At 42.5% G+C, this 72,089-nt stretch overlaps 1 long non-coding RNA gene across 1 annotated transcript; it reads right to left on the bottom strand.

Annotated features, from left to right (window-relative positions):
- Window positions 1–44,092: 44,092 nt before the first annotated feature.
- On the bottom strand, window positions 44,093–65,304 carry LOC120993442. Its single transcript, XR_005777263.1, has 4 exons — window positions 65,129–65,304; window positions 54,686–54,693; window positions 53,101–53,105; window positions 44,093–44,105 (listed from the first exon to the last, which is right to left on the bottom strand). It is a non-coding gene; the product is annotated as an uncharacterized LOC120993442 (long non-coding RNA).
- Between the last annotated feature and the right edge of the window lie 6,785 nt (window positions 65,305–72,089).

Below are 72,089 nucleotides of genomic sequence, written 5' to 3'. Positions count from 1 at the left end.
TTTTCATTGCCATTCCTTAATTTGGGCCTCTCGCCAAGCCTGCTTGAAGGGGACATGAGAAGATCTTGTGCCCTGATTCCCAAACTCTTGAGCATCCACAGTTACAAGAAGATGATGGTGGGGAACGGCAATAAGTGTTCCACGAGGTGGATGATTATGATGAGACACAGTTGCCAATAAGTCAACTGCAATTAGTGTCTCAAGACGTTGATGATGAGGATGAGACACATTTGTCAATAAGTGAGGTTGTTGTTAGGTCAACAATTCAGGAGGATGACCAGAGTGAGCAAGTGGAAGAGGAGGTGGCGGATGATTAAATCACTGACCCAACCTGGGAAGGTGGCAAAACGAGCGAGGGCAGCAGTACAGAGGGAGAGGGATCCGCAGCACCCCAACAGGCTGGAAAAGGCAGTGGGTGGCAAAATGGAAAAGGCGGGCCACACCAAACAGGCCCGCAACTGTTCCCCAGAGCACCCCCTTGTGGCAATCTCCCTTACCAAGGGGTAGGTGTTCCGCAGTCTGGCGCTTTTTTGATGAAAGTGTGGACGATAAAAGAATTGTTATTAGCAACCTGTGCTGTACTAAAATGAGTAGGGACGTTAACACTAGCAACCTCACCACCACCAGAATGAACATGGCATCAAAGCACCCTAATAGGTGGGTCGAAGGCCTGGGTCCACAATCAGTGTCTGAAGGTCACACCACTGCCTCCTCTTCCCCTGTGTTAAATGCTGGTCAATCCCCTATCCAAGACGCAGGCACGGATGCCTCCCGCCCTGCACCTAGACATTCGCAAGCACCATCAGCTAGCACATCCACTGCTGGCGGCAGAGTATGTAGTTCCTTGGGCAACCGAGGAGGGGAGATGAGGGGAACACACAGCAGTTCCAACAGAGGCAGGGCAACACTTTCCAAAGCCTGGGACAGTTTCATGACACCCAGCCAGAGTACAGACGTCCATACCCCAGACCTTTGAACAAAAGTGCAAATACCCAGCCACCCATCCACAGGGCATAGCACTAAATGCGCGCCTTTCGAAATTGATGGCCCTGGAAATGTTGCCATTTAGACTTGTGGACACTGAGGCTTTCTGCAGCATGATGGCGGCAGTCGTCCCTCATTACTCAGTCCCCAGCTGCCACTATTTTGCCCTGTGTGCCGTCCCTGCCTTACACCAGCATGTGTCCCGTAACATTACCCGTGCCCTGACCAAAGCAGTGATTGGGAAGGTCCACTTAATGACTGACACATGGATAAGTGCTTGTGGTCAGGGACGCTACATTTCTCTGACGGCATATTGGGTGAACGTTGTGGAGGCCGGGAGTGAATTGTGCCCTGGGATGGCACAGGTGCTACCGACGCCAAGCATTGCGGGCCCTACTTCCATCAGAATTTCCGCCACCACCTACATTAGTGGATGCAACCCCCCCTTCTCCTCCTCCACCACCTCCTACTTCACTTCCACCTCTGAATTGTCATCTTGCAGCTTCAGTCAGCCATCAGTCAGTAGCTGGAAGCAGTGTAGAACTGCAGTGGGGAAGCGGCAACATGCCTTGCTGAAACTTATTTGCTTGGGTGACAAACAGCACACCGCTGCAGAGCTGTGGCAGGGTATAAGGGACCAGACTGAGCTGTGGCTCTTGCCACTCAACCTACAACCAGGCATGGTTATGTCTGATAATGGCCGTAACTTGGTGGCAGCTTTGGAGCTCGGCAAGCTCACACACATACCATGCCTAGGCCATGGGTTGAACTTAGTGGTTCAACGGTTTCTCAAAACCTACCCCAATTTGCCTGAGCTACTGGTGAAGGTGCGGCGTGTGTGCCCATTTCCGAAAGTTATCAACAGCTGCCGCCGGTCTGGCAGCGCTTCAGCAGCGCTTGTAATTGCCAGCTCACTGACTGTTGTGCGACGTGAGCATGCTCTGGAACTCCAAGTTCCACATGTTGGCCAGGCTTTGTGAGCAGCAGTGGGCAGTAGTGGAATGCCAGCTGCAACATGGTCGTCGCCTTTCCAGACAGCTTCCGCTCTTCACAAGCGAGTGGGCATGGATGTCTGACCTCTTTGAGGTTTTACGCAACTTTGCGGAACCAACACAGATAGTGAGCGGCGATAACGCTATTTTCAGCGTAACCACCCCACTTCTGTGTCTAGTGAAAAGCTTGTTGCTCTCAATTTAGACGGACGCTTTGCATGTGGAAGAGGTGGAAATGGGGGAAGACAGTACATATGGTGAGAGCCAGAACATTCTTATTTCAACTTCTCAGCACGAATTGGATGATGATGAGAAGCAGGAGATGGTTGCCAATAGCAGGTTTATTACATCTGTTCAGTGTGGATGGGCAGAAGAGGAGGAAGAGGATGAGGAGATTAAGAGTCATCCTCCTGATGAGGACAGCAAAGTCTTGTCTGTTGGGACTCTGGCACACATGGCTGACTTTATGTTATGCTGCCTTTCCTGTGACCCTCGTTTTGTACGCATTTTGGCCAACACCGATTAATGGTTGTTCACCCTTCTCAACCCCCTCTACAAAGAGAACTTCTCATCTCTCATTCCTGTGGTGGAGAGGACTAGCAAAATGGTGCAATACCAGAAGGTCCTTGTGGAAAAATTGCACTAAAAATTTCCAGCTGACAATGCTGGTGGCAGATTACGTAGTTCCTTGGGCAACCGAGGAGGGGAGATGAGGGGAACACACAGCAGTTCCAACAGAGGCAGGACAACACTCTCCAAAGCCTCTGACAGTTTCATGACACCCCGCCAGCACCCTCACCCTGATGCGCGGCCTAGTGTCACAATGAGGGAAAATTTTTGGAAGATGGTGAAGGAGTACGTAGCAGACTGTATCTGCGTCCTCAATGATCCTTCTGTGCCTTACAACTATTGTATGTCCAAGCTGTACCTGTGGTATGAACTGGCGCTCTATGCCTTGGAGGTGCTGGCCTGATCTGCCGCCAGCGTTTTGTCAGAGCGGGTATTTAGTACTGCTGGGTGCATTATAACTGATAAGCGCATTCGCCTGTCAACTGAAAATGCTGTCCGGTTGATTCTTATGAAATTGAACAAAGCCTGGATTGCCCCTGACTTCTCTACTCCATCAGAGGAAAGCGGATGAACATAAAGGCACTTTAAATGCGGCTTTTATGATGTATTTAATACACTGTATTCCCATGCACCCCTTCCACCACAAAAAAGCGTATATGGTTCAATCTTACTTTTCTCATCCTCCATCATATCAACATGCTTATTAGGCTGCCCTCGCTCCTAATATTTTAGAGGGTCAGCTCAGCAACAGGCCCTCGCCCATCATTTTTTCCATGGTCAGATCAGCAGCCGGTAGTGTTGATTGAGCATGCTCGGCCGAACACCAATTCGTCTCGAGAATCGCTATGCTCGGCCAAACAACGCGTGTGCTCGAGTCAGTGTATTTAAATGTAATTTAACATCTATTCCTGAAAAGTTTCAGCTGGGATTTGAACTCCCAACCCCAGATACATTAGAGGCAAGGACCTTATCCACTCAACTTTGAAGCTGAATGCTAAACTGTGCCAGAAAAACCTCATAGTAGTTTCTGGTGCAGTGAGTATTCCTATTCAGCAGAAGACTTATTTTATATTTGTGTACAGGATAAGGCTACATGCACACGACCGTATGTGTTTTGCGGTCCGCAAATTGCGGATCCGCAAAAAAATAGATGACATTCTGTATGGCATCCGTTTTTTTTGCGGATCCGTTTTTTTTGTGGATCCATAGTAATAATGCCTATCCTTGTCCGCATACTAGAAAAAAATAGGACATGCACTATTTTTTTTTGCGGAGCAACAGAACGGACATACTGATGTGGACAGCACACGGTGTGCTGTCCGCGTTTTTTGAGGACCTATTGAAATGAATGGGTCCGCATTCTATCCACAAAAAAAAAAAACGGATCGGACACGGAAACAAAATACGGTCGTGTGCATGAGGCTTAACAGTTAGTGCTATAGTGTAGTGGTTAATGTCCTTGTCTCTAATGTACAAGGTTGGGAGTTTGAATCACTGAGATATACAGTACAGACCAAAAGTTTGGACACACCTTCTCATTCAAAGAGTTTTCTTTATTTTCATGACTATGAAAATTGTAGATTCACGCTGAAGGCATCAAAACTATGAATTAACACATGTGGAATTATATACATAAAAAACAAGTGTGAAACAACTGAAAATATGTCATATTCTAGGTTCTTCAAAGTAGCCACCTTTTGCTTTGATTACTGCTTTGCACACTCTTGGCATTCTCTTGATGAGCTTCAAGAGGTAGTCCCCTGAAATGGTTTTCACTTCACAGGTGTGCCCTGTCAGGTTTTATAAGTGGGATTTCTTGCCTTATAAATGGGGTTGGGACCATCAGTTGCGTTGAGGAGAAGTCAGGTCGATACACAGCTGATAGTCCTACTGAATAGACTGTTAGAATTTGTATTATGGCAAGAAAAAAAGCAGCTAAGTAAAGAAAAACGAGTGGCCATCATTACTTTAAGAAATGAAGGTCAGTCAGTCAGTCGAAAAATTGGGAAAACTTTGAAAGTAAGTTTCCCACATATTATGCATTCATATATATTAGAAGTATGAAAATATATATATACTGTATATATATATATATATATATATATATATATATATATACATCTTTTTTCTTTTTTTCCCACCCCTAATGTTTTAGATGGTCTGATCAGCAGCAGGCCCTCGCATCTAATGTTTTATATGGTAAGATCAGCAGCAGGCCCTCACCCATAATGTTTTAGATGGTCAGCTCAGCAGCAGGCCCTCGCCCATAATGTTCTAGAGGGTCAGCTCAGCAGCAGGCCCTCCCCCATAATAATTTTTTCCATAGTCAGATCAGCAGCAGGCCCTCACCACTAATATTTTAGATGGTAAGCTCAGCAGCAGGCCCTCGCCCATAATTTTTTAGATGGTCACATCAGCAGTAGGCACTCGTCCCTAATGTTTTAGAGAGTCAGTTCAGCAGCAGGCCCTCAGCACTAATATTTTAGATGGTAAGCTCAGCAGCAGGCCCGCTCCCATAATTTTTTAGATGGTCACATCAGCAGTAATATGACAGGCCGAGTAAAACTGTAAAAAAACAGATGTGCGCACCATAGGGTAATTCTGTGAGTAAGAAAGTAGGAAGGAAATAACTTGCAAGGCTCACCTTACGTGGTTGTGCAAATGTAGGCACAACGCTAATGAAAGTTAGTATGGTAAGTCTGGACACCTGATTGTGATGGTCTGCAGCCACGGGATCACGGAGAGTCTTCTAAATGGAGATGCCCGGAGTCCCCAAGAAGATTGGCACATGAAAATACAAATACGTCCCACGGCGCGAATTACCATCAACCAGTCGCCAGGATCAGAATAAGAATCTTTTATTGCAGCACTCGTCCCTAATGTTTTAGAGAGTCAGTTCAGCAGCAGACCCTCACCCCTAATGTTTTAGATGGTCAGATCAGCAGCAGGCCCTTGCCCCTAATGTTTTAGAGGTTCAACAGCAGGCCATCAATCATAATTTTTCAAGGGTGTATGAGTCAGTGTGTTGTAGTGCCGGTTCCTTGTAATTTTTGGCAGCCCTTTCACTTAATGCATAGGCTTTATGAGTATAGGTGTCCCACTACCTGAATAATTGTACCACAATGTGAATGAGGCCCTCCTTTATGTGATATACAGGTTGTATCGGAGTGCCTCTTCCTAACAATTTTTCCTCTAAAATCGATTTTATCTTCGGTTTTGTACGTATTATTGTCAGTTTGTAAAAGTGTTGTACTACTCGGGCAACATTTTTCCCAGCAGTGACCTGGGAGTCCGAGATGCATCCAGAGACATCCTCCCCATGCTGTTCCCGAACAATTTCAGTGGTGTTTCCATCAATAGCTGACCTTTTCATGTGAACCAGACACCCTCCCCTCTTCAGAGCAGCAGGTGCCTGGTTTAATGCTTGGGTTCTCCCATTGACTTCCATTGTGCTTGGGTGCTCAGTAGAGCACCCAAGCATCCGGAGGTGTTATACTTGAGCATCCGAGCACCCGAGCACTTTGGTGCTCAATCAACACTAATCAGCATATGATTTACAAGTTCCAGTGGCATATCCAACGTAAAACCACATGATGACTGAAAAAAACTAATAGGTTTAGTAGGTAGCCATTTATTTATTTTTTTGACAATTTAGTGATCAGGTCAAGATGGGAGAACATGGTCATTTCTGACAACGGAATACCCTGGATATTACATAGGAACATTCTGACACATTGTAAATCTGATGATGAAAAAACCAAAGCCCTCACTTTTCTCATAGGAAGGGGAAGAGCAGGAATCCTTCTAGTGTAGCTGACATTTTACTAAGTATAACCAGCTTTTAGTCAATCATTAGGGACTTTTTCATTGCGATTGTCTAAACGGTTGACGTGTAGCTTTGCCTTCTTTAGTACATATACTGATATACTGTATACTAGAGGAATGAAGTTTAATATTATCTGAAATTCAGAATGACTTTATTAATGCCGCTTTTTATTATTTTGACCTTTTCTTGTAATTAGATGAAATTTGAGTATAATGTAGGTGCCATATAAATTCAATGATATCAGAAGTCACTGTATAAAACTTGTCCTTTTGACTTTTGTTAAGTGCAAATACACTTTTTCACAAACAATAAATATCTTTTGATGAATTCAACCTGAATGTTATCTGTTTAAAAATTGTTTTTGAATTGATGGTAGGAATAATAAAATGTTATAAAATTGTATAAAAAAAGTGTTTTCTATTAACATCAATGATGTTAATAGCAAAAACTTTTATCATCTCTGCCAAACATGCATGTTAGGTTTATAATTGGATAGACAAGTAAGGATCAGATAGGGAAAACTCATTCTGTCTCCTATATGTTTTTAAAAGTAGTGTAGCTGAAATTAGATGAAACTTGTAATAAAGTTATCCAGTTTTCGACATCTAGAGTATATGGGTATCTGTCAATAAAAATTATTTTACTTTAAATTAAAGAATTATCCAATAATCCAATAGTTTTGGAAACAAAATGATTAATAGTAAAATTAAGAACAATTGAAAGGCAACCTGTCAGCGGTTTTGGCCTCTAAGGAGCTATCAACACTGTATAGGAGCAAAGGAAACTTTACATTATTAATACAGCTACTTTAGAAAAAGCACTTTTAATTACTCCAGCACCACAAACAAACGAATCTACAAATATGTGTTGGTCCTATCTTCTGTAGGTAAAGCCTAAATTACACCTGCCGATTTTTCGGCAGATGATCTCTAAAGAGCGTTCGTATGAACGCTCGTTAGGGATCTTCTGGCAGTGTAATACTGACGCCCATTGCCCAATGAACGAGCATCAGATAATCAAAATTTTTGGACAGGTTAAAAAATTATCGTCTGCAGGCGGAAGATCATGGTGTCTAATCACAATCTGCCACTGGCAAACCACTATACAGAATGGGGGCAAGTGATGGCATAGCAATAGCTCCTCTCTATGATCCGGAGGTGGTTGCTGCATGTAATAGCAGTGGTCTCCTCTGTTAGCGAGCAGGTGATTGCCAAGAGGGAACACTTCCCTCCTGACCTTTTCTGCCCAATCGGGCTGTGTAATCTAATTGGCAACCCCCACCACTCTGTGCACCCTTGCTCCTCCTACTTCCTCTGCTGGCCCCTGTCCCTCCTTCCTGATTGACAGGGCCAGTTCTCTGCATAGTTATCTTGACTGGTCCTTTCAATCAAGAACGAGAGGGAGGAACTGGCAGATGAAGGAGGAGGAGCAAGGATACATAGAGCAGCTTGGGCCACATTGCAGAGATGGCTGTAAAGCTTGTTTTTTTTCTGACATTTGTTCCTGTAGTTGGTCCAGTTGAGATAGGTATTTACACACCTAGGTTGTAGATATTGTTCTAGGGAAGAAGAGGAAGGAAGGTAGGCCTAATACAAAATATTAGTTCTGGAACTATTCGGTTGATATGAGTAAACCTTTACCTACTTAGAACTCTGTCCTGTTTTGAATTGTAAAAGATATTTGTTTAAGTGTATATTTATTTCTCTATATGGTATTAGTGTTGTTTACAAATGTTCTAATCACAAATTTTTATCACGAATATCAGCACTTCGAGAATTCGTGAATATCTAGAATATACTGCTATATCTTTGTAATTGCGAATATTCAGGAATTTTTTTTCATCTGCTTCTTGCTTGTGGGCCAATGAGACGGCTGCAATATCTTTGTTTGAGCTTAGCAACATCACTAGCAACCAATTGGAAAGTCGCCTACTATATAGGAAACTCCCCAGCAGCCATTTACTGCTGTTTTTTGCAATTCTGAGAGATAGAACAGTGTCATTGCTGTGCTCTGTGCTTTACTGAGTCATCTGGATCCTTATTCAATTAAATTAGATAGTTAGCTCATATATATACTACAGATAGTTAGTGGGAGATACTTAGTGCACCAATCAGTAATAAATACTCAGACCTGATAAAATGTGAAGTTGCATGTAATGCACCAAAAAATATGTGCATCATTAGTGCAGATTTGATCAATCGCAAATATATTGGGGCACTCTATCTGCATATAAAGCTATTGTTCTGCCATGCATGCAAAATGTAATCAAAAACAGTGCTGTAATTTAAAATTACTTACAGTGATCAGGAGTTTTTCCTCACAGTCACGGAAGTTGCTGCCAATCATTTTCTCCAGTCTCAGGAAACTTCTAGCAGCTTGAAAAATTTAGCAAAAGTGATCCACACCTGTATTGTGCGCGCAATACGCGCATATTACATTGCCGGTTTTCGCAATCAAGAAAATAATGACTGGAGCTCAAGAATTCTAGAATTTGCAAATTTATGGCGAATATTAGGCCAAAAAATTATGAAATATCTTGAAAAATATTGACTACGCTGCTAATCACTATACGTTATTATTTTTGTCAGTGAGACAAGGTTAGGTTATTGGAACTCACAGGATGAAAATTGCACATGCTTGAGAAAGGGGGTGTGCACCAGGAGAGTTCTGGCACACTGGCTTTCCACCTCTAGAGTGAATGTTCTCTATACTATGGACTACATGAATATGATACAATAGCACTGCACTTTCAAAGGACGTTGATGGAATTCTGTAAATTTTTAAAGGGCATCTGTCAGCAGATTTGTACCTATGAAACTGGCTGACCTGTTGCATGCGCACTTGGCAGCTGAAGGTATCTGTATTGGTCCCATGTTCATATGTGCCCGCATTGCTGAGAAAAAATATTCTTTTTATGCAACTGCTGCACCATCTGAACTTTGATTGACAGGGCCAGTTAGTGTAAATGTGATCATTCCTGGCCCTGACTTCTCCAGACGTCAATTAAAATAGAGAGGACGTGGCAGCTACAGAGAGTGCTGAGTAGCAGCAACTCCCCCGTTGCTCTTACAGGCTCACTTGCATATATTAAATCATCATTTTTCTCAGCAATGTGGGCACATATGAATATGGTAACACATATGCCTTAAGATGCCAAGTGCATCTGCAACATGCCAGCCAGTTTAATAAATACAAATCTGCTGACAGATGCCCTTTAAGAATGTGCTATATGTTTTGAACCAGTGAGAATACAATTTAAATTGGACCTTGTGGATTGACCTGTGTCATTTGTGCTTGAAGTACATAATGAAGGTACCATCTGTGTCTGGATGGTGGACAACAAAACTGTGGTGGCTGCTTATGTTTGTTGGTGGATCTGTACTGGTAGTCTTTCTCCGCTGGCCAGAGCCTGTTCACCATTTCTATGTACCCTCATGTAATACAGTATCTACTCCCAACACCTCCTAACAGCTAGGTCAGAATTCATTGATGATCATTCTGCTTTTCTCAGTCCAGTTATGCATCCCCTCTAAAAGTCTGTTAAGTGGGAAAAATGTCCTCAAATGCATCATAGAGGCATATCTAGCACTCAACATTCTCTCACCAAGAGGTAATACCCCAAAAGTACACCTATAACTGTTTATCAATGAGTGTAATTTCCATTTTTTAGCTGCAGTTCTGAAAAGCAGTGTCAAAATATATAATAATAAGAACATATGCATGCTCATTGAATATTAGTTTTGGGTTACTTGCAGCATTGCTGGGAATTTTCTGAGCAAAATAATCCTAGTATACTATACTATAAAACCTTAATTATGATATCATATTGATCTTAAACCAGTTAACCATATAATTTTGAAGTCAACCAATCTTAGTCCCACTGATCTCTCCATGTGACTCCTAAGTCCTTGTAGTAGGTTGGTTGTAGCTATAGCCTTTGACAGAGTTCTAAGTTCCAGCTTCTTTGTGCTCTCCTGCCAACTGTAAATGACTATAATTTGCAATGCTTTGATAACACATTATAGTACAACACATTATAGTAATTTACAAGAAGGAAGCAAGAGATTTAGGAGAAACTGTAGCTATAACAACCAAAGGCGTGGGTTTGGGAATAGTACAGAGACATCAGCAATGGTCAACAATGCAGGAACTTAATTTTATTGTTTTTCAGTATTGGATATTAAAGTATAATGTAGCATAGGGTGTGCTTTTGCACTCAATCACATTTGGTAGAGAATAAACATTCTGAAGTGTGATTCAAATATGATACCTTTATGGTTCATTCTGTATGGCAGTATTTGGAGGTTGTTTGATTCCCTAATACCTATGTATGAAGAAATTGTCCTGGGAAGCCATGCTTTTAGGGGAGAATGCTTCTACACTTACAGAGTCTGATGAAACATGCCCGTTGAGCCTTGTATTCAATCCATATAAAATAACATTGTGTATGCTTCTGTTTGATATGATATGACCTTGTACACAAGCCATAATTTATTGTGTTTAGTTAAAATATACATATAATAGGGCCAACTTCAATAATGATGTGTATGTATGGCTCTATGTACTGATGTATGACTGGTTAAAGGAGTTGTTCCAAGTGACGACTACCAAGGGCGGACAGGGAACCTAAAGTGGCCCTGGAAAAAAAATACTAAAAGTGGCCCCATGTTGTTGGCGGATCCAAATTGATGGCAGATGGGGCAACATGAATAGGCAAGGTCAGCAATACCATAGTACAAAATATTGTCCCATCAGAACCATATACCACAGTGCAGCACCATATTTTGCCCCAAAAGCTGTCCTTCTGTGGTGGACATCAATAGATGATATAATATGGAACAGGGGGTTTAAGAGATGAGAAGCAGACCACAGCAGTTAAATTCAGGAGGGTATGTGCGGTTGCTGGCCTGGTACGTGAGTACCTGATTCTTACAGCTTAAATTAACGCTGAGAGGTCATTTTGTACCTGGCCAGCGGAAGAGAGGAGGGCTTGGGCGACCCCCTGGTGCAGCAGCCAACTGGGTAAGGTCTATGGCCAATCTACCTCTGGATAACTACTATCTTTAGGCATACCATATAGGAATCTCTAACTCAGGTCAGCCTTTGTTCTGATGTTCGAGTTGGAAGAAAACCTGAAAACCTACACAATCACAAGAAGATGAAGTCCTGATTGGCTTTGAACCATAGCGGCTAGTGGTGGAGTGCTAATCAATGATCCTTGATTCTTCAAAGTTAATGTCTAATGCCAGATTTTCATGGGGCAATTATCAGGCCTGTTATCGGGATCGAACATTAGTACGAATGGTTCCTTCCTAATAATTACCTGCTCAGTCATGTGTAAATGCGTCTTAATGGATTCTTAAGAATGTACTTTTTCTCTAACCACCAACTTTTATTAAAGTCTATGCATTACAAGCGGCAAATGTTAGTTTCTCAAGGAATCGTACACATTATGCAAATAAATAATTTACTAGTATGAATGCATGATTCCCCAATTTTGGCAATTTCCCATAGCATTCCTTCTTATTGTTTTCTTTCTTCAATAAGCGCAGTGATGGACTAACAAACAGTTTTGAACAGAATGGAGATAATGTTGTTCTTACACAGTAGAAGTGTGAACAAGCCCTCATGTAACATGTAATGAATGAGAGATTTTGAATTTAAACAAAAAAAGACAATTGAAACATCTGCTTGGATTCAGTGTTTGCACAATAACACAATCCACAAAAACCCTGTTATCAACTATTCAGAACAGATGTTGAAAAGGCTTTGGGCACAAGTAACTTCGCTATTGCCTGTTGATGGCTGATGGCTTATGATTTCTCCCTTTCCATTCTAATTGCACATTATTTGCATGATGTCTAGAACATGCTATTTTTGTATGTTATCTTTTGATGGGGACCCTGACAGCAGCTACTTTTTAAATTATTTCTAGATAGAAAACAAAAATCTTTCTAAGCAGCTAAACATATGTTAATCATTGGCAGAAGGAACATTTGGCCTGCAGTTTTCTCTTGGGTCCCTATACAGGTAGTAGCACTGATTGGTAGTAGAACTTTCTAGCTTGGCTGCTGCTGTTCTGCTTCTCCAGATCCGCATGGGCATAGTTTCACCCATTTCTTGCTTTACTGGAGGCCAAAACCCACCAGCATTTGCGGACACTCGCTTGCCGGCTTAAGCATCTTCCTCTTGCCCATATGGCATGTGCACACCCTCCCTCTGGCTCTTAAAGGGCCAGCAGACATCCTTATTTTCTACAGCCTATGGCTGTCCACTTGGTACTTGGCCACTGGGTACTTAAGACACCTTCTCCAGAGGGAGGGTATCTGAGCAAAAAATGACTAAGCATGATAGTTTCTACAAAGGTGTATTTTATCTGTTTGTCTACTAGTGTACCAACTTCTGCCTATTTTCTGGATATCGACACTTCACCCCCTGACCTGACCTATGCTTGAACTCCATATTGGCACTTAACTGCCTGCCCTGACCTTGGCCTGTTTATCAGATTGTTCATACTCTGCCTGCCCTGACCTTGACCTTTCTGTGACTATGCTTTTGCCTGATCCCTCATTGTTCCAAACCACTGCCTCTGACTCCCAGGGATCAGCTGTCAACCACACAGAGACTGCTTCAGGAGGTAGCAGCCAGGTGGCTCCCCACAGTAAAGTCTAGATCCCCGTATAGGGATTAAAGGGTAAATACCAGGGGAATGCCAGGATAACATCCTTAGGATTAGCCCAAAGTCAAATCTGTTGGTTGATGCAGTGGTTCACATCCACTGCCATAACAAATGCAACTTTCTCCCACAAAAACATATATTAATCCACTCAGCTTCTCCTGCTCTATGACATGGTGATTTCAGATTGCATTGCATTTTTTGGTGATAGGTCCAATTTAAAGGGGATATCGAGCAGAATATTATTTATAGGGCAGAATAGTTTAAATTTAATTTTAAAATGCTGAGATGACAAGAGATGCCTGCTCTGTTAATATCTGGCTGAGGCAGGTTATCTCTGTGGCCAGTGCCTGGCTGAGCAGGCATCTTCTGCCATTTCCTCAGAGACCAGCAGGGACCCAATAAGCATCAGAATTCCAGGAGCAGTGGACTAGTGTGGTGAATATATATTTCTTTTATTTTTTTTTAACTATTCTACCTTATATATAAAAGTTATCACAGTGGATAACCTCTTGAATAGCATTTACAATTGAAATTATTACATTTAAATGCAATAGTGTTAAAAGAACATAAATTGGCACACGTGAACATTTATTGTAGATTATATTGGATGAAGAAATAATGATTCTTGATCAGCCAAGTGCCCTAAAATCATTTATCATGATCTTTTCTATTTGTATTCTTATGTCAGTAAGAACAAGACAACATAGTAAAGTGCATAAAATGACCTTCTTATTAGGGTTGAGTGAATCGAACTCCACGAAGTGTAATTCGATCCAAATTTCAGGGAAAATTCGATTCACAACGAAGCCGAATTTCCTCGCGCTTCGTGGTAGCGGATCGATTTTCCCTGAATGGTGGTAAAAAATTTAAAAAATTATACTTACCTCATCTGTTTGAGTATGAAGAGTCGGCCGCTGCCATCTTGATTAAAGATCTCAAAAAATCCTGTGCGTGGTGACGTATGACATTTCCACGCCGGCTGATTTCGCGCTAGATCTTAAATCAAAATGGCAGTCGTCAGCACGTCACGATAAAATGGATGAGGTAAGTATGATTTTTTTTTTTTTTTACGTTCACTGAATTATTGCTGTTAGATGAACGCGGCATCTGAGGGATACAGTGAAAGGGGTGGCACAATCGGCATTCCCCGTCATTGCATTACTTACAAAGAAATGTGCTTTGTGACAAAGTAATATTTTTTTTTAAATTGGTCGAAGCAGCCGAATCACTACTCATCACTACTTAATAGCAATAATAATCCAAGATAAAATTGTGGCCAGGATGTTAGGAGCTGATTAAAATGCAGATAGTGAACGCTGTCATGGAGGAAATGAGTTATATAAAAAACATTTTCTTTTCATTGTTTTTAATCCTGCCATCCATAGGATTTTATACAATTAAAATGACAACATGTAGCGCTCAATGATTTGCCGCTAATGTATTATATCGTAGCTATGTATAGAAAATCTCTATTACTACTTCAAGAGAATACTTCAAACAGTCCCCTACTGTGAAAGGATATTAAAACAAGCGTGCATTCATATTCTTTTCCTAATTTATGGAAATATACTCTCTGTGGATTATGAAAATAGTAATAATGCCGGATATGTATCTCTACTGGAGCAGGTTTATCTGGTTATACTGCACTACAAATGTTTATGTGCCTGTTTTCCAAGGTAAAGTCAGTTTACACACAGAACTGCATAAATAGTAATTCCATAGTATACTTGTATTTATGGGATCACTACTAATATAAGAGGGAAAACCAGTGATCTGGTGGGGCATGTGCCTTAGATAGTGGTGCCCGAAGTTAGAGCCAACAAGACTCCTTCATGTTGAGGATCTTATAGCTGTAAGTCTAACAAATATCATTTATGTTGATGACGTTAATTATTGCAACCTATAAATGTGAAGTTGTAGAAAGATGTTGTTAAATGGCGCCCAAGTTGGTAGAGGGAAACCACCAAAATGCTCCAGTTCTCCCAAGAAAGATGGTGTCTTATTATTTAGGTACAGATTTGTATACTCTACAGTTGTTTTATTATAAGAAGACTCTATAAATGTTCACCACCACAACAGCAGCAGGTTATAGTAGGACAGTGTTGGGGTTGCTTAGAATCACTCACAGTCCATAGGAACCCAGGTCACAGTCATAAATGGAAAAGGATTTAGGAAAACTAGAAGAATGGTCAGAACTCTGGAAACTGAAATTTAATGTGGATAAGTGCAAGATAATGCACCTGGGGCGTAAAAACCCAAGGGCAGAATATAGAATATTTGACACAGTCCTGACCTCAGTATCTGAGGAAAGGGATTTAGGAGTAATTATTTCAGAAGACTTAAAGGTGGGAAGACAATGTAATAGAGCAGCACAAAATGCCAGCAGAATGCTTGGATGTATAGGGAGAGGTATAAGCAGTAGAAAGAGTGAAGTGCTTATGCCGCTGTACAGAACACTGGTGAGACCTCACTTGGAGTATTGTGCGCAGTACTGGAGGCCATATCTCCAGAAGGATATAGATACTCTAGAGAGAGTTCAGAGAAGAGCTACTAAACTAGTACATGGATTGCAGGATAAAACTTACCAGGAAAGGTTAAAGGACCTTAATATGTATAGCTTGGAAGAAAGAAGAGACAGAGGGGATATGATAGAAACTTTTAAATACATAAAGGGAATCAACTCGGTAAAGGAAGAGAGCATATTTAAAAGAAGAAAAACTACCACAAGAGGACACAGTTTTAAATTAGAGGGGCAAAGGTTTGAAAGTAATATAAGGAAGTATTACTTTACTGAGAGAGTAGTGGATGCATGGAATAGCCTTCCTGCAGAAGTGGTAGCTGCAAATACAGTGAAGGGGTTTAAGCATGCATGGGATAGGCATAAGGCCATCCTTCATATAAGATAGGGCCGGAGGCTATCCATAGTATTCAGTATATTGGGCAGACTAGATGGGCCAAATGGTTCTTATCTGCCGACACATTCTATGTTTCTATGTTTCTATAAGAGGCAAAACACATATTCTCAGCACAGATATCATATACTGTATACAGGTGCAAAAAAGTAAGTGAACCCTTTCCATTACCTTAATTTTTGCATTGATTTCTGATGAACTGTGGCCTGATTAATATCTACAGTACATCAAAATTATAGACGATGTAGGAAGGAACAAGGGGTCGTCATTGATGGGCGGTATGTGTCACAAAGGTTCTTGGCCTCGGTGAAGTGTCATTATTGCAGTCTGACACTTCAGCTGAATAGTATGGCTGTAAAGCTGATCCGGGACGGCTCTTACTGGGAGTAGTCAAAGTGCTGGGTGGGTGGCTACTCCCCACGTTCCAGGGCGGGTCTTGGGAGGCTTATAAAAGCAGTCAGCACTGTCAGGTGTGGTGGATTGTCCTCCATCTTATAGTGAAGCTGTGGAGTCTCTGTGTTTGGGATCTGAAGCTGTGTGCCGTGCTGAAGGGCTTAGAGCTGAATGCTGGAAAACAGGCCCCTAAAGCCTGCTGGGGACCGCTGATGAAAAACTGCTCACAAGGTGAATGTTTTGTTCTGTGGACTTTCCATGGTGTGAACAAACACCAAGACTGCAAACTGTCATTTTGTTTTGCCTTCTGTGTGAATAAACATTGTGGTTGCCTCTATACTGCATCCACTAACCTGCCTACCAGAACGAATCCACACAACGAACACAGTCTAGACTTCAAGTAGAAGTGATTTTTTTCGAATCAGCAGGACTGTTAAAAAATGATTTCTCCAATCAGTGGGGCTTCCCCATTTGCATAAACCCTGCTGATTGGACAAATCGATTCTAGCAATCCTTCTAATTGGATAAATTGATTCTGTAGAATCTTTTTGCTCCTCCAGAACCATTATAGCATTCATGTCTTTTACTAAGCATACAGAGCATACAAAGCAGAGAGAAAAAGTAAGTGAACCTTTTGGAATGACCTATATTGAACATTAAAGAAAGAAAAAACAAGCAGTACTAATATATATACTTCACCAGTGGATGCAAGCCAGCAAGACTTAGGCAAAAAAGTCCAAAGCACAAATCTCCCAGTCAAAGATAGCACACCAACCTGGATAATAAAGCTAATTCTTTATTTACCCATTTTGAGACAGCTCCAACTGGAACTTTATTCAAGCTGCCCAGTACAGGGAGAAAAAGCAAATGATTCCTTGAACCGGTAGATCCCCTTTTAGCAACAGTCACCACCATCAAGTGTTTCCTTCAGCTGTAAATATAGTTTGTACAATGTTGAGGAGTAATTTTGGACTATTTCTCCCTGCGCTATTTTTTAGTTTATCAATATTTCTGTGATGTGTTGCATAGTCAGCCCTCTTCTGGTCATGTCATAGTGTCCCCATAGGGTTAAGGTTAGAAATCTGACTTGGCCATTCCAAAATGCAGATCTTCTTTTTCAGCCATTCTTTAATTGAATTAACTGTGTGCTTTGGCTCATTGTTTTGTGGTATTACACAACACCTCTTCAGCTTAAGGTGATGGATTACTGCCCTTACATTTTCCTGTACACACAGTTCCAAATCACAGTGCAAATTCAGATAGTGATATATGGATATATAAGCAAGGATGGGGATTGTAGTCCTCCTTTCCTCTATTTCTCCAAAGTCTCAATCTGCAGAATCTAAGGTGGGCAATAAGATTCTTGAAAACGTGTCTGTAATGTGTGAGGGTGACAGAATTAAGATATGGCTGGCCAAAAGTGTGAAAGGGTGTATTAGCAATGCCCTTGTCATTGCAGTAAAGTCTTTATCAGCTTTAAACAGAAAATACCTTACTGACTGACTCCAATACTCAGTCATGTACTGTAGATTATTGTCCTTCTAGTCCCTCCTTCTCTTTTTGGAATACTGTGTAGTACAGATTTTTTGTTTTTCTTCATAGATTTCTCAGAGATAGTGAAACAGTGAGAAACTAACCTATGTGGGCAGCTTGGGGCTCAGTGGTTAGCACTGGTGCCTTGCAGAGCTGGGGTCCTAGGTTTGAATCCGACCAAGGACAACATCTGCATGGAGTTTGTATGTTCTCCCTGTGTTTGCATGGGTTTCCTTCTGGTACTCTGGTTTCCTCCCACACTCCAAAGACATACTGATAAGGACCATAGATTGTGAGCCCCATTGGGGACAGTTGAACGCTAATGTTTATAAAGCCCCGCGGAATAGAGTAGCGCTATTCAAGTGCATAAAATAAATAATAAATATCTGATATTGATACCTTATTCAAAAGATTGGATATCTAGAGAATAGGGTTAAGTGGTAATAAAAGACAAAGCCAATGGACAAGAGAACTGCTGCTCCTGGAAAGTCTGGCTTCATTTGAAAAGTCTTATACATCTGTGTCAGCTTTTCATAAAGCCATCTATCTCCAACCATCAAAGTAGACAAATCAGAATTCCAACAGTTTTATCTTCTGCTATATTTTATTTCAAATAGAAACTGCTTCTATGATATTGATAACATCATGTGAAGGAGACACTTTCTTTGAGACAACATTTTTGGAGAGGATTTGGACTAGTATTAAAAAGCAGCAGCTACAACCCTTTGAATTCAGTCTTACTAAGTTTGCGTTAGTTTCTATTAAATATATCTGTTTCACGGACCACCACTGCAGCAGCCACAAAGGCTGTAGCTATTTTCCATCCTCAAATTTTGGATTGTATGGGTATTGTGGTATCCAGTGTTGTAATATACAATTTATAAAATTATTTTTATAGACAAATCAAAATTAATGACTGTCTTGTCCTTATTTTCAATTGAAAAGAAGAGTGCCAAAGCCACTTATGTTTATTGCTCTGGAGTACCAAATGTCAAGCACAACAGAACAGCTCGTGCCAGCCAGCATTTGCCAGGGAAAACCATGCACATTTATTTTGATATTTTGCCACACAATGAAATCAAATGTTTGTATGACAGGCAGCATGCGTCCGTCAGCGAATATTCTGTCTGCTTCCTGATCACAATTCCCTGTAGTCTGTCTACCCAGAGAAAAGCTGGATTGAAATGCAATGTCACACACCCACATGCATAATTCTATTATAAAACATCCAAGGGTGGAAATCATTGTTTTCAGAGCTAGCTGAGCTGGAGCCAGGGCAAAATATTAAAGTCAGTTGTGCCTTTGAGCTGGCTATAACAGCGCCCTTCGGAGACCCATTTCATACAAAATTTGAAGCCTGTGTTTATTGCCCATTAAAGCAACCTTTATTTTATGGCAAATGTTGCAGTAATTGCCTTTTACGAAGAGCACTTTGTAACACACATGCACCATTGAAAGAAAACCACTCTGGTATTGTCTATCGGGACTTAATGGCGCAATTAATTTTACTCCATCTGTTCCTGGGACTTTAAAGGAAAATGGATTTTTTTTTTGCGCACTTTAATGAAGAAGATAAAGCTGTCCTGCTGGTGTCCCACAGGCTCAGTGCAGTAAGTTCAGATTATTGCTCAGTCTGTCAGAATGGACTTCTTCCCTCAGCAGCCGCCTCTGCTAGCAGCCAGCTTTGGCCCCTCACAGTGCTATTTCTGATGACAAACTGCCAGCTAGCTCCCACAAAAGCACGATTAAAATGTCAGCACAACATGACGAAAGGGCCAGGAGGGTCCTTAGAGATGAGCTGTGTTCACTGTGAGTTAATACCTCTAGGCAGTCTTGGGAAAGACTATTGCTTAGATGAAATCCAATGCTTGTTTGGAAATGACTAGTTAAAATAGTTTCCATCTTAATATTATTACTACTACATCATATGACCCGAATGTTAAGTACATTCATAGTTGTTCTTATCTAAAAAATGAAATTTAGTGGACAGCGTCACAAGTAGAGTTGAGCGAACCCGAACTGTAAAGTGTAGTGTTTTCGGCACCCGGACCCGAACCCGAACATTTACGTAAAAGTTCGGGTTCAGTATTTTTATGGCGCTTTTTGAAAGGCTGCACAGCAGTCAATCAACAAGCGTCATACTACTTGCCCCAAAAGGCCATCACAGCCATGCCTACTATTGGCATGGCTGTGATTGGCCAACTGCAGCATGTGACCCAGCCTCTATTTAAGCTGGAATCACGTAGCGCCGCCCGTCACTCTGCTCGGATTAGTGTAGGGAGAGGCTGCAGCTGCTGTGAGGGACACATCAGGGAGAAATCTTATCAAGAACTGTTTTTGTACTCAGCGATCTACAGCAAAAGTGTTTTGTAGGTGCAGCGCACAATTTTTTTAACCACTACAGGACCGCCGTACGCAGGATTGCGTCCTGGCGGCGACCCTGTTATTCCTCCTGGACTCGCCGGCGCGTCCTCTCGTGAGACGCGAGATTTCCTGTGAACGAGCGCACACAGGCGCGCGCGTTCACAGGAACCGGAGGTAAACTATCTGATCTACAGCCTGCCAGCGGCGATCGTTCGCTGGCAGACTGTAGATGCGATTTTTTTAACCCCTAAAAGGTATATTAGACGCTGTTTTGATAACAGCGTCTAATATACCTGCTACCTGGTCCTCTGGTGGTCCCTTTTGCTTGGATCGACCACCAAAGGACACAGGCAGCTCTGTAATAAGTAGCACCAAACACCACTACACTACACCCCCCCCTGTCACTTATTAAACCCTTATTAACCCCTGATCACCCCATATTAGACTCCCTGATCACCCCCCTGTCATTGATCACCCCCCTGTCACTGATCACCCCCCTGTAAGGCTCCATCCAGACATCCGTATGTGTTTTGCGGATCCGATCCATGGATCCGCGTATCCGCAAAAAACACATACGGACGTCTGAATGGAGCCTTACAGGGGGGTGATCAATGACATATAGCCCATATAGACTCCCTGATCACCCCCCTGTCATTGATCACCCCCCTGTAAGGCTGGCTCCATTCAGAGGTCCGTATGTGTTTTGCGGATCCACGGATCCATGGATCGGATCCGCAAAACACATACTGACGTCTGAATGGAGCCTTACAGGGGGGTGATCACCCTATATAGATTCCCTGATCACACCCTGTCATTGATCACCCCCTTGTAAGGCTGGCTCCATTCAGAGGTCCATATGTGTTTTGCGGATCCACGGATCCATGGATCGGATCCGTAAAACACATACGGACGTCTGAATGATGATCAATGACAGGGTGGTGATCACCCCATATAGACTCCCTGATCACCCCCATATCATTGATCACCACCCTGTCATTTTTTGTCACAATTTAGTGGAATATGAGACTTTGAAAGGAAAAAAAAAATCATAATTTTCCGCTAACTTGTGACAAAAAATAAAAAGTTCCATGAACTCACTATGCCCATCAGTGAATACCTTAGGGTGTCTACTTTCCGAAATGGGGTCATTTGTGGGGTGTTTTTACTGTCTGGCCATTGTAGAACCTCAGAAAACATGACAGGTGCAAAGAAATTCAGAGCTGCTTCAAAATGCGGAAATTCACATTTTTGTACCATAGTTTGTAAACGCTATAACTTTTACCCAAGCCATTTTTTTTTACCCAAACATTTTTTTTCTTATCAAAGACATGTAGAACAATAAATTTTGAGAAAAAATTATATAGAAATGTATTTTTTTTTTTTTAAATATTACAACTGAAAGTGAAAAATGCCATTTTTTTTTGAAAATTTCATTAAATTTCGATTAATAACAAAAAAAGTTAAAATGTCAGCAGCAATGAAATACCACCAAATTAAAGCTCTATTAGTGAGAATTAAAGGAGGTAAAATTCATTTGGGTGTTAAGTTGTATGACCGAGCAATAAACCATGAAAGTAGTGTAGTGCAGAATTGTAAAAAGTGGTCTGATCATTAAGGGTGTGGCTGAGGTGGTTAAGCCTGCACTGAGCCAACTACTGCTGAAAACAAACTTTTTTTTCTTCAGTTAGTCAATATCAATACATGATCGGCAGCCATTTTATGCAACGATAGTGCACCAGCACAGGCTATCTGCATGTCTGCAAGTCCAGAAATACAGCTTTGGCATACTGGGGTGAAAAAAGCCTCTGATATACTGCACATCTGGGATTAGACAAGCATAAGTGACTGTCACATTTAGGCCAGAAATACGGCTTTTTGGTTACTGGGGTGAAAAAACCCTCTAATATACTGCACATCTGGGATTACACGTGCATAAGTGACTGTCACATTTAGGACAGAAATACAGCTTTTTGGTTAGGGTGAAAAAACCCTCTAATATACTGCACATCTGGGATTAGACAAGCATAAGTGACTGTCACATTTAGGACAGAAATACAGCTTTTTGGTTAGGGTGAAAAAACCCTCTAATATACTGCACATCTGGGATTAGACAAGCATAAGTGACTTTCACATTTAGGCCAGAAATACGGCTTTTTGGTTACTGGGGTGAAAAAACCCTCTAATATACTGCACATCTTGGATTAGACAAGCATAAGTGACTGTCACATTTTGGACAGAAATGCAGCTTTTTGGTTAGGGTGAAAAAACCCTCTAATATACTGCACATCTGGGATTAGACAAGCATAAGTGACTGTCACATTTAGGACAGAAATACAGCTTTTTGGTTAGGGTGAAAAAACCCTCTAATATACTGCACATCTTGGATTAGACAAGCATAAGTGACTGTCACATTTTGGACAGAAATGCAGCTTTTTGGTTAGGGTGAAAAAACCCTCTAATATACTTCACATCTGGGATTAGACAAGCACATTTAGGCCATAAATACGGCTTTGGCATACTGGGGTGAAAAAAGCCTCTGATATACTGCACATCTGGGATAAGACGTGCATAAGTGAGTGTCACATTTAGGCAACAAATACCGCTGTCATATAGAGTTTTAAAAATAAAATGAGTGCAATACCCTACATCAGGGTTTTTATTGGCGGTTAATTATTTTTAACAGACTTAACCACTTTTTACTTTGCTTTGTAAACGCTAACTATGTGGAAAATATCTAATAAAGGACGTGGTCATAGTCGTGGTGGTGGTGTTGGTGGAGCCTCTGTTGCAGGGAGAGGACGTGGCCGTTCTGCCACAGCTACACGTCCTACTGAACCTACTACCTCAGGTCCCAGTAGCCGCCAGAATCTACAGCGATATTTGGTCGGGCCTAATGCCGTTCTAAGGATGGTAAGGCCTGAGGAAGTCAATTGGGTGGCCGACAGTGGATCCAGCACGTTCACATTATATCCCACCCAGTCTTCTTCAGAAAGTGCACAGGTGGCGCCTGAAACCCATGCCCATCAGTCTGTCACATCACCCCCGTGCATATCGGGGAACCTGTCTGAGCCTCAAGTCATGCAGCAGTCTCTTATGCTGTTTGAAGACTCTGCTGGCAGGGTTTCCCAAGGGCATCCACCTAGCCCCTCCCCAGGAGTGGAAGACATAGAATGCACTGACGCACAACCACTTATGTTTCCTGATGAGGACATGAGAATACCACCTCAGCACGTCTCTGATGATGACGAAACACAGGTGCCAACTGCTGCGTCTTTCTGCAGTGTGCAGACCGAAAAGGAGGTCAGGGAGGAAGACTGGGTGGAAGACGATGCAGGGGATGATGAGGTCCTAGACCCCACATGGAATGAATGTCGTGCCACTGACTTTCAGAGTTCGGAGGAAGAGGTAGTGGTGAGACCGAGCCAACAGCGTAGCAAAAGCGGGAGCAGGGTGCAAAAGCAGAGCAGCCGTCGCCAAAACAGTTCGCCTGCTACTGGTTACTGTCAAAAGGGACCGAGCACACCAAAGGCAGCTTCAAGGAGTTCCCTGGCATGGCACTTCTTCACACAATGTGCTGATGACAAGACCCGAGTGGTTTGCATGCTGTGCCATCAGAGCCTGAAGCGAGGCGTTAACGTTCTGAACCATAGCACAACCTGCATGACCAGGCATCTAAATGCGAGACACGGGCTGCAGTGGAGTAAGCACCTTCAAAACCAAGAAAGGGCTCAGGCCCCTCCTGCTCCCTCTTCTGCTGCTGCCTCGGCCTCTTCCTGCCGCCCAGCAAACATAGGATGTGCCATCAACAACACCACCTCCGTCACCAAGCATCTCCACCATGTCACACGGAAGCGTTCAGCTCTCCATCTCACAAACCTTTGAGAGAAAGCGTAAATTCCCACCTAGCCACCCTCGATCCCTGGCCCTGAATGCCAGAATTTCTAAACTGCTGGCCTTTGAAATGCTGTCATTCAGGCTGGTGGACACAGACAGCTTCAAACAGCTCATGTCGCTTGCTGTCCCACAGTACGTCGTTCCCAGCCGCCACTACTTCTCCAGAAGTGCCGTGCCCTCCCTGCACAACCAAGTATCGGATAAAATTAATTGTGCACTGCGCAACGCCATCTGTGGCAAGGTCCTTCTAACCACAGATACGTGGATCAGTAAGCACGGCCAGGGACACTTTATCTCCCTAACTGCACACTGGGTAAATGTAGTGGCGGCTGGGCCACAGGCAGAGAGCTGTTTGGCGCACGTCCTTCCGCCGCCAAGGATCGCAGGGTAACATCCGGTCAGCGACAGACCTTCACCACCAACTTCAGCACAGCCAGGGGTAAACGTCAGCAGGCCATTCTGAAACTAATGTGTTTGGGGGACAGGCCCCACAACGCGCATGAGTTGTGGCAGGGTATTGAACAACAGACCGACGAGCTGTTGCTGGCAGTGAGCCTCAAGCCAGGCCTGGTGGTGTGCGATAATGGGCGAAATCTCGTTGCAGCTCTGGGACTAGCCGGTTTGACGCACATCCCTTGCCTGGCGCATGTGCTGAATTTGGTGGTGTAGAAATTCATTCACAACTACCCCGACATGTCTGAGCTGCTGCATAAAGTGCGGGCCGTCTGTGCGCGCTTCCGGCGTTTTCATCCTGCCGCCGCTCGGCTGTCTGCTCTACAGCGTAACTACAGCCTTCCCGCTCACCGCCTCATATGCAACGTGCCCAACAGGTGGAACTCCACCTTGCACATGCTGGAGAGACTGTGCGAGCAGCAGCAGGCCAGAGAGGAGTTTCAGCTGCAGCACGCACGGGTGAGTCGCACTGCAGAACAGCACCACTTCACCACCAATGACTGGGCCTCCATGCAAGACCTGTGTGCCCTGTTGCGCTGTTTCGAGTACTCCACCAACATGGCCAGTGGTGATGACACCGTTATCAGCGTTACAATACCACTTCTATGTCTCCTTGAGAAAACACTTAGGGCGATGATGGAAGAGGATGTGACCCAGGACGAGGAGGAGGTCATCTCTAACACTTTCAGGCCAGTCTTTTAGAAGTGGCTCAGAAAGAGGATTTTTGCAACAGCAAAGGCCAGGTACAAATTTGGCCAGCCAGGGTCCACTACTGGAGGACGAGGAGGATGAGGAGGAGGATGGGGATGAAGCATGTTTACAGCGGGGTGGCATCCAACGCAGCTCGGGCCCATCACTGGTGCGTAGCTGGGGGGATACGGAGGATGCAGACGATACGCCTCCCACAGAGGACAGCTTGTCCTTACCTCTGGGCAGCCTAGCACACATGAGCGACTACATGCTGCAGTGCCTGCGCAACGACTGCAGAGTTGCCCACATTTTAACGTGTGTTGACTACTGGGTGGCCACCCTGCTGGATCCCCGTTACAAAGACAATGTGCCGTCCTTAATTCCCTCACTGGAGCGTGATCGGAAGATGCGCGACTACAGGCGCACGCTGGTAGACGCGCTTCTGAGAACATTTCCGACTGATGCCGGGAGACAAGTGGAAGCACAAGGCGAAGGCATGGGAGGAGGAAGAGGTCGCCAACGCAGCTGTGTCAGCGCCAGCACCTCAGAAGGCAGGGTTAGCATGGCCGACATGTGGAAAACCTTTGTCACCTCGCTGCAACAACCAGCCCTAACTGCTGATATAGAGCGTGTTAGCAGGAGGCAGCATTTGAACAACATGGTGGAACAGTACCTGTGCACACGACTACACATACTGACTGATGGTTCTACCCCATTCAACTTCTGGGTCTCCAAATTGTCCACATGGCCAGAGCTTGCCTGTATGCCTTGGAGGTGCTGGCCTGCCCTGCAGCCAGTGTACTTTCTGAACGTGTATTTAGCACGGCAGGAGGCGTCATTACAGACAGACGCAGCCGCCTGTCCACAGCCAACGTGGACAAGCTCACGTTCATTAAAATGAGCCAGGCTTGGATCCCACAAGACTTGTCTGTACCTTGTGCAGAATAGACATTTATACCACCATCAAACATACATTCTTGTACTCAAGTCAAGTGCAATGATTCTTTGTTTTCTTTTTTTTTATTTGTCCCAATATTTTGGGGGCTACCTACCCCAATAAAAAAAAAAAAAAAAAACATTCTTGGCTACCTCCTCCTCCTCTATTGCTGCCTCCACCTTCAACACCACATTCACCGCCTCAACCTCCGATTCTGTATCCACCTCCTTCTCTGAGTTGCGGGTTAATAATTTGCAATTTTTAGTTATTTTATTTCATTTTAAGTTATTTCCCTTTGTTTGCAGAGCAGTTGCCATGCTCTTAAGCACGTTTTACTGCCTTTTACATCCCTCTAGTTTTTCAAGGATTATTTTAGAGCCATTTTAATTTAAAAAAAAGTGCCAATTTTAGTGCCCTAAATTGAAAAAATTCTTATTTTCAATTGTTGGGTGACATTTTAACATTTTTGGCGTATACAAACCTGTGCTGTGCCTGGGTGACAGGGGCCAAAAACTCTCAAAATCCTTTGTTGTATTGCTGGGTGACATGAACCCCCTTTTGCCGTGAATGAACCCCTGCTTTACCTTGGTGACAGGGGCCTAAATCTCTCAAAATCCTCTGTTCTATTGCTGGGTGACATGAACCCCCTTTTGCTGTGAATGAACCCCTGCTGTGCCTGGGTGACAGGGGCCTAAATCTCTCAAAATCCTCTGTTCTATTGCTGGGCGACAAGAACCCCCTTTTGCCGTGAATGAACCCCTGCTGTGCCTGGGTGACAGGGGCCTAAATCTCTCAAAATCTTCTGTTGTAATACTGGGTGACATGAACCCCCTTTTGCCGTGAATGAACCCCTGCTGTGCCTGCCTGGGTGACAGGGGCCTAAATCTCTCAAAATCGTCTGTTGTATTGCTGGGTGACAAGAACCCCCTTTTGCCGTGAATGAACCCCTGCTGTGCCTGGTTGACAGGGGCCTAAATCTCTCAAAATCCTCTGTTCTATTGCTGGGTGACAAGAACCCCCTTTTGCCGTGAATGAACCCCTGCTCTGCATTGCTGACAGGGAACTAAATTTAGTGAAAACATCTGTTACTGATCGGAAGATGCGCGACTACAAGCGCACGCTGATGATAGCATTCCCACCTGACAGCGGGGGCACAGTGGAAGCACAAGGCGAAGGCAGAGGAGGAAGAAGAGGTCGCCACCGCAGCTGGGGCACCACCAGCACCTGAGAAGGCAGGGTTAGCATGGCCAAAATGTGGAAAAGCTTTGTCAGCCTTGGAGGTGCTGACCTGCCCTGCAGCCAGTGTATAGTGTGATCGTGTGTTTAGCATGGCAGAGAGCATTATCACAGGCCGCAGCCAATGTGGACAAGCTTACGTTTATTAAAATGAACCAGGCATGGATCCCATAGGACTTGTCCGTACCTTGTGCAGAATAGACATTTATACCAGCCTCAACCATCAATTCTTGTACTCAAGTGCACTTATTATTTGTTTTATTTTGTTATATGTCCCAATATTTTAAAAAATTAAATATAACACAAACCAGTGTTGGCTACCTATTCCTCCTTCACCGCCACTTCCACCTACACCGCCACGTCAACCTACACTGCCACATCCACCCATCCACCGCCTCCTCAACCTCCTACTCCTAGATCCAGATTATTTTTAATTTTTCTGTATTTTATGTTATTTTAAGTCATTTCCCTATCCACATTTGTTTGCAGAACAGTTGTCATGCTCTTAAGCACATTTTGATGCATTTTGCAGCCCTCTAGCCCTTTCCAGGACTATTTTAGAGCCATTTTAGTGCCCAAAAGTTCGGGTCCCCATTGACTTCAATGGGGTTCGGGATCAAGTTTGGGTCCCGAACACAAACTTTTTTTTCAAGTTCGGCCGAACCTACCGAACCCGAACATCCAGGTGTCCGCTCAACTCTAATCACAAGGCAGAAGAACAGACTGTTCATAATAATGAGTTCCAATTAAAAACCAATTATTATGTTTTTTCCTGTTTTAGTATATTACTGTTGTCACTGTCTTTTGTTGCTTTGGGATGGCCTTGGACAATATCATAATTATTCAATTAGTACTACCCCTATCTTGTAATGCAGTGATAGGAAACCTTTGACTATTATAAGACTTCTCCTCCCAGTCGTTCTCTTGATTGCTTCTACCTACTAAAAATAATCCAGGGAAAATGCCTAGATGTTGTCCACATCAACTAATCAGGTTTCTGCTCTTATTTTCAAGCCTGCTATAGTATAATAACAACAGTGATCTGATTGGTCTCTATGTCTCGGGTTGGTCTCGGATTGGTCTCACTTGTGTTATTATAAATCTCTTATTTTCCTAGAAATTCCAATGTTTTGGTACTTTACAGTTTTTCTTGTTCTGCATTACTGAACATGTTTAAAGCAGAGCAGTAGGTTATATTTAAGCTACACACAAGTGGGTCATATTTGAAATATTCACAACTTTGAAATGTTAGATCGACTTTAAGAAGTTTCTTCAAATTAACAGCTTTTTAACTATATGGTTATCATTTTTACATTGGATATGGTTATAATATATAACAATGCATGACAATTATTTTTTCCTGACTGCCTCACAAAGATATATGCTTAAATAAATTAGATACCTCTTGCTTTGCTTGTTTCCTAAAGAACAAGGAATCGGACAGGGTCTGTCAGATGGTGTAATGTGACCAGCTGTAGTGTCCATTTGTATGGCCAGATTATAGGGCTAATTATTGTAAGAACAGTTGTTCCCAATAATCGCCCCATGTAAATGTGCCAGGAATCAAGTAGTAATTGAGTAAACGTTCGCCATGTCGATTGATCTGATCGTTTATTTTAAACAAAATAGAATGATCGGCATCACATTGCCTTGTGTAAAAAGGAATGTTGCATAGTTAATACTGTTAAAAATAGACATAAATCCATCAAGTTTAACTAAGGGATTGGTAGAGTTGTGAATTTTAGAAAAGAGCAGTGAGACCCTGTCTTTTACACATTTTTATAAGCATTAAAGACATTATTTCACTTCAGCAAGTGGCATTTATCATGTAGAGAAAGTTCATACAAAGCATTTACTAATGTATTCTGATTGTCCACCTTGCCTCATTTGCTGGCTGGATTCATTTTTCAATCACATTATACATTGCTTGATAAGGCAGCACCAAAGCTTTATAAAGTGGTAGTATTACATCCCTGCCCCGTGAGTCCATGCCTCGTTTAATATCATGCTAGCCTTAGAAGCAGCTGATTGACATTGTATGCTGTTATTTAATCTACCATCTACAAGGACACCCAAATCCTTCTCTACAAGTGACTCTCCCAGTGTTACATCCCCTAGGACATATGATGCACGTAGATTATTACTACCCAGATTCATAACTTTACATCTATCCACATTGAACCTAATTTGCCAAGTTGATCCCCAAACACTGAGTGTCTAAGTCAGTTTTGGCTCACAATATCTGAAGGAAATATTCGATCAAATAACTGAAGTGTAAACTCAGCCTAAGGCAGCAAGAATTAACAGCAAAGCAAGACTCAATATTTATTACCCTGTTTCTGCAGTTTACAGAAACACCCCATATGTGGTTGTAAACTGCTGTAGTGGCACATGGCAAAGCACAGAAGGGAAGGAGCAACATTTGGATTTTGGATGGCAGATTTCATGGGGATCATTTTAGTTGCCATGTTGCATCTGAAAACCCTGTCATGCACCACTACAGTAGAAACTCCCGAAAAGTGACACCATTTTGGAAACTACGGGATAAAGTGACACTTTTATTGGACCTGTTTTAGGGTACAATATTACATTTTTTGTGAGGCAAGGTAACAAAAAAAAGCTGCGTTTTTATTTTTTACGGCGTTCACCTGACGTGTTATTTTTAAAGAGTAATTTGTTACAATCTTTTTGAAAAAGCATGTTTTAGTGTCTCCATTTTCTGAAAGCCATATATTTTTTTCTCCCAACCATCTTGTGTAGAGTCTCGTTTTTTGAGGAAACAGTTGATGTTTTTATTGGTACAATTTTTGGGTACATATGATTTTTTTATTCGTTCAATTTTACACTTTTTTGGAAAGGTGACAAAAATGGTTGTTTTGGCACAGTTGTTATTGTATTTTTTTTACAGGTCATGTCATAATTTTATAGAGCTGCTCATTACGGATGCAGTAATATCTAATATATCTATTTTAATAATTTTTGTTTTATAAAAATCGCTTGATGAAGGGAAAGGGACAATTTTTGTACTGTAAATGTATTTTTTATTTTTATAAAACAAATGGCATCGTTGTAAACAGATACAGTCAGTCACAGCTGGGCCCCTGCATTGATCGGGCGCTCACAGGTGCTCGCCCTATCATCATGACGTACTAATATGTCAATTGTGATGTACTAGTATGTCATATGTTACCAAAAGGTTAAAGGCTATGTACCACTTTACTCATTTTGGTCTTCAAATCTCTTGTCTAAAAAAATCTTTTTTTAAATTGGTCTTTATAAAAAATATTGAACGTTCTGTCACAAAGGGATTTTATCAAGCTGTGTGTAACAGGGAGCTGGCAACTCGCTCTCTCCCTGCAGCTCCGCCGGCATCCCAATCATGAGAAGGAGCGAGGACACAGTCTCCATGGTAACATGGAGGCGGAGAGAACCCGGCCGTGCACGCCTCTTCAGCTTTATTGGCGTCCTTCGTCCCCTAGACAACAAGCAGGGGGGGAACTGAGCGCCAATGTCATTGACATCGGCGCATTGATGTGCTGGACATGGGTCACGTGATGCTGGCCACGTCACGTGACCCATCAATTAGACCTATTTAATCTAGTAACCTGCTGGCCACAGGTTGCCTGTGATTGGTCTTGTTACCTCACTAGCATTCTCTGCATTGTGACAACTTTTTTTTTCCTCGGCTTGTATTTGACTTCAATCTTGTGTTAGCCCTTGTACTGATGCGACCTATTGGCTCCTAGCCTCGGCTTGTTTTGACTTTAATCTTGAATTACCCCTTTGTGCCCTTGTTACCTTCTGGGTCTTGACATTGGCTTCCATTGGTTTCAGTTGTGGTTTTATTCAGCCTGGGAAGCTTGTGCTTCTGTATTTTCTGTCCTTGTCTTTTGTTTTCTCCCCTTGTTGTTTCCTCTATTTAGGCCCCTGCACGTACATAAACTAGGGAGTGCCGCCCAGTTGTACCCCATCGATTAGGACGAACCGTGCAAATAGGTAGGAATAGGGGAAGGGGTGGGGTTTAGGGCTGCACTTATCCCTACCTTTTCGTGACACTGTGTGAATAGTACTTTGTACTTTCACTTTGTGCCTGTCATCTAATAAACCTTATTTCTAAATGACTAAAAGATCACTTATTTAATCAACATTCTAATCAGTAAGATAAGAATTGAGCTATAATGAGTGTTTATAAGGTCAGAGACAAGGAGCCATCAGATGAGTGAAAATTCAGATCCTGCAACTAGAGAAACTCAAGGCTGCACAGAGATAGAGTTTCACTTTTTTTTAAAATAAAGACCAATTGAAAAAAAATATTTTTAACTCAAATTAATTTAATGCTATATTTTAAAAAAAAATTGAAGCCAAAGGTGCACATAGCCTTTAAGTTTACTAGTTTATAATTTGCCTCTTACACAATCACCTTTATATCACTCCTCACATACAGGCACACACCACCACCTTTTCTATTGGTCCTGTCTTTCATAAAGAGTGTGAAACCCTGAATGTTGACAGCCCAGTCATGTTAACAACAAGCAATGATACTGTATGGGCATGAATCATCAGATTTATTTAACCAATCACTGGTAACAGGAGTCATCCCAGAAGAAAGCAAATGTTGTGCCCATTCACAAGAAAGGTAGCAGGGAGGAATCGGGCAACTATAGGCCAGTAAGCCTGACATCAATAGTGGGGAAATTATTGGAAACCATACTTAAGGAGAGGATTGTGGAACATCTAAAATCCCATGGATTGAAAGATAAAAAACAGCATGGGTTTACTTCAGGGAGATCATGTCAAATTAATCTTATTGATTTTTTTGATTGGGTGACTAAAATAATAGATGGCGGAGGTGCAGTAGACATCGCTTATCTAGACTTTAGTAAGGCTTTTGATACTGTCCCACATAGAAGGCTTATCAATAAATTGCAATCTTTGTGCATGGACTCCCATATTGTTGAATGGATTAGGCAGTGGCTAAGGAACAGACAACAGAGGGTTGTAGTCAATGGAGTATATTCAGACCATGGTCTTGTTACCAGTGGGGTACCTCAGGGATCTGTTCTGGGACCCATATTGTTTAATATCTTTATCAGCGAAATTGCAGAAGGCCTCGATGGTAAGGTGTGTCTTTTTGCTGATGACACAAAGATTTGTAACAGGGTTGATGTTCCTGGAGGAATACACCGAATGGAAAAGGATTTAGGAAAACTAGAGGAATGGACAAAAATCTGGCAACTAAAAGTTAATGTTGATAAGTGCAAGATAATGCACCTGGGGCGTAAAAACCCAAGATCAGAATATAAAATCAGTGATACAGTCCTAACCTCAGTATCTGAGGAAAGGGATTTAGGGGTCATTATTTCAGAAGACTTAAAGGTAGGCAGACAATGTCATAGAGCAGCAGGAAATGCTAGCAGAATGCTTGGGTGTATAGGGAGAGGAATTACCAGTAGAAAGAGGGAGGTGCTCATGCCGCTCTACAGAGCACTAGTGAGACCTCATTTGGAGTATTGTGCGCAGTACTGGAGACCATATCTCCAGAAGGATATTGATACTTTGGAGAGAGTTCAGAGAAGAGCTACTAAACTAGTACATGGATTGCAGGATAAAACTTACCAGGAAATATTAAAGGACCTTAACATGTATAGCTTGGAAGAAAGACGAGACAAAGGGGATATGATAGAAACTTTTAAATACATAAAGGGAATCAACAAGGTAAAATAGGAGAGAATATTTAAAAGAAGAAAAACTGCTACAAGAGGACATCATTTTAAATTAGAGGGGCAAAGGTTTAAAAGTAATATCAGGAAGTATTACTTTACTGAGAGAGTAGTGGATGCATGGAATAGCCTTCCTGCAGAAGTGGTAGCTGCAAATACAGTGAAGGAGTTTAAGCATGCATGGGATAGGCATAAGGCCATCCTTCATATAAGATAGGGCCAGGGGCTATCCATAGTACTCAGTATATCGGGCAGACTAGATGGGCCAAATGGTTATCTGCCGACACATTCTATGTTTCTATGTTTCTATAGTACGAACGTTCATTTCTATACAGGACAGATTATTTCAACATGTAAATGGACTTAAACAATCAACTATCAGAAATGAAAGGTTCATTCCCGATCATTGCCCTGTGTATTGGCCCATGTGTATCAATGAATCACTGCAGGAGAGTTCAAAAAGAAGAGTGCAAACCAACCTGACAGACATCTCTTACTGTATTTTAGACCTCCTTAACATAGACCAGGGATCTAGTTAGCCACTTGCAGGACAACTCACATGACAGTGTATCCAAGATAGACAACATACAATCAGGACCGGCGCCACCAGTAAGGCGACTTAGGCAGTCGCCTAGGGCGCCATTTAGCAAGGGGCGCCCGTTGCGGTGTAAAAAAATAAAATAAAAAATTGGTTATATAAGTTCGGCCGGCGGCGCCCCTCATGCTGCGCCTCCTGAATCTCCGGCGGGGCCGGAGATTAAAATTAGAGCGGCAAGCGCTCAGAGTCCTGAGCGCTTGCCGCTCTAATTTGAATCTCCGGCCGCCGGCTCATTGCTGCGCAGCCTGCGCCTGCTGTGTGTCAGCTCTGTGCTTTTGTTAATGTAGCGTGGCCGAGCTCTTTTTGGTCCGCGATAGGAGCTTTTGTTTCCTGTACCCGGCCGGACTGACAGGAAGTGCTCACTTAGTGTGCACTTCCTGTCAGTCCGACCGGGTACAGGAAACAAATGCTCCTGTACCGCGGACCGAAGAGAGCTCGGCCACGCTACATTAGAGGTGTGTGTGTGGGGGGACTAATGAGATTGACAAGGGGGGGGGGATAATGACATTGACAAGGGAGGGGGGGGAATAATGACATTGACAAGGGAGGGGGGGGAATAATGACATTGACAAGGGAGGGGGGGGAATAATGACATTGACAAGGGAGGGGGGGAGAATAATGACATTGACAAGGGAGGGGGGGAATAATGACATTGACAAGGGAGGGGGGGAATAATGACATTGACAAGGGAGGGGGGGAATAATGACATTGACAAGGGAGGGGGGGAATAATGACATTGACAAGGGGGGGGGAATAATGACATTGACAAGGGAGGGGGGGGAATAATGACATTGACAAGGGAGGGGGGGAATAATGACATTGACAAGGGAGGGGGGGAATAATGACATTGACAAGGGAGGGGGGGAATAATGATATTGACAAGGGAGGGGGGGGAATAATGACATTGAAAAGGGAGGGGGGAATAATGACATTGACAAGGGAGGGGGGGAATAATGACATTGACAAGGGAGGGGGGGGGAATAATGACATTGACAAGGGAGGGGGGGAATAATGAGAGTGACAAGGGAGGGGGGAGGGGGGAATAATGAGAGTGACAAGGGAGGGGGGAGGGGGGGGAATAATGAGAGTGACAAGGGAGGGGGGAGGGGGGAATAATGAGAGTGACAAGGGAGAGGGGGGGTGGAATAACGAGAGTGACAAGGGAGGGGGGTGCCGGGGTGGAATAATGACAGTGACAAGGGAGGGGGGTGCCGGGGTGGAATAATGACAGTGACAAGGGAGGGGGGTGCCAGGGTGGAATAATGAGAGTGACAAGGGAGGGGGATGTCTGGGTGGAATAATGACAGTGACAAGGGAGGGGGGTGCCGGGGTGGAATAATGAGAGTGACAAGGGAGGGGGGATATAATGAGATTGACAAGGGAGGGGGGGGGGAATAATGAGAGTGACAAGGGAGGGGGGTGTCGGGGTGGAATAATGAGAGTGACAAGGGAGGGGGGTATAATGAGATTGACAAGGGAGGGGGGGTATAATGAGATTGACAAGGGAGGGGGGGGAATAATGAGAGTGACAAGGGGGGGGAATAATGAGAGTGACAAGGGAGGGAGTGGGGGAGAAGAGAGTGACAAAGGAGTCCCCAGAGCCAGACCAAGAGCCAGACTGCAGCCAGAGACCAGATCATCTTATTGTCCTGGTGGTAAGTAGACAATGCAATATGTTTATTATGTAATAGTTTAGTTATTAATACTACATTGGAAACTAATTTACCTCACATTTAGGGTCCATTCACACATCCATGTGTGTTTTGCGGATCCACGGATCCGCAAAACACGGACAGCAGCAATGTGCGTTCCGCATTTTGCGGACCACACATTGCCGGCACTAACAGAATATGCCTATTCTTGTCCGCTATTGCAGACAAGAATAGGACATGTTCTATTTTTTTCCGGATCGGAATTGCGGATCCGCAATTCCGGATCGGGGCCGCACGTCATGCGGCCCCATAGAAATGTATGGGTCCGCAATTCCGTTCCGCAAAAAAAGACAGCTACAAGAAGCTGGATTAACCCTAAGGGAAACCTAGCAGTTCTTTTTATTTAAAAGCTGAGAAAGGGGTGGAACATATGTGATGTCATGATATGGGCAGATCATCTGATAAGGGGGGGCAGCAATTTTTATCTTGCCTAGGGCGGCAAAAATCCTTGCACCGGCCCTACATACAATACACTATGCACATGAACCTACTATAAATTCCTATTTAAAAATAGCACGTAATACATAAGGGTAAAGCCACATAATAAGGTTTTCTTATGTCATTTTTGAAGACAAAACCAAAAGTGAATTCAAAAAGAGAGGTCATATCTGTCCTTAGGATACGTCATCAATATCAGATCTGTGTGGGACAGACTCCCAGCACCTGCACCTTTACTACTTTCTCTCCACTTATGATCCACTCATGATATTGGTTCAATAACTGCATCAGGAAACCTGACCACATGGCTATACCTTAAGATTTTTCCATGGCACATTATAATAAACAGTTTCTGAACAAGAGGAAAGGACCCATAAAAGTAAATGCATACGGACTTTGTCCATTCATTTTCAGTGGTGTGGGTGACCTTGACAAGAGATAAAGCGGGCTTTATGAGAGGAATTCTCTGCATATTTCAAGATAATTGTGAGTCATGCTATAATTAGTGTACAAGTTGGAGGATGTATTGGTTTTCAGGCAAAGTTAGAACAACAAGGCCCAGATAATGTCCTGAGCCTATTTACTTTTGATACAATGACCTTCGCTAATGAAAGGCAGGACTTGTAAAGCATACCCTGAAGGCTTACAGACCACAGCCACATGTGGACTCACTTATACAGTTTACATATGAATGGGATACTCATTAGTAATCCAATAAACAAGCTTTCTTTTAAGTTCTAAAAATACCAAGTAACTCATGATCTGTGTCTTTTATTATGTTCTTTGTAAACCTGAAAGTATCATTGTGGGCTGTATACCTTTAGTGACAACATTAACAATTATTATCTATGTGTCTATTACTCTTATATAATAAGACAGAAGAGAACTACCATAAGTAGAAGGCAGGATCCAGTGATCTAAAAATAGGGATGATCTTCATGGTTCTCATTATTTCCGAAGTTCAAAAAAATAGGGATGATCTTCATGGTTCTCATTATTTCCGAAGTTCAAAAAAATAGGGATGATCTTCATGGTTCTCATTTTTTCCCAAAAATTTGTTCAAAAAAAATTGCAAATAAATATATGGTTGAGGGAACTATGAGCTTGGTGTAGTTCATAATAAATGAACATAATACATAGGATGACTAAGTGAAACCCTTGGTTTAATTTTCCTTTTCTTCTCTTCTGAGAGGTATGCTTGGCCATTATGGCTTGTTTTAGACTCCCTTGAGTACAGGTTTTTATCTCTGTTTGTGTATGTGACAAAAGACTGCAATGTAAAGCTGAGATTTACGGCCAGCCCCCCTGCTGAGGCCTTATGCCATCCAAGTAGACAGCAGGTGTGAGATCTCACTATTGTCCCTAATGGTTTTTAGTGAATGATAAGAAGGACAAGTGTGAGGTCACCTCCCCCTGCTGTTAGGGCAGCAGTTGCAGGATTGAAACTCCCTAGTGAATAGATTACCCTATAGCTTTCCTTTTTCTCTACACAATATATCATCTCCTATATCTGAGAATCCTAATTATCATTATGGAAGGAGGGTGACTGAGGGTAAGCTGGATTCAAAACATATTTCATACTTAATCAAACGCAATCAAAGTCATTCAGCAGTTTGATATAATGGCACTTGAATAATCAGCACTCTAGATAGTACAGGTCTTTCTACTATTTATAGGCAAGCATGAAGAAGACAGCAAATTGCATTCCTGTGGCAAGCGTAGCTTTATTATTTGTATTAATATGTCTTTTCTTCCGAAATGAAAAGAAAAGCAATACGGTAAGGAAGAAGCTTAATAATTTACAGTTGGGGTACTGAAAAAAAAATTGTATTGGTAATATTTGCTGCTTCGATCCAATACTTAATACTAAGATCCCTTTTACATAGGTAAATGATCAGGAACAAACAATGCTCATTTCTGATCAAGGCCCCATATAAACTTGGGGCCAACCACCTGACAAACGAGCAAACACCCATTTGTCGGGTGATCATGTTTTACAAGGCACTAAAAATAATTTTTACCTTGCAGTACAGTCAGGGCTGGGACAAGGTCCACCACCAACAGAGGCTGAGCTGCCCAAGTGCGCCCCCCCCCCCCCACCCCGGGCGTTCCTTGTAATTTTACCCCATCCAGAACCCCATCAGACCTCAGATCAGACGGAAAAGAATATGTAACGTTACATTACCCTACTATAATGGCATCAAATGTTGGGTGACAACTACTACACTGCACATTCATTACAGTACCATAGGGGTTGTCATAGTCCCCATTAGAACCTCAGATTACATCTGCTATAGCACCCAGCAAGTGAGGTTAAAAGTGTGTTGTTCCGCACTTGAATGGTGCAAACAGGGACCATTTTATCTTCTCACATAGAGACACAACCCTCTTATTGGTGACTAATACAGATGTAACGTTACATTACCCTACTTCGTGAGATTTCCCTACCTCCAAACTTGCGGTCGCACTGCTAATGACGTGAGGAGGCGTTCCTGAGTTTTGACGATCTGCGCATGCGCAAACGGACAGTTTATGGAAAATCTCAGCGGAGTTTAGCTTCACACCGAGACACTGTGCAGGCGCCGGCTGGAATTAGCCGCGCATGCGCACTGGGCCGTAATATTTCCCTACTGAGGCTCTCCGGCGCATGCGCAGTGTCCCGGTGTGCAGCTGAACTTCGCTGAGATTTTCTATAAACTGTCAGTTTGCGCATGCGCAGATCGTCAAAACTCAGGAACGCCTCCTCGCGTCATTAGCAGTGCGACCAAAAGTTAGGAGGTACTAGGTAGGGAAATCTCACGAAGTAGGGTAATGTAACGCTGTAACGTTACATTGCAGGCGCGGCAGCAGCAGCGACGTGGTCAGTGGCCGGCCTGCCGCCCAGACTGGCCTGCGCCCTGAGGCTGGAGCCTCCCGAGGCTCTGTGTCGGCCCGGCCCTGAGTACAGTTATCGCCTCATGTAAACAGGGGATGTGCTTCTGACAAAAGAAAACTGTATGGAGACTAGCAATCATTTTAACAGTGGTTGTTACTCCCTATACTCATTATGATTGCCACATGTAAATGGCACTTAATGATTGTTGATCAACATGCTTTTTCTTTGATTGACGCTTGTTAGTAGGCATAAATCTGCCTGTTTAGAAAGACCCTAAATCATAATAGTTTTTTAGTTGGCATGACAAAGTGGACACAGGCAGATGCTTACAGAAAGCATGGTGGGACTTAGTGTAGACCACAGAATACCACCACAAGAAATAAGTATATATAGTACATTGGAAAAATATGTCACGGTCTAGAATTGGTTTCCAGCTTATAATTTCCACTCAAAAAGTTTGATTTCCTGGTCCTTTTTGCACAATGTTTAACCTCTGCATTACATAAACATATTTGCTTGGGTGGGAGCAGGGCAATTGGTCTCATCCTAACAAAAGCTTATATTCGACAGACTCTCACAGATGAAGTCCTGCTGATTAGAATAATAAATTCATTAAAATCTATTTGCTAATCTGTAATGTCAAGTAAGAAACAGACCAATTGTCATTAAGGGTGAGTTCACATCAGCGTTATGGATTCTGTTTTTCTTTTCCGTTATAACATGGCTATAATGGAAAATAACGGAATCCATAAGACGGATGTCAACAGTGTCGGACTGGGGTGCCTAGGGCCCACCAGTGGAATTGATTTTGGGGGCCCACCCTAGAGCTGGAGATATAACTTGTTCATTTTTCAGTCTCGCACACATGAATGTATGCATTTTAGCACACAATACAGTAACAGTATGCTAAATAGAACAGTATTGTGCACTGCACTATATCAAATAGTTTCTCTTTAAAGGGAGTCTGTCATCACAGTTTCACCTTTTTAACCCTTTCCATAGCTTTCGAGCAGCATTACAGTTGATAAAAACGTTACCTTTATAAGCAATCGTGGACTTATAAAACTGGCAAAAATCATCTTAGTAGGATGTGCAAATGAGGGCTCGCAAGTGCCCAGGGGCGGCGTCAACCTCGTAGGTGCCCAGGCAGCTCTGCCTTATCGCCGCTTCCCCCCGCCCATCCTTTCCCTCTGCCCGCCCATCTTCTTACTTCTTCTTTTGCCGAGATCCCGCGCCTGCGCACTGAGTCCGTTAGCCGGCACATGCGCATTAATTACTGTGATGCCGTACCAGGAATGGACATCGCAGTGCGCATGCGCCGGCCGATGGACTCAGTGTGCAGGCGCGGGATCTCGGGAACCTACGAGGTTGACGCCGCCCCTGGGCACTTGCGAGCCCTCATTTGCACATCCTACTAAGATGATTTGCCAGTTTTATAAGTCCACGATTGCTTATAAAGGTAACGTTTTTATCAACTGTAATGCTGCTCGAAAGCTATGGGAAGGGTTAAAAAGGTGAAACTGTGATGACAGACTCCCTTTAAGCAACTCATTTAGTTGATAACTGTATCTGTTATGTACAGTCAGTAGTTTGGACAGCAGTCACACGTGGACCTTCCATGTCCTAGATGAACCACCCAGTCCCCCAGCCTAAACAATATCCAAAGTGAAGGAAATGTTTCCTGCATATTCAAAAGGATAAGTTTATTGAAGTGCTGGCAGTAGTGCCCCGGCCTCCTCACAGCTCACCAAGCTCAGCGCCGTACATTGTATAGCGGCTGTGCTTGGTATCATGCTCAGCCCCTTTCACTTCTATGCGGCTGAGCTGCTCCTAGGCCACTTGATCAATGAACGTGACGTCACATGGCCCAGAAAAATCACAGAGAAGGGCACAGCGCTCACGGGAGCCCTGCTGCCTTCTCAAACAGCTGATCGGCAGTGGTCCCAGGAAGGGATCGACCGATTATCGGATTTACCGATATTATCGGCCGATATTCAGGATTTTCAAAGTTATCGGTATCAGCATCTAACCTTGCCGATATGCCGATAACGAATCGCGAACATGGATCGCGCTGCTATCAACGCGATCAATGTTCCCTCAGCAGCACAGGGGAGAAGGAAGCAGTCCCTCCCCCCTGTGCCGCTGCTGCCACCAGTCAGAGGCAAGAGGGGAAGAGGAGGGGAGGGGCTGTGGCCATTGCGCCACCAATGATGTTAACTCAGTTATTAATTCAAATATAGGAGGCGGGTGAATCATATAGCTGCACCTGAGGGGTTAACTGTCGCGGATCGCAGCTACCTCTCATAGAGGTCAGGTGTCGCTATATTTTAATTAATGGGCAAGTTATCTTCATTGGTGGCAGTGGCAGCTTCTGATCAGAGCCCAAGCAGTGTAATTGCGGGGCTCTGATCGGTTACCATGGCAGCCAGGATGCTACTGACGCCCTGGCTGCCATAGTCAGCTCCCTGCTGACATGTGTACTATGTACAGGGCAGCAGGGAGAGTGTGAAGTCCTATTCACCCTGATAGAGCTCTATTAGGGTGAATAGGACAAGGGATCCAGGTTCTAGCCCCTAAGGGGGAGATAGTTATTAAATTTAAAAAAACACCAAAATATTAAGTATAATTATTTAATCTTAGATATATAATGGCATCTCTTCATTTAACAACAGATTTGTGTAGGAATTTGTGAAAATGCACACAATATTGGTATAAATTATCGGCTATCGGCCTGAAAGTTCACAGGTTATCGGCTCTAAAAAAAATCTATATCAGTTGATCCCTAGTCCCGGGTGTCAGACCCCCACCAATCAGATACTGATAACCTATCCACAGTCATATGTGACTGATATCAGCCGCTCCTCTTATAACGCTCCAGTACTGATATACCGTATTTTTCGCCCTATAAGACGCACCGGCCCATAAGACGCACCTAGGTTTTTGGGGTGGATCTGTGGATGGCATTGTTATGGGGGATCTGTGGATGGCACTGTTATGGGGGATCTGTGGATGGCACTGTTATGGGGGATCTGTGGATGGCACTGTTATGGATGTGCCATCACAGACCCCCCCACCCCATAACAGTGCCATCCACAGACCCCCCCACCCCTTAACAGTGCCATCCACAGATGTCCCCCATAAAACTGTCATCCACAGATCCCCCCCCCACTGCTGCAGTATACAAATATAAAATGTCTCATTCAATTAAAAGTGATTAAACATGCCCCCTCACTCCTAATATTACCGTACACCCTAACAGCTTCTGTACTACGCAGGCAGGCAGGCCGGGCGGCCAGTGCGTCACTCACTGACGTCACGTGCCTGCGCCGCCTGCTTGATTCATAAAGTAGGTGGCGCAGGCAAGTGACATCAGGGAGTTATGCTGCCGCCCGCCCGGCCTGCATTCTACAGAAGCTGTTAGGGTGTACGGTAATATTAAAAGTGTGGGGGGGGCATGTTTAATCACTTTTAATTGAATGAGACATTTTATATTTGAATATTGCAGCACTGGAGTACAGTGACTGCACCAGCCCTGCCGCAATTGCCGGCCCCCAGCTCCTCCTCCCAGTCCCTCCCCGCTCGCTCATGCATCGCAGCCTGCGATGTAAAAATGTCAGCATTCGCCCCATAAGACACAGGGGCATTTTCCCCCCATTTTGGGGGGGGGGGGGGGAGTGCGTCTTATGGGGCGAAAAATACGGTAACCTCCAGAGACATTACATCATATGTGACTGATATCAGCCGCTCCTCTTATATCGCTCCAGTACTGTTATAACCTCCAGAGCAGGGGCGTACATGCAGGGGTCGCAGGTGCGACCGGGCCCGGCACTCCAGGGGGCCCAGCTGCCTGTGGACCCCTGGCCCCGCCCTGCAGTAGTGCTGTGCCTGCCTGTATAAGGGCTGTTTCACACGAGCGAGTGAGTGTTTCACACGTGTGTGAGTGTGAACCTCCGCTCTGGACATAGCGACATAAAGCTGTCAGTATGATTCTGTAGAAATAAGGTCAAGCAGAGGCACATAGCATTACAAATCATGATAATGCCGTGCGCTTCTGCAAGTCCAGAGCGGAGGATCACACTCACACACGGAGCGTGATTCCCGCAATGGACTCGCTCGTGTGAAACAGCCTTAACCCGGGCGGCCGACCTGGGGCCTACCGCCCAGTGTTGCGTTTCTGCGCTGCAGTGCCAGGCCAGGCCAGCCCTACCCTCCTTGAGTGAGAGTCTCCTCCCCCTGATTATCCTCCCCGTGCGGGTGCGGCGTAGCTAGTCATTTCCTGTTGGGTGGCTGCACCGGACATGACGTTTCCCTAGGCTGCGCAGGCGCACAACAACGCCGAGACGCAGCAGGGAGAAGGCGCCGGAAAAGCTTTCGGGAGAGCGTGAAGAAGCCGGTGCCGGTCCGGAAGTGAAGATAAGATTTGTAAAAAAAAAAAAAAAGGGTCCTTATAATTGCTCAGCACATTTATGGTCAGTGAGTTCAGAGTAGACTCAGAGTGGGGTCTGATGGGGGCTGGCTTTATAACTAGCTCTGCTATATTTCTGTAGCCTGCAACCTCTGACTGCCCAGTTGGGCTGAAACTACTACACCAAACATGTTCTGGCAGTAATAGTAAATGGATATTGGTGCAATTCTGAGCTACTAGTCTATATAATATTATATTGTATTATATAGACTAGTAGCTCAGAATTGCACCAATATCCATTTACTATTACTGCCAGAACATGCTGGGTGTAGTAGTTTCAGCCCAACTGGGCAGTCAGAGGTTGCAGGCTACAGAAATATAGCAGAGTTAGGCTACTTTCACACTGGCATTTCTGGGTCTGCTTGTGAGATCTGTTTCAGGGATCTAACAAGCGGCCCAAACCGGATCAGTTCAGCCCCAATGCATTCTGAATGGATAAGGATCCGCTCAGAATGCATCCGTTTGCCTCCGTTCAGCCTCCATTTCGCTCCAGAGGTGGACACCAAAACGCTGCTTGCAGCCAAACGGATCTGTTCTGAACGGATACAAGCATTTGCATTATAGGTGCGGATCCGTCTGTGCAGATTCGTTTTGGTGTCCGTCTGGCGATGCGGAGCCAAACGGATCCGTCCTGTCTTACAATGTAAGTCAATGAGGACGGATCCGTTTTCACTGACACAATATGGTGCAATTGAAAACAGATCCGTCTCCCATTGACGTTTAGTGTAAGTCAAAACGGATCCGTTTGCATTATCTTGTTTTTTTTGTTCATGGTAATGCAGACGGATCTGTTCTGAACGGATACAAGCGTTTGCATTATAGGTGCGGATCCGTCTGTGCAGATACCAGACGGATCCGCACCTAACGTAGGTGTGAAAGTAGCCTAACTCTGCTGCTGGTGGAGGGAGGTTGGGGGGGGGGGGGTGGCGCGACGGGGAGGGGGGCCCCATGGTTCAGTTTTGCACCGGGGCCCACGCCACTGCTCCAGAGACATTACATATTATGTGGGGGTGAGGGGCTGGGAAAGTGTGAAATGCCACTGATGAGAGGGAAGAGGGGGACACTGGGAGACATAACTTCTTGCCCTGTATAAAGTATAGGTGAGATAGTTGGTGGGAAAGGTCTGTGAGGGGCTGGAACAGGGGGACACAAGATGTGCAGGGGCAGCAGCTTCAGGACTCTCCTAACTTCCCAGTTCCCTCCCACAGTAACTTACCCCAGTTCTGCTGGTTGGAGTAGTGGGACCAGAGAAGAGGACTGGACTTTATACTGGAGCCACAGTGACTCAGAGAGAGCAGCGTCTCCATTATCTCCTGCTGCTGCCTCGGCTCCTCTGGCTCCGCCCCCTCCTCACACAGGATGGAATATCACACTGCAGAGAGGAGGGGGGGAGCTGTCTGCTCATGTCGGGTCGGTGAAGTTTACTTTGGAGAAAGGAACAAGCGCTGCAAAGTATTGTGCTGTCCCTTTCACCAAAGTAAAATGATATGTGTGCCAGTGCTGCAGTCCAGCACCTGATAACAGCCAGGTGCCTGAAAGTATAGTAACTGCCCTGCCCCTGCTGGTGGCTCTGGCTGTAGTATAAGCAGACAGGCAAGGGGCCCACCGGACATTTCACCGGCTTCCCGGTGAGCCAGTCCGAGCCTGGATGTCAAAACGGAAGCCTTTAAGAGTCATTCCATTTTGATCCTTCATAATACAAGTCTATGGGAAACAGAACGGATCTGTCCTGGGTTCCATTATGCAGGAGTCCAGTCCTGCATAACGGAAACCAGGACAGATCCGTTATGCTGCCCATAGACTTGTATTATGACGGATTGCAAAGCGGAAGCCTTTAAAAATCATTCCGTTTTGCTTTCCGTCACAATAGAAGTCTATGGGAATCATAACAGATCCGTCTGGTTTCCGTTATGCAGAACGGAAAAAAAAGTCCTGCCGACAAGACTTTGTTTTCCGTCTTGCATAACGGGAACCAGACAGATTATTTATGATTCCCATAGACTTCTATTATGAAGAATCAAAACTAAATGCCTCTTAAAGGCTTCCGTCTTATGGATTCCGTTATTTTACGTTATAAGTATGTTATAAAGGAAAACAAAAACGGAATCCATAACGGTGATGTGAACCCGCCCTAAGATCTAATATCTCTGTTAATATTTGTATATATAAAAACTATATGTCAAGATGGGGCCCACGCAATTAATAAATATAATTAAAAAAAAATAATATATATATATTGCAGTTTCCTGCCCGTGTGTGAGAGGCCACAGGCCCACAGACTGTACTGTGTGCACACCACTCATATCGGGTGGCACAGTACCTTGCAGATAAAAAAGTCATTACATTTTTACCCTTTATTATAATTGCAGTTGCCTACCAATGTCTGTCAGGCCCACAGACTGTACTGTGCCCACTGCCAGTGCCCACCACTCATATCGGGTGGCACAGTACCTTGCAGATAAAAAAGTCATTTAATTTTTACCCTTTAATATAATTGCAGTTGCCTGCCAGTGAGTGTCAGGCCCACAGACTGTACTGTGCCCACTGCCCACCACTCATATAGGGTGGCACAGCACCTTGCAGATAAAAAAGTCATTTCATTTTTCCTCTGTAATATAATTGCAGTTGCCTGCCAGTGAGTGTCAGGCCCACAGACTGTATTGTGCCCACTGCCCACAACTCATATAGGGTGGCACAGCACCTTGCAGATAAAAAACTCATTTAATTTTTCCTCTGTAATATAATTGCAGTTGCCTGCCAGTGAGTATCAGACCCACATACTGTACTGTGCCCACTTCCCACCACTCAAATAGGGTGGCACAGTACCTTGCAGATAAAAAAGTTATTTAATTTTTCCTCTGTAATATAATTGCAGTTGCCTGCCAGTGTGTGTCAGGCCCACAGACTGTACTGTGCCCACTGCCCACCACTCATATAGGGTGGAACAGCACCTTACAGATAAAAAAGTCATTGCATTTTTTCTCTGTAATATAATTGCAGTTGCCTGCCAGTGAGTGTCAGGCCCACAGACTGTACTGTGCCCACTGTCCACCACTCATATCGGGTGGCACAGCACCTTGCAGATAAAAAATTCATTTCATTTTTCCTCTGTAATGTAATTGCAGTTGCCTGCCAGTGAGTGTCAGGCCCACAGACTGTACTGTGCCCACTGACCACTACTCATATAGGGTGGCACAGTACATTGCACGGCGCACGCGCAGTGCCCCAAATTGGAGGTAAAAGGACCGACCAATCATCTTTTTCCATCTCCCGGTTCCTAAAATCTATTCGATACACGTCCCCTGATAGGGGACGTAACAGGGATTAGACTGATAGGAATAGTACTACTTAACACACCACTCATATAGGGTGGCACAGTACATTGCACGGCGCAGGCGCAGTGCCCAAAATTGGAAGTAAGAGGACCGACCAAACATCTTTTTCCATCTCCCGGTTCCTAAAATCTATTCCATACAGCGGCCCCTGATAGGGGACAAAACAGAGATTAAACTGGTAAGAACAGATTTTTTTAATTAAAAAAAAAAGAGGACAGCCTCTGCGGAGCTGGGTATTTTTTGGCCGCGTTACTGAACGGTCATGCACAATGGCTGTAGGCTCATGCGTCCTTTTGCGGAGGTGACAAAACTGGTCAGTCAAACCCAAGGCAACATCATCGACCTCATCCCATATGCGTTTTTTCTGGAGCGTGCCCTGCGAAGAGTGCTGGATCAGGCCGTAGATGTGCATGAAGAGGAAGAGTTGTGGTCACCATCACCACCAGAAGCAGCCTTGTCGTCGTCGATTGCTGGACCTGCGGCAACGCTGGAAGAGGAGTCTGAAGAAGAGTCAGTGGCTTTGATGAGGTGGAAGACCAACCACAGCAGGCATCCCAGGGGGCTTGTTGTCACCTTTCTGGGACCCTTGGTGTTGTACGTGGCTGGGTGGAGGAAGAGACCTTCAATGACGTCAGTGAGGACAAGGAACAGGACATGGCTAGCTTGGTATCCAACCTTGTGCAAATGGGGAGTTTTTGGTTGTGCAAATGGACTGTTTGCAGTTGTTTGCGGTGCGTTAAACGGGGAGTTTGGTCTGTCAGAGTTTGGTCTGTCACTGTGAAGCGGGCGTAACCCTTACACTACCTGATCGATACAACATCATACCTGATCGTATACACACACTGGATGTTTTAAAGCACGTTATTCCAAACAATTTAGGAATGTTAGGTGATTTATGCCATTTATGGATTAAAACCCGACTCTGCGTCAACTACGTAATTTTCCATGGGAGTTTTGCCATGGATCCCCCTCCAGCATGCCACAGTCCAGGTGTTAGTCCCCTTGAAACAACTTTTCCATCACTATTGTGGCCAGAAAGAGTCCCTGTGGGTTTTAAAATTCGCCTGCCTATTGAAGTCTATGGCGGCTCGCCCGGTTCGCCCGTTCGCGAACATTTGCGGAAATTTTCATTCGCCGTTCGCGAATGGAAAATTTTATGTTTGCGACATCTCTACCAGACAGCCCCTCTGAGATGAGCTTCAGAGCATTTCATGGTCTGATGCTCTCCCTTGCCCTGCATCACACAGGGCAAGGGCTTTTTTGTTTACATTTTTACAGTGCTAGGCGAAGGCTTTCACCTAGCAGTGTTGCCAGTGACATCATCGGCACTAATGGGCAGGCTTTAGTGCTGCCCTAGCCTGATTAGAAACATAGAATGTGTCGGCAGATAAGAACCATTTGGCCCATCTAGTCTGCCCAATATACTGAATACTATGGATAGCCCCTGGCCCTATCTTATATGAAGGATGGCCTTATGCCTATCCCATGCATGCTTAAACCCCTTCACTGTATTTGCAGCTACCACTTCTGCAGGAAGGCAATTCCATGCATCCACTACTCTCTCAGTAAAGTAATACTTCCTGATATTACTTTTAAACCTTTGCCCCTCTAATTTAAAACTATGTCCTCTTGTAACAGTTTTTCTTCTTTTAAACATTTTCTCCTCTTTTACCTTGTTGATTCCCTTTATGTATTTAAAAGTTTCTATCATATCCCCTCTGTCTCGTCTTTCTTCCAAGCTATACATGTTAAGGTCCTTTAATCTTTCCTGGTAAGTTTTATCCTGCAATCCATGTACTAGTTTAGTAGCTCTTCTCTGAACTCACTCCAAAGTATCAATATCCTTCTGGAGATATGGTCTCCAGTACTGCGCACAATACTCCAAAGGAGGTCTCACTAGTGCTCTGTAGAGCGGCATGAGCACCTCCCTCTTTCTACTGGTAATTCCTCTCCCTATACACCCAGGCATTCTGCTAGCATTTCCTGCTGCTCTATGACATTGTCTGCCTACCTTTAAGTCTTCTGAAATAATGATCCCTAAATCCCTTTCCTCAGATACTGAGGTTAGGACTGTATCACTGATTTTATATTCTGCTCTTGGGTTTTTTACGCCCCAGGTGCATTATCTTGCACTTATCAACATTAAATTTTAGTTTCCAGATTTTTGACCATTCCTCTAGTTTTCCTAAATCCTTTTCCATTTAGTGTATCCCTCCAGGAACATCAACACTGCTACAAATTAGTGTCGGTGATGTCACTGGGAACACTCCTAGGAGGAATCTTCCACCTAGCAGAGACCCGGTACGTCACTGGATCTGCAGAAAAAGCCAGGGTGAGCATCTGCAGGGCAAGGGAGAGCATCAAAGCATGAAATGCTCCGATGCTCATCTCAGAAGGACTGCCTGGGTGAAGAAGAGGACATTTTTAGGAGCTGAGTTGCAATGCAGCATAGAGATAACAGTGAATGTGAGCTACTATTCTCTAAATTGTGGTAATGTATGGTATTATAATTCACCTATAGAGCAACACTTAGCATATGCTTCTTTGTAGGTTGGATGGCCTAGGTGTTGTGTTGTGTGTAGAGACAATAAAACTGGCCAGTAAAAGCAATTATGCTAGTTGTCTATTTCTCCAAACCAGAATATTACATATATGGTAACACAAGTGGTAATGTGTAAGGTAGAAATCACCAGTGTTTTACGGAAATAGGGAATTTAAAAAAAAGTACTCATTGTGAACCTGGAAAGGTCCCACAATTTGTTGTCTGGTGGAACTATTGGTTAGAAGAGGATCCAATAGTCAGCTGATTTTACAAATAACTTTGCAGTTCTTTTATCACTTTATATTTTCTGTGTTTCTTCAAAATGCAATGAAATAATATTGGTTTGTTTCATCAGAACCACAAGAAAAAGTCATATTAACTTAAATTGGTGGCCGAGTCAGTTGTCACAGACCTTTCCTTCCAGGACAAGTCACAGAATAGTGGTGAAGCTAAATACAGCAGAAGAATAAAGTATTTGGGTCAACTAAGGGGGTACATGTTTCTCATTATCAAAAACAATGATGAAGTAAAGTTTTAGTGTTAGACTGATTAAAATTATGCTCAGTGAGTCATTAATGACCTATAACACCATTTATGATGAATGATGAATTAATTGCAAGAGTAAATACAGCACACCCAATGATCTACCATAGTAATCATAAATTATTGTATACCCAAGTTAATATGTAAGCACATGGGATTGTTCGCATTGACACTTGGATTATATAATTATTATAAATTAAAAAAATAATAATAATTCTGATACATAACAAATTAACTTACATGTGTAGAATATGTGACAGCTTCATAGTATGTTAATAAAATCTGTACAATGCAAGATAAGGACATAAACTTCCCTTAGGTGTTCATACAACGGTCATTGTTGTTACATTCTCCATGATTACAGTTTATATTAAAGGTCAACAAAATATCGCATTTTGTAGAACATTCCTATATAGACAATGATATTATGGCCATGCTTTTTCTTCCTATATTGTATAATTGAGTGTTGCTAAATCAATCATGGACTGTGCATTTACTAAAGGTCATTCTGCCTTTTTCCAATAACTTTCACCTAACCTCAAATCCCTTTATGTAATAGTTATTTATATTTTAACTGTTCCATAGCTTACACGTATTAAATAGAGGGTGAGAGGGGACATTTTTGTTTGCAACAGCAGAGCACGTTTACTGTCTTGATGGTTTGCTCCATTTCCTCAGTGTGCTAATGCACAGATTATGGCTTTGTTTTCTTAGGAGTCGTGGTAGAGCATTAGTTCTCCGCTATAAGGGCTCATGCACATGAACATATTTTTTTCCCGTTTCCATGTCGTTGTTTTTTTTTGCGGCTCGTATGAGGATCCCTTCAATTCAATGGGTCTGCATAAAAAACAAAATATACTCCATGTGCACTCCATTTCTGTACATTCACATGGCCGTAAAAAAAAAAAATAGAACATGTCCTACTATTGTCCATATTATGGACATGGATAGGGCAGTTTTATTATTGGCCAAATGTTCCCTTACACAAAATGCGGAAGGCACATAGCGGGTATCTGTATTTTGCGTATCCGCAATTTGCGGACAGCAAAACAGGTAACAGTCGTGTACATGAGCCCTAACTCTGTATACTTGCAAGTTCATATGGAAATATAGAAAGGGTTTTTTCACTGATGTATTCCACACAGAACCAACAGAAAAAAATAATGACATGAACCATTTATTAATATTATTATTATTTATTAAGCGCCATTCATTCCATAGCGCTGTACATATGAAAAGGGGTATACATACATAATACAGACAATTACACTAAGCATGAACAAGACGTGTTACAAACTGGTGCAGAAGGAGAGAGGGCCCTGCTCGTGAGGGCTTACAATCTACATGGTATTGGAGAAGGACACAGTAGGTGAGGGTGAAGCTGGTCATGGCGGTATAGAGGCATCAGGGTCACTGGTTGTAAGCTTTTCTGAAGAGGTGGGTTTTTAGGTTTCTTTTGAAGGATTCCACTGTAGGTAAGAGTCTGATATGTTGGGGTAGCGAGTTCCAGAGAATGGGGGAAGCACAGGAGAAATCTTGGAGGTGATTGTGGGAGGAGGTGATAAGAGGTTAGGAGAGAAGGAAGTCTTGCGAGGATCGGAGATTGCGTGTGGGGATGTATCGGGAAAGTAGCTCAGAGATGTAGGGAGGGGACAGGTTGAGGACTGCCTTGTATGTATTTGTTAGTATTTTGAACTGAATTTGTTGGGCAATGGGGAGCCAGTGAAGGGATTGGCAGAGGGGAGAAGCAGAGGAGTAACAGGGTGAGAGGTGGATCAGCTGTGCAGCAGAGTTGAGGATAGATTGGAGGGGTGTGAGAGTGCTAGATGGAAGGCCACAGAGGCGAATGTTGCAGTAGTCTAGGCGGGAGATGATGAGGGAATGTACAATTAGTTTTGCAGACCCAAAGAAGAGGAAAGCACGGATGCAGGAGATGTTTTTGAATTAGAGGCGGCAGTTGGTGGAGATGGCTTGGTTGTGTGGTCGGAAGGAGAAGGCAGAATCCAAGGTCACTCCAAGGCAGCGGACTTGGTTGACCAAGGAGAGTGTGCAGCCATTGATTGTGATAGATAGATCTGTTGGGGAGGTTGAGCAGGATGGGGGGAAGATGATAAATTCAGTTTTTTCCAAGTTAATTTTTTGAAAGCGAGAGGAGAAGAAGGAGGATATGGAAGATAGGCATTGTGGGATTCTGGATAGTAGGGTGGTGATGTCTTGGCCAGAGAGGTAGATTTGTGTGTGGTCAGCATAAAAGTGATACTAAAAGCCATGGGACTCTATGTGCTGTCCCAGGCCAAAAGTGTAGATAGAGTGGGAGATGCAAAATGTCCGTTCTGTGAGGTATGATGTGATCCAGGAGAGGGCCAGGTCAGTGATTCCAAGAGATGAGAGAGTTTGTAACAGAAGGCAGTGGTCGATAGTGTCAAAGGCAGAGGACAGGTCAAGGAGAAGGAGGACACAGTAATGTTTTCTGGTTTTGGCTGTTAGTAGGTCATTGGTGACTTTGGTAAGGGCAGTCTCAGTTAAGTGGTGGGGTCAGAAGCCAGATAGTAGGTGGTCAAAGAGGGAGCAGGAGGAGAGGTGAGAGGACAGTTCAGAATGGACATGTTGCTCAAGCAGCTTTGAGGCAAATGGAAGAAGTGATATGGGGCAATAACTGGACAAAGCAGATGGGTCAAGTGAAGTCTTTTTGAGGATGGGTATAACCATGAAACTTAATGGGGCATATCAGATACAGCAAAGTGCTCTGACATTTAGTGCAAAATTAGCCAACCCATAGAAACATAGAAACATAAAATGTGTCGGCAGATAAGAACCATTTGGCCCATCTAGTCTACCCAATGTACTAAATACTATGAATAGCCCTTGGTCCTATCTTATATGAAGGATAGCCGTATGCCTATCCCATGCATGCTTAAACTCCTTCACTGTATTTGCAGCTACCACTTCTGCAGGAAGGCTATTCCATGCATCCACTACTCTCTCAGTAAAGTAATACTTCCTGATATTACTTATAAACCTTTGCCCCTTTAATTTAAAACTATGTCCTCTTGTAGCAGTCTTTCTTCTTTTATATATTCTCTCCTCTTTTACCTTGTTGATTCCCTTTATGTATTTTAAAGTTTCTATCATATCCCCTCTGTCTCGTCTTTCTACATGTTAAGGTCCTATAATCTTTCTTGGTAAGTTTTATCCTGCAATCCATGTACTAGTTTAGTAGCTCTTCTCTGAACTCTCTCCAAAGTATCAATATCCTTCTGGAGATATGGTCTCCAGTACTGAGCACAATACTCCAAATGAGGTCTCACTAGTGCTCTGTAGAGCGGCATGAGCACCTCCCTCTTTCTACTGGTAATGCCTCTCCCTATACACCCAAGCATTCTGCTAGCATTTCCTGCTGCTCTATGACATTGTCTGCCTACCTTTAAGTCTTCTGAAATAATGACCCCTAAATCCCTTTCCTCAGATACTGAGGTTAGGACTGTATCACTGATTTTATATTCTGCTCTTCGGTTTTTACGCCCCAGGTGCATTATCTTGCACTTATCAACATTAAATTTTAGTTGCCAGATTTTTGACCATTCCTCTAGTTTTACTAAATCCTTTTCCATTCGGTGTATCCCTCCAGGAACATCAACCCTGTTACAAATCTTTGTGTCATCAGCAAAAAGACACACCTTACCATCGAGGCCTTCTGCAATTTCGCTGATAAAGATATTAAGCAATATGGGTCCCAGAACAGACCCCTGAGGTACCCCACTTGTAACAAGACCATGGTCTGAATATACTCCATTGACTACAACTCTCTGTTGTCTGTCCCTCAGCCACTGCCTAATCCATTCAACAATTTGGGAGTCCAAGCACAAAGACTGCAATTTATTGATAAGCCTTCTATGTGGGACAGTATCAAAAGCCTTACTAAAGTCTAGATAAGCGATGTCTACTGCACGTCCGCCATCTATTATTTTAGTCACCCAATCAAAAAAATCAATAAGATTAGTTTGACATGATCTCCCTGATGGTGGTGTAAAGTCAGATAAAAGTGTCTAGCCATGCACCAAATTCATTAAACAAACATCAACCACTCTGATAAATCTGGGGCACCTAAAGATTGTTTAGTCTAAGGAACCAATGCATTATGCAGGTAGTAATTGAGGTTATATTTTTGGAGTGTCTTCTGTCTGTTAAGCCATTTTTGGTGATACATTTACTAATTGAAGCAGGCAATTTGTTATACTTAACACACAGATTACCTAGCAATTTTTTGGGCTAAAATCTAAGCATATTTACTATAAAGGTGCTGTCACTTTCTGCTCCACTAAACTTAAGTGGACTTGAGACACTTTAAAAAGTCCCAGTTGATAAATCTAGCTAAAAATGTCACTCCACTCACAAATTATGTGTGTGGCCCTTGCCATGGTGCAAACCACAATTTATTTTACATATGCGTCATAAACTTGTTGCAGAAGTTACTCCACTGACAAAACAGCCAAAAAAACCCTCAAACTTTCAATCTCAAAACCTCTGATAAATTACTTCCTTAATTTTACTGTCTAAATGTTAATCATCAGGTTTCGTAAATCTGCCCCAGTATGTAAGGAGGTATCTTCCTTTTGAAGCATGACATCTCGAGTCTGAGATCTCCTTTCAAAAGGAGTCTGATGGAGCCTGTAAATCAGCACACTGAGCCTGTACTAATGGAGAGGCACAGGTTCTATGCAGTGCCATACAGACTACATGTCAGCAAAAATAAGGCCATCCATAGGAAATCATGTCTGCCACAAACCCTAAGCTAGTTTGTGCTACCATCACACATCATGAACCTTCTACAAGAAGGTCTAGTATTTATTCACCCCTTACCATTTCCACTTGGCAAGACCCTTAAGCCTCATACATCATACTTCATACATCAGTGTTTTGGTCAGTGATTTCCATCAGTGATTGTGAGCCAAAACTAGGATTGGAGCTACACAGACATAATGTATATGTGAAACATCTGCACCTGTTCTGTGTATAGAGCCCCACCTGGTTTTGGCTCACAATAACTGATGGAAATCACTGACCAAAATGCTAACATGTGAATGAGGCATTAAGCTGTCTTTTTCCTTGTTTCATCCAAAAATGTTGGTAACACATCATACATTTCTGCTTCATAAAGAGAATAGCACCATCTAAAAAGGTTTTATGTTATCTGCTTGGTGCCTTGCTGATCCTATGGACTTGTGCAAATGAGGCAACCTAAGAATTATGTAGTAAGCTGCATTACAGCGTTAGACGCAGACCTGGTCTAATCACTCAATGGAACTTATTTTGTAGTTAACCTCTATAAAAGATTGTAATACCGAGCAAAGAGCTGTCACACACACATTATTTAGAAGCCCGTATTATTATTTTATTGCCAGTCCTTGACAGCTGAGAAAAAGCCAAAAGCTTTAATCTTTTCTAGCTTTTATTTTACAGCATAAGAGCTGCATGTAAGATAGATTTGATTAATATGTAACAGAGATGCAATTCTCAGTAAAATGTGATGTACTTTAGCACCCCTGGAAAACAAACTGCATCACAATGGTTTAAATCTCAGTCCATTGTATTATATAGACATCATAAATAATAGAGAGCAGGCAGATATTGCTGCAGGCTTCATCTACATAACACATCTGAGCTCTCTATAATGTGTTCTACTTGTCACTTTTAGTACAGAAGAGAGGCAATAAAGCTAACAGCTGACTGAAACACATCCGAACTACTTTCACTTCCAGGGTGGCAAATGCTCATTAAGTAATCTTAGCTGTGACTTTTCAAACCCATAACTCTTAGAAATGTAAAAAAGTTGCCAGGAAAGATTAAGCACATAATCTATGACAGTGTAATAATTCTTTTGTGCTGCATTCAAAATTTCATCTACTTTGTTTTGTATGCCGTGTTGGAAAGAGGAGGTGTAACTACATCATGTATTATTTGCCGGTATTCATCTGACTAGAATACATTTAGATGATAGACAAGTTCATTAGAAATTGGGAATCGGCACCGTGCAACCTTTCTTCTTACAGCGTAGGCAATTGTCTATTGAAATAATATAAATAAGCCTTTTAAAAGTCATTTTTTTCCCGTTGATGTTATAAAAACTTATCATAACCTAAAGAATCTAGAAAAATAATACAAAATGTTCCATATATTCCTTAAGTGTTCCATTTTGAGCATGGGAAGGTTATATAGCCCAGTTGTCCCAATATGCAACCAAGATCTCTTGGTACTTTATTGCTAGTATATGCCATAACTATCTGATCAATGGGAGTTCAATCTCTTGGACCTACACTTATTCCAAAAACAAAGGGACTGAGATCCATTTTGTGTTTTCTAAAACATAGTGGCGTATCCAACACTGTGAGGGAACTGCAATATGCTCCATTCAAGTGAATTGGGCTGTACTGCACTGTGTACAATGGATGACCAGGAGCAAGAAGGGAAAACAGCAAGAGTGCTGTAGCACTTAAATAGCACTGCTACTCCTTCATGCTGAGAATTGGTGTGGTGTAAGCCGCACAGTAAGTAACAATATATCCTATTGATGTCATAATTTCCTATAGTGGTACTACCCGTTAACTGCTAAATAATTAGCAAGACCTCTGTTTGTTTCAAGACTCAAAGGTGGTGTCCGAATTAGGAGCCAAAAACTCCAATGTAAAAAACAAACAAAAAACACACCTGTCCTGCTGTTTCTGTGCTGCTGTCCAGTTACCAGCCACTTTATGATCCCCACCAAACCAGAAATGGCTTGGTCCTATGCCTTATCCAGCCAATCACTGGCCTCAGTAGTCACATGTGCTTGAATAACACATCATTAGAATATCACTCCTATTTCATGTGACCACTGAGTTCAGTAATTGGCTGCAGCACTGAACCAAGTCACTTCTGCTCCGGCAAGGACAGAGCAGTGGCACTGGACTAGTAGGGTTGCAGACAAGTGAGTGTTGTTTTTTTTAATTATTATTATTGTTTTAACTGGGCACCGATTCTGGCCATTGAGGTTGGTGGCTCCCAGACCACACAACAACTTTAACTTGTATTACAGTTTGCATAAATGCATTATACAAAGTAACTCTGCCAATACTTTAGTTGCCTTGCTGAACTTAAGACATAAAGTCATGTTCTTCATGTACGTTCAAAGCTGCATTTGATCTATGTAATTAATAAAAAAGTTTGAAAGTTACAATCTTTTCCTCCTGAAGTAGTGATATTTGGCAAAATATAGTGTAGTATCTATGCAATACATAACAATACTCAAAGTAGAAAATTAAAACAAGGATCGGGCATAGGAAACCATATCTGAAGGCAGGAAAATTGGGGGGGGGGGGGGGGGAAACAAGGGCTTTATTCTCTTCAATAATACATCTTGGCACTGTTATTAATAGTTTTTCATAAAATATTTGTCAGAGCAGAACAATGTTCATTGTATCTTCTCATATAGGTCTTGCACATGAATGTAGGCCTAACCTGCCAACATATGTTAAAGCAGCATTTGGTTGTCTGACCAAGAAAAGGACCTTAGTCAGCATAGATGAGAGTGCAGTTGTGATAATGTTTGTGTGTTTGTGTGTATATAAAGACGTGTTCGCATTAAATTTAAACAATATCTACAGATTATGTATAGAGATTCGGCAGTTCGGCAATTTTTGGAGAAAAATTTGGTTTGATCCGAATTAATTTGCGGCAAGTCGCGTTAAAAAAACTGCTATTTCCTGGCTGGGGAGAGCCTTTATAGTGGTGAAGAACACTATGCCTTGCAGTAACACGCATAGGGAGTCTGCTTTGGTAGTAAAATAATACTGTGAGTCCGTATGACATGCAGATGACAGGCGTCACTCTTAGGATCACTGCACACTTTACTTATTTGGGCAGTCACAGGGCCAAAACTGAGCGGGGCCCAAGATCCTACTGTAGTGTGAAAGAGCACACTACTTTTACACCATCGTCAGCTGATTCCATATAGATGTCTACAGAACCTGTTCTATTAAACGCTTAAACAAGTAGAGCCCCCCGACAGAGTGGCGAGGGTGTCAGCAGTAAGTTTGTGTTGACATCACTGATAATTTTGCCCATCCTCTGATCCGTCAGAACATTAACCCCCAAAAAACGGATCCTGTCTGTGAAGCATCCGCCTTCACTCGGTCAGCATTTGGTCAGTAATCCTTCAGTATTGCTAATGCCAAAAAAAACAACAGTGGATCATAACACGTGAATGGAATATTTGCAAGTCTTCTGTGTTTTGTACCCACTCCTGCTTTTGGCTGCCAATTCTGATGGGACCATACAAGCCTTACAGTTGCTACACAGAGAGGATCCAATGTGCGTCTCATTTTACTTTCCTTCTGACAGATCAGAAGAAGGGTCAAATAAATGATGATGTCAACAAAGCCAAAAAGGCTAAATAGTGGGCCAGTCATGAAGTGGGGAGGGTAGGAACAGCATGAGAAGTCCACAGAGTGGCCCTATGACATAGTGGTGAGATGGAAGCAGCATGAGGAGACCACAGAGTGGCCCAATGATAGAGTCTGTAGGTGGTAGCAGCATCAGGAGGCCACAGAGTGGCTCGATGACAAAGTGTGGAGGTGTCAGCAGCATGTCCTCATAGGAGGCCACAGAGTGGCACGAAGACGAGAGAATGTGGAGGAGTAATCAGCATGAGGAGGCCACAGAGTGGCACGACGACAAAGTGTGGAGGTGTCAGCAGCATGAGGAGGCCACCACAGAGTGGCATGATGATGAGAGATTGTGAAGGTGGCAGCAGCATGAGGAGGTCACAGAGTGGCATGACAACAAAGTGTGGAGGTGTCAGCAGCATAAGGAGGTTACAGAGTGGCACGACGACAAAGTGTGGAGGTGGCAGAAGCATGAGGAGGCCATCTCGGCTCGGCACAATTTAATAATACACGTTCTCCCGCACAAAAGACTTGGCAAATTGATTGTCTGGGAATTTCCTTCGAAGATTGGGATAATATATTGGCAAATTTAAGTTAAGTTACTTATAATTGTAATCAAGTTTTGGTTCAATTTAATATTAAATATTTAATCAATTTAATAAAAATAAAAAAGTGTTGCCTAGGACAGGAGAGAATCGGCCAGTTTTCGGGTTATTCAATGACGTGGTTGTGATGGAAAAAGCATGTCTAGATTGATGCAAGTGCGGTATTGGCTGCTCATCGAACCAGTTTCTAGGGGAACCTGCCTGGCATGAACAGGCCTCTAGTAGCTACAGACAATGAGAAGACAAGGCTTCAAGATTGCTTGGAGCCTGAAAGAGTTGCAAAGTTCATCAAGATTCAAACCATAACTATCTCTTCATCAGGGAAAGCATCATGAGTTCCCAGTCATCATGGATGGGAAGGAGAGCATCCTGTGGTGCACGGAGATTGAGAGGGTCTTCGGATTCCCCCCACACTATATGGACATCTCAGAAATAAACCACTGCTCCCGACAGAAGCTCCTGGAAAGGTCATGGAGTGTCCCGGCCATTAGGCATCTATTCGCCCGGCTGAAGGATTATTTTGAAGGTGTATAGAAGCCACACGGGGCCCCCACGCTGCAGATTTATCATGGAGACAGCAGATTTAATAATATTACATTATCATATAAATAAACAATTTTTAAAAATAAAGCCCCTTCGTCACCCGACTGCCAAGTGCGATTAGATACATCATCATTATCGAGTACTGTCTGCATGTCACTGACATGTCATCCTCAACCGTCTTTGGGTCAGAAGCCTGACCGCTCGCAACACTAGCTCCCACGCCACTCTCCTCATCACTACTTGCCCGCCTAGTGGATGAAAGGACAGAAGCAGGTTGAGGACAGGTGAGGGCACAGGGCTTTCTCCCGGGCCATGCCAACTAAGGGTTGTGTCTGACAAACCGACTGCCTCTTGGCTGGGTGTGTTTGATGTAAGTTGTGACAAAGTCGAAGATCGAGTCAACCATTCAAGAACCGCTGTATGCTGGTCACAACACAACCACTAGCTGACACTGGGAGCTCAGGCCTCTCAAAATGACCCCTGCTGCCACAGCCCTTTACTCTGTTGCGACCTCTGCCTGCGCCAGAAACACATAGGCCTCTGCCACTCCCCTGTGCAAGGCCTGGCACTTCTCTGGCTGACATACTGTTAGATCAAATAAGCAAATGCTAGATCAATTTTTTTTCCCAGCACCAATACACAGCAAACTGGGCTTTAGAATATATCACTGCACCGCTAATGGGCAAATAGGCGCTATTTTTTTTTCTATTTTCACACAAAAAGCTTTTTAACAGATAAGTGCAACAATGAAAGGCAAATATATTTGTATTTCCCCAATAATACACAGCAAACTGGGCAAAAAAATATCTCACTGCACCGCAGAACGCATATTAGAACAATTTTTTTTTTCTGTTTTTACACAAAAAGCTTTTCAACAGATAAGTGCAACAATGAACGGCAAATATATTTGTATTTTGTCACTAATACACTGCAAAGTGGGTTGTAAAATATCTTACTGCATCGCTGAGCGGCAAATATATTTTTCCTTTTTTCACATATACACGCAAAAAAGGTCTTTAAAAAGGATAACTGCACCGCTAGGCGGCAAAGATATTTTTCCTTTTTCCACTAATACACGCAAAAAGGGCTTTAAAACAGATAAGTGCACAGCTGAGTGGCAAATATATTTTACTTTTGCCACTAATACACGACAAAAAGGGCTGTAATTTTCGCACTTCACCAGTAAGCCCTTTTTTCCCACTAATAAAAGCAAAAAAATGCTTTAGAACATATAAATGCACCGCACTAGGGCAAATAAAACATATAAATATTTCCTTGTAGTGAACCCTGTTAATGCCTGTATCAAACAGCACTTGCAGCCTAATAAGAACGATTTACTGGAATAACAGAGCTGTATAATGGCAATTTGTATCGCCAGTCAGTGCTGCAAGGTGTAATAGGATTGTTCCTATTAACCAGGCTATAACCTCCCCGATTGAGCCCTGTTCAACAGAAATGCAGTGGAACGATTCCTCATTATCCTTTCCCTACACCTTGAATAATCTTTCCCTGCACTTATAAATAATTTTTTTTAGCACAATGACGATTTTTCTATCACCGTCCCTAGCACTTGCAGACACTTCTCCCCCTGCACTAAGTACGCTAGTGAATGGCAGAATCTAAGATGGCTGCCGTATTTATACGGCTGTGACATCATAGGGCTGACTGGCTGCTGATTGGGTACATGCGTGTCAGTATGGGTGATCCCGCCTTCCCAGACTTCCTTTCTCTTTGTCCTCACACATGCAGCCACCATTTTAGGAAAAATGTGATTCGTTACTACGAAGCACGAGGAAATTTGCATTGCAGTCTACAGTGTATTCCATACTCTAGTTTTTCATTATACTGACAAATACCAGACTGACATAAAAAAGACACACCTTTGGTCTCCACTTGGCCAATGTAACTATATGAATTTTTTTTGCATATATGTTGGGAGCTGTGAACATAGCCTAAGTTAGATTATAGTGGGATCCTATGGGTAAAGTTGGCCACAGTGCCAGACATCAGTGCCTTCCACTAAGATTATACATTGTGAATACTCCCAATGTAAGCCACGGATTGAAGCCTCTGATGTGACCATAAAGCTGCCCGTAGAAATGTAATTACAGGTCAGTCAAACGATCATTCAGCCGATAGCAATCTCTTCTGACTCCCTCTCTACTTTTTTTCTCGGCCACCCTAAGGCAAAGGGAAGTATTTAAGGTGATGTGAATCTATAGCAGACTCTGGAACCTGTTCCTACCTAACAAATGGGAACCCATGAGGATGCCATGTGTGCAAAGGCTTTTTCCATCCACTGCCATGAGACTTCCAAAAATAGCCAAGCCAGTGATTATGCTATTTTAAGAAGTCCCTTAACAGTGAAGTGAAAAATCTGTGCATGTGTGGTGTCCCCTCCATTCATGACAGAACCCATTCTTGAGATAGATGTAGACCCTACAGGTGAGACCTACATCTATTGGACATTTATGGTATGGCGTATACCAGGGGTGCTCAACTTGCTGCCCTCCAGCTGTTGCAAAACTACAACTCCCAGCAAGCCCTAATAGCTGTATGCTGTCCAAGCATACTGAGAGTTGTAGCTTTGAAACAGCTGGAGGGCCGCAGGTTGGGCATTCCTGGCATATCCTATTGATGTGCCTTAAATTTCTAGATGGGACAACCCATTTAATTGTGCCTACATCAATATATATTAAATTGTATTCTAATAGTCATCAAGAGGTTATTCTGGATTAGCAAAATCATGTCTACCAACAGGCAACAACAGAAGACATAACCTTATGGGATTAGAAAAAGATGACTGCTTTCTTCCAGAAGCAAAGCCTTACTTGTCCATGGCCTGAGTCTGGTATTGCAGTTTATTTACATTCTATTGCTGTACAAACTATTGGATAGGACTGAAATGCAATCAGACACTGTCCATGGACAAGTGTAGTGTGGTTTCTGGAAGAACGCAGCCATCTTTTTCTAATCTCATTTGATCACGTTACGATCGTACAATCTAATAATGTACATTAAACTGCTAATATTGGTTTCCACTCTTTAGAACCCAACAAATGTAGGAATTCCATTGTTGCAATGGTCATTGAGACATAAATTGAGCCATGTAATAGAACTGCTGCTTTTTTCTAATCCTGAACTTAATATGATTATAGCCACCACAATTTTGTGCTCTCGTTCTTTTAATTATGGTTATTTTGGAGAACAGAGATGACACAGTTCTACAAAATCATTCAATCTCTGTGAAGTGACACAATTTATAAATTAACAAATGAAAATAATGGAAAATTGATGAAGTTTGTATCATAGCTAGCAGCAATTCTATCACGAGGGCCAACGTGAATCTTTGCTCGCCAGCAGCCACTGAAACTATCGGAACAAAGCCAGATGGTCTGGTGCAAAAACAGCCTTTCAGAATTAATAAGTGGTTCTCTTGAGGGCGAGCTCAGGCAGTAACTGCTTCACACTGACATGTGGATATCTCTTCTATCCTGGACACTTCTCTCAATGTAGGATTTTAACTGAGCTTTAAGAGGTTGGAGGTGCCACTCAATGTATCTACCATGCTTCTGATTCTAAATGGGGCAGCTTTTAATCTAGAAATTATAGTAACGTGTATGCGCATTTGGAGTATATCATTGCTGCAGTTAATTAACAGTTATTAGCGTTAGCGTACTGTGCTGTATTATATGTCACAAATCATCGCTTCTCCCTGTGCAGTTACAGCAATTAAGAACTCCATCACACCTTCTCTATAGTCATTTGGTTCTTTTCCAGGTCTTTTCAAAAGTGGAAATTGCTAATCAAATCATTTCTGCTCTGTGCCTCTGTGTCGTTTATTCCATTCCTAATGATGTGCGAATTTTTATTTTTTTTTATTTTTTTTTCTGCTTTGGCCGTTAACAGAGGCATCCGTGCGTCTAACCCATTTCACACCACCGTCATGCTTTACAGAGGCGATAATGAACTTCCAGGACTAAGGGGAGATTTTTGGTTGCCTGAGAGCAGTGCCTTCCTCCTCCTGCTGTTCCAAGATTGAATTTTGTTAACTGTAAAATACAATGGCAAGCACATAGTGTATGTGCCAAGCTGCTGCTGTTTCACCATTGCTGGAAATTTTTTCTTTGGTGAATGTTCTTGCCTGATCCATTTGTCACCCTTCACCCTGGCGAAAAATAAATACAGTAAATGCACATGGAAGCTAACTTAAGCCATAACGAGTCTCAATGTGTTTTTTTAAAACATCATTTTCTTCTTGAAATCACCATTTACGAAAAAAATAGACATATAAGCTTTAATAACCATATAGAGGCAAACGGGTTTGTGACCTTAAAACAGTAAATATTAGGCAATAGTACAATCATTGGTAGCCAGGAGTGTTGAAATTCCCTGTGGTCAGCTGCATATTCTGTAAGACATTAGATATATAGTCTGTAAATGTGAAATAGATGCCTCCATCTGTATGCAAAAGAAAAATAATTATCAGTCAAAAAAAAAAAAAAAAGCCCAATATGCTTGATTCTTGTTTGCTCTGAAAATGGAAAGATGATGGGGTCTACAGATACTCATCCACATTAAAATGTTGACAGATAATGGAATTTGCAGCAAAAGATTGATGTGTATGGGTATAATACCTGTCATATTTCTGTTTGTTTTTTTTACTCCAAAAAGTGCAAAACTTCCTTTAAATTTAAAACAGTTAAACAGTACAAGAATACGTGTATGGTCTCTCAAACTGAAGAGACCTGGCCACAGCAGATCTTCCCACTGAACATTTCCAAAGTGGGACAATCTAGCATATTTTCTTTCTGTACTAACTGGTAGTGACCGAGAAAAGAAGATGGGCATGGCAAGACGGTTTGTACAGAGTCTACCCAATGGTAATGTATTCTGAATGGTGTCTATTAATAATGCTTGAATGGCCAACTTTAAGGTGGCTATACACATTAGACAGAATTTTTTTGATAGTTGAACAACAGTTGAACAAAGAATCTGGTGAGCATGGTGATCATTACACAGACACAGCCATACACATTTTAGTCCATATCAACCATTATAGTTATTTAAAATGGCATTCAATGATGAATGAATGAAAAATTACTCTGGGAATGTTTATTCAAAGAAAGATCTTTAGTTGACAATTCGGAATGAGCGAATTTAATTCGGATGAAACATTCAAAGTCGATTCACATAAATCGGATACTGTTCTCAAGTCCGGGAAATGTTTTTTTTACAGTATAAATAAATTTCTGAAGTTATTATGAGAAGTCTCGCGAGACTTCACAAAGTAATAACTTTGGCTCATCGGAGCCAATACATTCTAATACTGTACGGAGCGCTCGCTCCATATAGTATTGAAACACAGTTTTAAGAGAATTGACTTTGGATGTTTCATCCGAAGTCGATTCACTCATCCCTATTAAAAATGTTTCTTTGAATGAATGATCTTTTGTCTGACTATGGCACCAAAATATTAAACACGGACAATTTCTTTTCAAACAATAATGGTTTACCATCAGTTGGTTAAAATGGTTGTTTGTTTTGGGTTAAATTGTCCTTTTTTAGCAACTTAAAACTAATGTGTATGACGAGCTTTAGTCATCATTCCTGTAAACAATAGTGTTCAACAGCAAGTGGTCATTGTAAGAAAAACAAATATAGATATGGTGGCCTTGACATATTAGGCGCACAGGGGTGCAAAGTCACCTGCGTGAACCCCCATTTCAGAATTATACTGCTGACTCTTGACCTCTAGAAAATTTATAGGACTAAGGTAGAGTTTTGACTATAGGGGATGAAGAGGCAACAGCAGCAACCGAGTCTTAGTGGCCAAATGGCCTTCTACCACATAAGGCTACTTTCACACAGATGGATCTGCACCGATAATGCAAACTCTTGTATCCATTCATAACGAATCAGTTTTCATTATTCATTCAAAAAAAGTCTAAGTCAAAACGGATCCGTCTTGACTTATATTGAAAGTCAATGGGGGACGGATCCGTTTTCAATTGCACCATATTGTGTCAGTGAAAAATGGATCCGTCCCCATTGACTTACATTGTAAGTCAGGAAGTATCAGTTTGGCTCTGCATAGTCAGGCAGACACCAAAACGCTGCAAGCTGCGTTTTAGTGACCGCCTAAAAAAACGCAACGGAGACCAAACACAGCTAGATTGATGCATTCTGAATGGATCCTTATCTACTGGTGCTGAACTGATCCATTTTGGGCCACTTGTGAGAGCCCTGAAACAGATCTCACAAGCGGACCCAGAAACGCCAGTGTAAAGGTAGCCTAAGAAGACTTGCATTATTGTTGACGAGGTGGGCCCTGTTGAAAATGTTTCATTGGGTTCCAGAAGGCTACACCTTTCAATACTTGCTGCACTTTTCTATCTGATCAAATCTGCTTCTAAAATGTGTTTTATGTCATTGAATGGGACCTCATGTCAACACAAAGGATTTGATCTGTGCCTTTATTTGACTTGAAATTAAAGCTTTATTCCAGGATGCACGTAAAATATTATTTCCAACAATAACTATTCTTTTTCATTTTTTTAATACTTATACTTAATATTCTTGTCACATCAGAAATCTCAGAGGAGTAATATCCTAGTGGCAGCCTCAAAGGAAGAATCAATAATTCAGATCATATTACCATAGACTGCCCGTTCTTTTTCAGGGCTATTTTGTCAAGAATAAGGAACATGTTGACAAGGTGATGAAGAGAAGTTTACTTTGTCGCTCCCTGGAATATTGGTCATGATATCCTTAAAGTTAAAATACAGTCTCAATTATTATGCACATCCAGTTGTAAAAAAGTCATAAGAGATATTGTAGCAAAAACGTAATAAGTATTAGTTAAGTGTATGTTGCTATACTGTTCTAACGTGAACATTAAAAGATTAAAGGGGTTTTTCAGAAGTATAATATTGAAGACTTATCCCATACAATAATGATAAGGAGTTCATGGCACTCCAATGAGCACCTTGGCCCTCCTTTCAATCAGAGCGGACCGCTCACAGCAAGGGACAAGGAATCTCACTCCTTCTCCCTGGATGTGATTGGTCCGCTTTAATTTGATCTCGCTCACAGCCAGGGAGAAGGAGATGCCCACAGCAGAAGACTGCGTCTCCTCCCCGTTGCGAGTTTAATGCTCATTTTAATACAGCACACCAAATCATCGGGGGGCCACAGTGGAAAAAACGGGGGGGGGGGGAGGTTTAAAAAAAAATTACAACCATGGCATCAGTGGGGGCCGTCCTACAAGGTAATACCATAATTAGCCTATGTCAAAACAGGTGAAAGGTCCTCTTTAAGGGAATTTTTAAATAAAGGAAAGAGGCTCAAGCCATGAGATAGCAAATCCATTGTGGACCTGTGTTTTCACCCATCGCTCAATTTAGTATTACTCCAAATTGAACTTGAGGATACACGGAATATACATGCAAAGTGTGTTTCAAAAAGGCATATATCCTAAAAAAAAATTCCAGAGGAAAGCAGGAGGAATCGAAAAAACTGAGTTATCTCATGTAAGCCTTGCACGATCTATTGTGGAGCCATGAAACATTTATACATTAGATTAATTGTTGCCATGGGGTTTTGGTAATTTTGGCAGACCAGTTCTTCCTGGAATGTCTCCTAGCAGCTGTATATTGATTATGGGCATCACTGCTAAAAATGTTGTAGACAAGAAGTAGAGCAATAGCTCGTAAAGACCACCCAGATCCCAGCATATGATGTTCTGAAGTGAAGTAAGGTTGGATGTTATGGGTGTTGAAAAAATATTGCAATGTTATCAAGTGTGACAGTTATGTTATATTGAATAGGGATACCCCCTACATGCATTCATGCATTTATAGACAGTGTGTTGTGTAGACAAGCTTTAGATTTATCTAATATCCTGCCTTTTTATTTAGCAATTTATAAAATATTGCTAGGTAATTTAACTATGTACATGAATAGCTTGAGATGACCTAAAATACCCAAACACCTTTTTATCCCTTCACCACATAGATTTGTCTTCATACCTATAGTTCAGAACAGAACCTGCCATTATGAAATAAGCCCATTGTTTGTTATGGGAAATATCCGAGAGGCAGTTCAGACATTCTCATTACAGTAAAGCAATGTCCAGGATTCAGTTCCTGAAGCAATAGAAAGCTTTGTCTGACAGGATGCCTCTCTCCGCTCATTGTCAGTGGCATGAATTTTCCACCTCAGTGGCTCCTCTCAGTGGGATAACCAGGTCTGCCTTTCTATTTGACATTTCTGCTAATAATGACTTGAAAAATCATCCACTTCTATTTAAAATTGCTGCATGAAATAGCAGTCCGTCTTCTGCAATGTGACAGCCAGTAACCAATGGGATAACGCGTGTTCAACCACATGAAGCTAACTTTATAAAGTATTGCCCAAGGTGCACTGCAGGACTGCTTGAAATAATTAGCCACTGGAGGTTGAAAACCTATGCTGTAAATCCCAGATCCACACGTGATGAGACTTTTTAGCTCTCTCCTAGGTGAAAAATGGTACAACAGAGGCTAATTCCCTCTTTGACATTCTAAACTGTGTGCAGCAGACACTAACGGGAAATAAGAGAGCTACAACTCAGCAGCTTCTCTAACAGGAGGCAGAAGGAAATGTCTTCACAGGAAGATTTGGGAAAGTAGTCTTCAGGGAACCTAGAATGCAAACCGTTCAGTTAGGAGTGAAATATTTAGTTAGAAATCACGACAGGCCATTAACACTACAGTGCATGTATAAAACTCCCACATCAGATGAACAGATGATGCACCTATATATCTTGCAAGAAGAGAATTTCTACTGTATATATGCTTTTAGTGTAGAAAAAGACATTCAAACATTTTATGTTCCTACTCCGTATAAAATTTACAATTCTAACCCTTATCGGAGCACATCTAGGGTTCTGAGTCAATCCTATCATGGCAGGAATAAAAATAAGCCAGCCCATCTGCATGATATGGCAACCAATGTTACTATAGACTAGTCTGGATCATTTTTTGCCATATATTTATATTGACTACTTACTATTCCTTTACTTCTACTTTTATTTGGTATCAGTGCCATCTCCACCTTCTCCTCACCATGTTATCGTCCACAGTGAAAAAAAAAATTAATTCAAGGATAGACACCCATCAGCCATGACTTTAAAATAACTGAAGGGAGAGGTGAATAACATTGATTATCATCTAACAACCAAGGGTTGGGAAATATTAAGCAGCAAGTGAACAGTCAGTTATTGATGTTAATATGTTGGAATCAGAAAAATGAGCAAGTGTAAGGATCTGAGAGACTTTTGACAAGGACTGAACTGAGATGGTAAGATGACTGGGTCAGAGCATTTCCAAACAGCAAGTCTTGTGGGATCTTACCATATGCAGTGGTTAGTACTAGAGATGAGCGAATCAAATCCCACGAAGTGGAATTCGATCTAAATTTCAGGATAAATTTGATTCGCCTCGAAGCCGAATTTCCTTGTGCTTCGTGACAGCGAATCGATTTAACCTGAAATAGTCTAAAAAAACTAAAAATTCAAACTTACCGCCTCTATTTGCTTACAACGGGCCACCAGCCTCCATCTTGATTGAAGATCTTGGCCGAAATCCCGTGCGTGGTGAGGTATGATGTCACCACGCCTGCCAGTGTGATGACTTAATCTTGTGCCGTGCGATATTTCGCTCCAGATCTTCAAGCAAGATGGTGGCGGCCGGCACTTCGCGAGCAAATGGAGGCGGTAAGTTTGATTTAATATTTTTTTGGTAATTTTACACTGTTTTTGAACACGGCATCTGAGGGGTACAATGACGGAGGCAGCGCTATCGCAGCTCCATGTCATTGTACCTGCTAAATACAAAAAAATCAGCATCGTGACAAAGTAATTCATCACAAAGCAATTTTTTTTTTACATTCAGCGCATGAGCCGAATCAAACTTTTTAATTATTTGCTCATCTCTAGTTAGTGCCTATTAATAGTGGTCCAAGGAAAGACAATAGGTCAACAGGCAACAATATCATGGGTGCCTTAGATTTGATGCACAAATTACTGAAAAAGTTAATGCTGTCTATGATAGTACACAGTCTATCACAGACCAGAGGAACACCACCCCAATTCTCGCGATTGGTCCCAGTAGTTGGATGCCCACAGGTCAGACGCTTTTCCTTATCGTGTCGATATAGGATAAGTTGTTATAATGGGATAACCCCATTAAGATGTCCTTAAAGAATCAACAGTAAAAAAACACTGCATTGCTGTCCTCACATAGGGTAACATAGTCTAGGTAACACATAGAAATAGGTGGTTTTGACTTGTTATTGATTTTACTCACTTATATAGCTCTGACATATTCTGCCGCACTTTACAGACATTATCATTGCTTGCCATCCCCAGTGAAGCTTACAATCTAAGGTTGGGTTTGCATTTGCGTTATGGAATTCTATTATAGGGTTCCATTATAAGCTTATAAACGAGCGCTGCTGACAGGTCTATTTTTTCCATCATGTATAATGGAACAAAACAGAATCGTTATTTGTGGCCATAGACATGTATTAGGTCGGAGCAAAACTGAATGCCTCTTGAAGGCTTCTGTTTTGCCTTCCGTCCTAAAATTCAGTTATATTCCTTTATAACTCTGTTATAATGGAATCCTATAACAGAATTCCATAAGGCAAATGGAAGGCCATAAGTTCCCTATCAGTATATCTTTGGAATATGTGACAAACACAAAAACACAATGAGAGCATACTAACTCCATACAGATATGAATCTAGCACTCCAGTACTTTACGGCACAGAGCCACCATGCTGGCCAATGTGTTTAATAATGTACACTTAATATATAGGAGAAGTAATATATAGAATATATAGGCTCCTAAGATGGAAGCGTTCATCCATTCATAACACTCAAAATCACAGAACTGATGTGACAAGTGATGCAAATGAACACGCACAAATTAGCACGCAAAAGGAGAAGTATGTAACAATAGTAGATGAAAACATTTCGGTAAAGCAATATTTTCTGAAAAAGAAATAAGTTCTCATATGCTTACAAGCATGGCTTTCCTCCCTCAGAAACGTCAACATACAGCAAACATTTTAACTGCTTCTATTCTAAAGCCACCGATCATTTCCTTCTGATATCATTCTTCTGTTTGGGAATAAAATTATCCCTATTGACCATGCATAATTATATATATAAAATATTAAATAATGTGGTTAACTTTAAAAATTCAGACATCAATCAAACCTTATGTTTAAAGATTTATTAGTAAGCAGCCAGTGTCTAAGCACTGGGAATAGTATCTGACTGTTGCTGTCTGATCATATACAGGATGAAGAGAAATATTATGTGGAAGCAGAAAGCATTGGTTCCTTTCTGTTTACATGGCGTTTTATAGCCTGGACTGGCTGTCGCCACACTATTGCACTTGACATGCCCTCTAGATTTATTTTTTTACAGCACAACCCTTTAAGGTTTCCTGTAAGCTCAACACTGTGTGTTTTGGTAATCAGTAGTCTAAATAAATTCTTAATGACTAGCTATCTAAACAATGAACAAGATTCATTGGTTTATGATTTATGCCAGTAGATACTTCTATGAAGAACTTACTTCATTACACCAAAGTATTCTGTGGCTATATCTTTCAAATGAATTATGAATTGTGTTTTATGTTTTATAGTGGAAACCAATAAGAATGCATATCCTGTTTCTTAAGTAAAGTGATTTGAATATTATGTTTCTATGAGGCTCCATTAAGGTAACCCTCCAATCAGGAGCTCAAATATGATATCTAGGTCAGTCCCTACAGGGGATGATTACTTACTATTTACTGTATTCATTTATTCTGTACTCTATTGATGATTGTCTGCAGCATCTAGGTTGCTACTGATGGAAAATCCTCTTGTTGCACATTACCTTGTCCTGGATTTTTGTATGCACCTTCCCGGAGTCTCCAATAAGCATTTTTTTTTTACAAATTGCCAGCTTTGCAGTGTATTAACCCCCTCCCAATAATATGCCAAAAATATTTGGCAGATGTCAGGTCTTTAAAGATGGCATCTACTCAGGAGCTTAACAGGCATTATAGTTGCCGGGTGCCTGCTGTTTTACACGGAGGAAGAGTCTGTGATTGGTGACAACGCCAATCACAGAATTTTAATCCCTCAGATGCTCTGGGCAATTCCAACCACTATATATAAGTGGATGCTAAAATTGGGGACTAGGCGCCCGGGGAAACTGGGTACCCTTGGGCTAAGAAATAACTGTTCATTGTGGCGACTTTAAAAATATTTATTATTGTGCTAAATGCACAATAATATAGCTATGGCAAGTCTTGGGTTGGCATTAGGCTGTTTAATTCACCATCCTGCACAATTTCAACACCCAAAGCAGCCAGCTACTTAATGTATAGTTGGGTAACGGAGATAATTAATTCTTATTGAAATGAATTACATCAATGGATTTAATTAGGAGGACATCAAATTTAAATGGCCACTTATATTTAATCAAGGGGGGCATAAATTATTCCAGATGCAACGTCACTTATGTGCGTAGCCAGATTTTGGCCAAGTCGAAAGTGCTAAAAATTTTCTGTATCATCCCATGAAAGAGGGGATTATTGGTATGGGATTTTTGGTATGGGCTCAATCTGCCCATATTTGCTCTGGCGCCTATGGGCCCAGAGCAAACCCCTTAGGAGCCAAGTTATACCACTGGTGATGAGATGTCCCATTGAATTGCTAGACTTGTCTCTCCTTGCTCAAATGTCATACAAATTCTTTACAAAGTAACACCTAGGCCTCACACACAC

The sequence above is a fragment of the Bufo bufo genome, chromosome 3 (assembly GCF_905171765.1).
Source record: "Bufo bufo chromosome 3, aBufBuf1.1, whole genome shotgun sequence".
Taxonomy (NCBI): domain Eukaryota; kingdom Metazoa; phylum Chordata; class Amphibia; order Anura; family Bufonidae; genus Bufo; species Bufo bufo.
Note: the sequence above shows the minus strand (reverse complement) of the source record. Positions and strands in the feature narration are given on the sequence as shown.